Source organism: Triturus cristatus, chromosome 5_2, assembly GCF_964204655.1.
Source record: "Triturus cristatus chromosome 5_2, aTriCri1.1, whole genome shotgun sequence".
Taxonomy (NCBI): Eukaryota; Metazoa; Chordata; class Amphibia; order Caudata; family Salamandridae; genus Triturus; species Triturus cristatus.
The window spans coordinates 147,065,541-147,137,629 of record NC_140588.1 but is presented as its reverse complement, the minus strand read 5'-3'; positions in this window follow the sequence as shown (position 1 = coordinate 147,137,629).

Below are 72,089 nucleotides of genomic sequence, written 5' to 3'. Positions count from 1 at the left end.
CCAGTGCTCCTGTTCCAGCTCCCATTGATGCCATGTGACTCCTGAAATCCGGAGACAAGGGCTTGAGGCAGCCTCCTCCTTAACTAGGTTAAAATGTAACATGTGAGTCTGACTGGCCGTAGCGGGGACCGGGCATTTCCCCGGTGGGCTGGAGGGGTGGGGGACGGTTTTGCTGCAGTGCTGCAATTGTTTGCCTTGTTACCAGGCATGGCATTACATCACAAGTCATTTCTACCACTTGCGCTAGATGGCGCGCAATACCAGGGAATGTGTTGGATTTTAAATCCAACACATTCCCTGCTGTTGCGCTAACTGGAGTAGGAATAGTAATTTGTATTATTCCAAAGGCCAGCGCGCCATCTAGAGCAAGTCGTAGAAACGACTTGCGATGTAAAGCCATGCGTGGTAACAGCGCGGACGATGTAACGTCCGCGGTTTAACCTACTGCGTGGTAATGTATGGCGTAGTAACGTCATACATTCGTAACACCACCACTCTGGTACATTGCCTTGTGGTGGACTCACAGTGCTTCAATCGAGATGTGTAATATAGCATTTTAGGACGGTGATGTGTTGAACTTGCCATGCATGGTTCCTGGCAAGAGTGCCCCTAACATGAAACAAACTGGGAATTCCTGAGCAGCAGAGTGTCCAGCTCTACCCTTCTAAATGATGCTGTTTGAGATATGAACTTTGGCAAATTGTAAATCCCTTATGAAGAACACACGTGGAACTCTAGAAACAATTTGGCCCGGGGAGCACTGCAGTTTGAACGAAGGTAAATGTGCGTTTGCTAAATGAAAATCACTTTTACATGGATGCTTTACGTCACAAGTGCCCTCAAGCGAACCAATGAAAAAAAAAAATACTTGTTACAGAATGGAAATAAAATTCATCTTTCCACAATGTGCCCTGCCGTCTATCACATCCGATGAGCAATACACGATTTCAGTGCTTGATTACTTTAATTAACTCGAGACAATTGGAAGCCACAGATCATTTTATCTAACTACTCTTTCAGCTAACTTCTAGATGCCATTAACTTAGCCGCCATTCTTCTGCAATTTTAAATCACAGGGAATTACATTTTGCTTTCAGAGAATGACTTTCCTTCGTTCTGGCTGCAGAGCATTTAGGAAAAGTAGAAGCATTTCGTGCATAGCAGAGTGAATAAAAAGACTACCTAACAGCCTATATTTCTTGGCTCAATATCCATATTTCTGTCTCAACAATTTGGTGCAATTCTTGCCTTGGCACCGTGTAGCAGGGAAATATAACGCGATGTAATGTGTAATATATACTAGTTGTTAAAAAAAAGTCTTATAATTCCCATTTACAGTCACATTTATTCATGACAGCAGTTACCGCTTGATAGGATAGCTAATAAAAGACATTTCTTAGCTTGAAAACAATAATATACAAGAATTCGCCTGTGCCTCAAAGTCTGGATGCACTTACAGAAGATCACCCTTCACTAAACGTGTGATTTTACATTTCAGGGGATGATGAAATATGTCCCCATTTCCCTACAACCTGAAGGAAATTTAATTTGGGTCCTCATAAATTGAGTTCACATTACGAGCATTTTCTTGTAAAACCAGCCGCCTGTTCCTTATTTATTTAGCTAAAATGTTTGGTGCAAAACCGGAAAAGTTATTATGTTGCTAGAGTGGGGCCTGTTTTTCTCCACCTTCGATTTCATGCTCATGTTAAACAGTTGACCAAAATGTAAACTTTTTACTGTATATTGAACATGGTCATTAAACGTTTTTAAAGATGTAATACATAGTGGGTCAAAAGTGTATGCCTGATTGGGGTGAGTATTAGCAAGCTGTGCACATGTATCGATTGTTTTTATTGAAATGTATATGCATAATACGTTCCTTATTACGGGTGGACTGATCAATTCTGATATGAACTGTTACTCCTGTTACTGCACATATCCGAATTTTGAGTTTTATGATCACTATCAGCAGGTCAAACCTACTGATACATATTGGTGGAAATGGCCTGGTGTTTACTGATACATGCTAATCAGGGGCTGTCCGTGCAGGTAACAGGGGTGGGCGGTGGTGCCGATTTACAAGCCCCTTGCGCCACTTTTACGTCACTTTTCCCATGTTAAAAGTGACGCAAAAGTGGCGCAAGGGGCTTGTAAATCTGCCCCAAGTTATTTATTTCATTTTCCCTCAGCATCGTCCCTCGAAATACCCCCTTACCCGGCCCCACCGCCCCACCGCTGTCACCTGCACGGACCACGGCTGATGGTAATTTTGGTGGTGTGACCATAAAAATGCTCATGTTATTCCCCAAAAACTGGTAATGGGCCATAATTATCGCACCCAATAACTATCAAACACCTCACTAGTGTTTTTATAAGATGTGATATTTATCGATAACCCATCGTTCAAACTGAGGCGGCATGGTGGACAAAAAAACGATGGGTTGGAATGCTACCCCGAGCGATTGTTAGGAGTTAGATTCATTGTAAGCAATCCTTCCATCACCTTTTTCTGTGTTTGAAATACTATTCAAACAGTCATTTACGACTGTGCAGAAAATGAACAATGTGATATGTTTCCCAAAACATGTTCAAATTGTTTGGATGGACCCATTGAATTAGTTCTTTGTTGATGAGCTCTGAACCCTTCCACAATTTTATCCCACATGAATTCTGCATTAGTTAACGGTACACTTGCTTTTCTGGAAACCAAGTTCACAAAATGTTTGTTGGGTTCCAGGGCGAATGAGCATCTCCACCAAGGCATGATACAATGGGCCTAATTATGAGTTTGACAGTCCTTGGACTGCCAAACTCACAGTGGCGCGGCAGTATTGCTACTTTCGCGGTCAGACCACCATTTGACTGCTGCAACCACCAGGGAACCGCGTTCCCTGGTGGTGGTGTGACAGTCAGAGCCTCGCAATATGCTGGTGGTGTTGCTGCGGCACCCCCAAGCATATTACGAGTTTCCTTACCACCAGTGGTCACATGGAGATTCTTACTTTATGCAACTACTGGTGGTCAGGAAACAAAGGGGGCCCTACAGGCCCTCCCCTTCCTTCATTCATGTTGGTGCACGGAGGGGGTAACATGTTGTGCAGCCCTAAATCCAGCATGGCATGGACTTCACATGCCAAGCCATGCTGGAACGCTCTGTTGCTGTCCCACAGTACTGCTTTTCTAAGGTTCCTATAGGAGCCTTTGAAAGGCACCACCACGGGACTGTCACTCCGCCACCCGTCAGACCACGATTTAACTTATAATCTGATAGGTGGGCAGAGAGCCTGTTTGGCAGTCTAGGAGTGGGGCGGGATGGCATGGCAATCCGCTCCAGGACTGCCAAACTCATAATTGGGCACTATGTGTAGTTTTGTGGAGTTGGGAAACTTCATCCACCCTTATTTTCAGATTGACACAGAGGCAAAGAAGAAGCCCAGAGCCTGCCTTATGTGACAATATCCTGTGCGCAAGAATGTCATATAGGTGTGACTAGTGTAGGAAACTGTTGCAGCCTGCTTCCCTCTCTGCGGTCAACAGGTAAGTGGTGTAGAACAAGGCTAAAGGTGATGGGGTGGGGCACAATGGGTAAGACAATGGGGATGGAGACTCTGGGGCAGGTGCAACTCAGAGTGAGTGGGCTAAGAAGTATTTTGGAGGGGGGCACAACCTCAGAACTTTGCCAGAGGAAGAGCACTCACGGCCAATTGGCCAACTCTCTTTTGTTGCTCTGAGTGCCCCCTTATGGCGGTGGTGCAATTCCTGTTGTCACAAAGGATTACAGATTTTGCCTTCTTTTTTCAACATTTGCGAGCTTGTTAAAAAACACTGCAAACATTTTTAAAGTCGAGCGACTCTGAAACTTATTATGCACATAGCTGGAGAACACCGAATTCGGAATGACCACAGACCCGCATATTTCAAGACCCAGTATCAAGTAACCAATCCCACCTATTCAAAATGGCCTCCCCATAACAGGTAAGGAAGCAATCCCTTTGGGCTATTTTCAGATGAAGAAATTTAGAAGATTAACTGTACAGTTTTTGTTAATTCATATCTGAAACTGCTGTTTCAATAAAGAAAGAGGAGTAGTGTCTTAAATCTTACATTTGAAACAAATTCTATTAAAACATATTTAAAATTATTTATTTGCTTAGACACGAAGGAATTCTGGTTTGAATAATGTTGGGTCACAGCAAAATACAAGCTACCATGGGATCACAAAATACAGGTCTGGAGCTTCACAACAATTGTAGCATTTTATAAACCCAAAATATATTCCTCTTCCTGGGGTACACAACATTTTTAGAGCTGTTTATAACAATATTAGACCGTTTTCAAGGTAACCTTTGTTGATCATGGTGCAGCTGGTATTTTGAAAAGAAAGGATTAAATGTTCACAAAAATATTAAAACAATACTCTTTTTAATACAGTTTTTTTTCTAGATATAATTGTATGTGTTTTCATGTAATTGACTAGCTCCTTTAATCTAGCAGTACTTGACATAATACCAGAATAGCCCTGAAGACAATTGGGACTATGGAGAGGAGTTGATGGATAAATGTTGTTGGATGATTTGGATAGAAATGAAAGGAATTTGTGGCACAGAATAGAGAATATTGTAGTGGTACCCCTATATATGGTCATACTTCTGGCAGACAACATTTAGGGCTTCATCACGAGTTTGGCTGTGCGGGAGCAGGAACACCCATCTTCCGCACTGCCAACCCCGTGTACGAACGAACAGGAGTTTTCTGCTGGCCTGGCGGGTGCTTCTTTGGCATTCCTAGGGCGGTGCCTATGAAATAGGGCGAGAATTTCTTTTTGTCCCCCTTGGGCTGATTGATTTACTCTTATAAACCACTGCTATTTTCTCTTCTATTGTCACACCCCTTCATGCACACTCATAACACACTAAAAACCTGTTTTTTGCAAAAGGGGCCTCCTGCTATATAAAAAAATGGTCCTTCTATATTCATATATCAATAAAATACAACAGTTAATGTTTGTATCCAAGATCACAGAAAAAAGATCTAGAGAAAAATTCCAGTATGTTAGACAAATATTTCATAGGATTTTCATCAATCAATCTTCTAATTAGAAGTAATGCAGACTCAAATTCAAAGACAGAAGCCCTCCTTTGCCAATCTTACTACTGTCAAATGTACTGGAAAATCACACTGGTCATGCACTAATTTTTACTGTGAATCTCTATACATAAAATCACAATCAATACATATTTTGGATATAAACAAATTCCATGCGAACAATTTAAAAAAAACAATGAATCATTCAAATATTCAAAACAATTATGGTAAAAACAGGTTTTCACCACAATGGAAATGTCAAAGGCAGTACCTGCACTGCATGGACTGCTGCAGTCCATGCTGTGCAGGTACTGAGGTGCACGCACACAGAGGGGCACATGTTGTGCCCTTCTGTGTGCATCAACATGGCGTAAGGCATCAAGTTGCTTCCTCTCTCCCACGGTTTTCATTGTGGGCTCACACTGCTTTGAAAACCCGTCCTGGGGAGGAACCTAATAATATGCTTGGTGGGACCGCGGTGACAGCTCCATAATAATGCACATGGCAAGATTTTTAGCATAAATGTCAATGATGTTGCCCACATTGGCTCTACCATTTTGCCTCCGAGATGAACAGATATTCAAGCACACCATTGCCTAATCTAGGATTAAGGGTTCGAATATATCCAGTTTTTTCTACATTGGAACCAGTAGGGCTTTGAACGTGGTTCCAATGTCTGGATATATTTGAACCCTTAATCCCAGATTAGGCAATGGTGTGCTTGAAGATCTGAAAGATAAGTTGACTGTTTGTCTCAACTAATTGTAAATCATAAATTGTAAAACTGTTCCACTTTGAAGGCTGCTGGCAAATGCGGTGGATCCAGTTGATTTCACATATGTGCTTCCACACCCTTATTATAGACAAGAGAGTCTTCAAGGTACTGGAAAACACTTTGGGTTTCTTTTGCTGGCAAAAGAAATTGGAGAAACATGAATGTTGGTCTATCATATTCTGTATTTATAGCCTGTGCATAATGCTAGGAATGCATAGTTATACTAGTGAAAGTCTGAAAGAAAAGGCTAACCACAGCAATGATCAGCTAAGCTCTCTATATGCTAACTTCTGCTACTTTGATTGCCCTAAATAGACAAGGCTCACAACATCGTGACCAGAAAATCAAGGGAGAAAGCATTGAAGAGGTAAGTGCACACAGGGAGGAATTAATTTGCTATTCTTAGTTCCACATCTACCTATATTGAAGATGTCTATCACCAAGTACATATATGAGAAGTTAGATGTAGAAAATCTGTAGAAAAGTGGAGTCTTATGCAGTGAGGTTAGCTAGACTTCACTATGCAATACTTTCACGATACCCCAAATAGGTCCTTTGGATTCACACAAATAAATCCTTAGCTCAGTTCTGGTAGTGTGGCACAGAGCTGTCAGAATATACAAGAGGAACATGTGTTATGCATTTCAGAGTAGCAACATGGACGATAAATAATTGACAAGACTCGAAAGAAAGCCAACACCAATTTATAAACAAACAGCTGATTTTTATATAAATTTAGAAACCAAAATGAATAGATTCAGATGAGGATAACCGGGGTTACAGATTCTAAAGGAACACTAGATCAGCGCATTTCACTCTTGCAAAACTTTCACATTACAGTCAATTGGGAAAAACACTAGTGATAATCGGTCACTTGCAGGTCCAGTCCAGTGGAATCTACAGGTTGTCTAGGTGAGGCAGGTCCCAGGACCAGGCTCTGACAGTCAGTTGAATTTTACCCGGCTAGTACGGCCAGGGTGCAGAGTTGTCCTGGCGGTCCCTGGTGCTGAGGCGGGAGCTGCAGGGTTGTTGGTGTTACCGCTTTTACCTCTAAGATGGTGCTGGTGAGTAGATGGGTGCAAATCTCAACAACAGATCCACAGAAGCATAGGGTTGAAGGTGCTGCAGGGTTCCCTGGAGGCACAGCGTCGGATAAAGGTAGTGGTAGCCAGACTAAACACCAGCAAGCCTGGACAGCAGCAAGCTCAGCCTTCTGTCACTTTGGTGTCCTGGAGTTCGGGGGAAAACTATAGCTGCCTGAAACTTGAAGGAGGTCTGAGCTACATTTCCCACAAGGCACTAGACCACTTAGCTTTGGGCAATTCCCCCAGTGGGTCCATTGGCCACTTATTCTTTCGTTCCCGGTGCACATTTTACCTGTGGGTTGCAGGGGACTAGTACCTCTAGTCCAAGGGAGTTCTGGAGTTCCCTTTGGCTTACAGAGGGGTTCCTCTTTCCTTTGGAACCAGTCTCTAGTCCAGGACAAGTCACAGTCAAGCAGTTGCAGGGTTGTTGCCACAGGTGCAGTTTATGCCTCCTTTGTTGTGCGCAGGTCCAGAAGTTGCAGACTTGGGTCCCTTATTTGTCCTTTGTTTGCAAGTTGATCAGATCTGAAATTCTGGTGCTAGGGGAGCCCCTTAAATCCTATTTAGGGGTGTTAGGGGTGTAGGTGCTAGTACCCAATGGGCTACCATGTCCAGTGGCTAATCCGCCCCAGAGGTGACCACTTCCTGGGAAGTGTGGCACCAGTTCTGCCCAGTAGCCTCTATTCTGCCACTTTTTAAGATGGCAGAATCCTTCCTTGACTGTACAGACCAGGTAGCCCACTCTAAGGGTGGGGCTAGTCTTCTAGGGACGTACACTTCCTGACTATCTAATTTTCTCACCTGCCCTGGTTACGAATGTGGCTGGGGTTGGTTTTTCCTCCTCTGAGATGAAGCTCACTTGCATATCAGAGGAGGTAAAAGCTTTGAAGCTCAGCACTCTGATTTGCCACTTCACTAGCCATCGTGTAAGGGGGTGGTAACACTTCCCTCCCAGGCAGAGATTTGTATCTGCCGGGGGTCAGATTCCTGTCTTGGCTGCAGCAGTTGTAGGTTGTCAGCCAGGGTACAGGGAAGGCTGGGTAAACCAGGAGGCAAATTCTAAGGTAGCCAACTGGGTGCATGCCACATCAAATTCAACTTTGGAAAAAGGTTGAGTTTTATGAGACAATCTGTTTGATACCAAACATTACACTTTTCACTTTGACCATAATGGAGTTTGCAACCAGGGTCTTCAGAGGTGCCAACCTATGCTATCCTATGGCCCCCTGAGTACTTGTAGCAGCCCCTAATGGAAGTGACTACTATAGGGATATATATGTGTGTACTTATATGCCCATACTTTTAATTTTGTGCCTCCTGGGATGTAGGAGGCCTACCTTAGGGGTGACTGGAATATATAGAAAATAGTGCTGCAACTGTGCCACTCATGATGAGGACAACGTTGAGTTTGGGCAGTTGACACTGCTTATGGCGTCTGCAATGGCAGGCCTTCTATCTTCTGTTTACTTGTGGCACTCAGGGTGGCACAATCAGGGATTTAGGCCCTGGTGACCACTGTACCTCCTATGCTCTGGGTACCACTGTACCACTTACCAGGGACTTATAAGGGTGTTAAAGACATTGCCAATTGGGGTTATCAATGCATATGTCTTATATTTAGTGAGAGAGCACTGGCAGTGGGACTGGGTTAGCAGACTCCAGTGCACTTTCAGAGTCAAAAACAATCAGCATTGGAGACAAAAGTGTTGGGGGAAACCTGCAAAGAGAACTTTTCTTTACACAATCTATACAAACTTACCTCCCTATATTATGTTCCTAGACATTCTGGTCATGATATTGTGACACTTAGATATTCTGGGGCAGATTTACAAGCCCATTGCACCACTTTTGCGTCACTTTTACCATGTTAAAAATTACACAAAAGTGGCACAAGGGCCTTGTAAATATGCTCCTCTTTCTTCAATTTTCCAGACACACACTACCTCAAAAACCAGCAATTGTATTTGTCAAGGTTTTTAAACAAGGACTGTAGAATAAAACATATGATGGATAAGGATAGATAGTGCCATTTTGTTCTAACAATCATAGCCTGGTGTAACTTGAGTCCTAAACGATCAACAGTTGCCTGGAAAGCATTTACTCTGTTCTGCGGCTGTTGCAGCCATAACAGACCTCAACATTCTACACAGTTTACTCTCTAGGGGTCTCTTAATTGAAGATCATTATAGTGATGTTATAAATCTATGTTAGAACATTATAACTTCTATCCTATAGCCCTCTAGCATTCATGGGAATGTTTTGTTAGCACTGCATGGAATGCATCATGTTGCAAACCAGAAAAGAAAGAATCTTTATGTTGACTGGGTGTGAGAAGGACACTAAAATTCTTGTGTTAATCATATCATTCACCAGATACTAAGTAGGGCAAAACCACCTGTTAAGAAGAAGGACTTTTTTTTTTTTTTTTTTTGGAAAACTTTATTGTGCAGAGAGTCAAAATTACAGACATGGGCCTACAACCACCAGGGCCGGCCGCTAGTTTGTGCCAGTCAATTACATAGCGTCGCAGAGCAGCAGTTGATCTCCAAAGGCACAGCAGGAATATAAAATTACTCTCGGCAACTCAAGAGTTAGACAGGATACAGACATTTTTAAATTTTGAAGAGAACTAAAAACAAACCAAAAAACAAAACTCAAGGCGAGAAACAATCTAAATGGTGCCGAGCGCCGACGGGGGGACCCCATCATACCAGATAAAGAATCAGGAGGTCAATAAAGTCAACCCGGGGGGGGGGAGGGGAGGCAGCGGGGAAGTCAGAACCATCCACATAACAAGTATAGTATTCCGGGAACCCCAGGATCAGGGGGACAGAGGAATGTCAGAAGTATCGTCAAACGGGGGCGTGCAAATGTGCCTTCGGTAGGCATTCCATTGACCCCAGATTTTACCCCACGCCCCAGGCTTGCCCCGAGCCAGATATACCGTCTTCTCTCTAAACATGCACCAATCCATGTTCTCCTTCCATACTGACACGGTGGGAGGCCGTCGGGAACCCCAAAGCTGCGCGATATCCCTCTTTGCAATCATGTTCCCAAGTGCCGCCCACCGGGCCTGGGCAACGTTGTAATCATTAGGCTCCCATACATTCAGCAGACAACGACGAGCCTCAGGCAACAGAGCGACCCCAGTGACATCCTCCATCACCGCATGCACACGGCGCCAATAAGCCGCGACCTCGCGACACTCCCAAAGGATATGAAGGAAGGTGGCACTCAATCCACAGCCGCGCTTACACAGCCCATCCGAAGAAAACCCCATCACAACCAACCGAGGACCCGTCACGTACACACGGTGAAGAATTTTTAGCTGGACAAGACGGAGACGGGCCGGGATGGCGACCTCCTTCGAGGAGGACAGTGCAGACTGCCAGTCCTCGTCGTCCAACTCCAACCCGTCTCCGGTCCAGGCCTCCCGAAGACGCACAAGGAGGTCTGTCCGATTATTAATTAACTTCTTATAAATTAAGGAAATCGTACTATCGGGCAGATGACCATCAAGTATACGGTTCTCGAGTGGGGAAGCAGCGGGGATCATGGAACCTGCCCCAAAGGCTGACAGCAGAGCGTGGCGAACCTGTACGTACCTGAAAAACTCCCTCTCACTCAACTCATACTCACTCTGAAGCACCACAAAGGATTTGACCGCACCTTTCACCCAGAGGTCACCCACTCTGCTGATGCCAATCATATCCCAATTCTCAAAGCCTTTCGTTGTCCAGAGGCATCCCAATCCGTCCGACGCAAACAAGGGGGTCGCTCGTGTCAGGCGCTCGTTCCAACCCATGGCAACATTAGCATCCCTCCACACACGTACTGCAATCTTAGTGGGTCCTGTTAGGTTCCTCCCAGCCGCCCGAGAATAGAGTGCTCTGTTGAAGTCGCCACTGGGCAACTGGTATTTATCCATCTCGAAGGCCGGATTCGGACCCGGTGCGTAAGTAGCATGGTTGATAGCGGACAGCTGGGAGGCCCAGTAATACCTCCTGATATCGGGGAGCGCGATGCCCCCGTCATACCAGGGGAGAGTCAGTTTTGCGAGAGCTATACGAGCGCGACCATCCCAAATAAGGCTCCTCTGCAAACCCTCTACCTCCCGGAAATAAGCCGCCAGAATAACGTCAAAGGAGTTCTGGAGAGCGTAGAGAAATCGGGGCAGTGACATCATTTTGAAAAGTGCCGCCCGACCGAGTGGCGATAACGGCAACCTACGCCAGCGGGCCACATCTGACTTCAAGCGCCGAAGAGGAGGAAGGAGATTGTGCTCATGGCGGACCGCCGGGTCCAACGATACATAGACCCCAAGTACTTGAAACCGGATTGCGAAATGTGGATGTGAAACCTATTCGGCAGGGGGGGGAGGCCACCAGAAATGACATACACACAAGATTTGGACCAATTAATAGTCAACCCGGAGTTTTTCCCGAAAGAAGTGAGGACATCAAAAAGAACATTAAGGGATTCACGCGGGGAGGTGAGGTACAAGAGAATATCGTTGGCGTACAACGAGACTCGGTCCTCAAAGCCAGGGGCCCACTGAATACCCCTTATCGACAGTTCCCATCGGAGCCAGGCTGCGAGCGGTTCTAAAGCAAGAGCAAAGAGCAGGGGGGACAACGGACACCCCTGCCTAGTGCCCCTCCCGAGAGCGAAGGGCTGGGACACCCTCCCATTGACAACAACCTGAGCTAGCGGATCCGTATATAAAAGTCTCACCCAGCTGATGAATCCCGCCCCGAAACCGAACTTCGCCAGTGTGGCCCAGAGGTATGGCCATTCGATCGTATCAAAGGCCATCGTGGCGTCCAACGAAGCCAAGATGGCCGGCTCGGAAAGAGACTCCGCCCTGGCGAGAACGCCTGCAAACGCCGCAGGTTGAGCGCAGTGTTCCGGTGGGGAATGAAACCGGATTGATCCGGATGAATCAAGTCACAGATAACAGCGAGCAAGCGAGTAGCGAGGACCTTGGCAAGAATCTTCGGTTCAGCGTTTAATAGGGAAATTGGCCTGTATGAGGATCAACGATCACGAGGCTTGCCCTCCTTAGGAATCACAACTATGGTAGCCAGACGTTGGTCACTAGGGAGGGAACCGAGCTCACGCGACTCCAAAAACATATCACGGAGAAACGGCGGCACTTTATCAGGGCATAACTTGTACAATTCAATGGGCAAGCCATTGGGGCCCATAGCCTTACCAGTACGAAGGGAACGAATCGCGGCCACGATCTCGTCGGCTGACAACGACGCATCCATGCATTCTCGATCCTCTTCAGACAGGCAAGGCAGCGCAATATCCCTCAACAGGGAACAAGAGTCAGCAACATCCCTGTCAGACACCGGGGAGTAGATCACACGAAAATAGTCAGCAAAACACTCCACAATCTCGTCAGGGTCAGTCACACACACCCCGTTGGGGTTCTGAAGCACAGGGACCACGCGATTCACTCTCTCCTTCTTATCAAGCCAAGCAATCAGTTTACCCGCCTTATCACCGACATCATACAGTCTACCTTGCTGTTTCCTGTACAGTGTCTTGGCGGCATCAGTGACAAGGGATTTGTATTCAAACTGTTTCAAGCTAAGGGCATGAAGCCCCTCATGAGTAACACCCGAGTCTAGCTGAGCCTCCAACTCCAGTATTTCAGCCTCAAGCCCCGCGACCTCTCCATTCCTAGCCTTCCTGGTCTCAGCTATTAAAGAGAGGGCCTGACCCCGTATGACCGTTTTAAAGGCTTCCCACAAGGACACTGAGGACAAGACAGACCCCTCGTTCTCCAAGAAGTAGTGGTCGAGCGACTTCAGGAGACTATCGCGAGTCTTAGGGCTATGGAGATGCCAAGGGTTAATGGGGGTGATCCGCCCCGCGGCCTGCATCCCCGTGTCGAAATGCAGCCACACAGGGGAGTGATCTGAGATGCCCCGGGCCAAGTGCCGCGCCTCACCAATGTGGGTGGCCTGGGCCGCGTGCATAAGGAAGTAATCAAGCCTGGAGAGACTCCCATGAGCCCCGGAAAGGAAGGTGTACTGACACTGCGCCGGGTGCATCAACCTCCAACAATCCACCAGCCCAAAAGTGTCCAAGAACCCACCAAGCCATGATTGGGAAACGGGAAGGGCCCTGGGGGGATGACGATCCAGGGCGCCGGATAGCACAGAATTAAAGTCACCACCCATGAAGAGAAGACCATCCGGGAGTTCCAGCAACATCCGACCAACATCAGAGAAAGTGGAGGTCTGGAGGCCCGGGGGGACATATGTCGTGACTAAAGAAAGGGTCCTACCCTCCCACCTCCCAGTTAGGGCGGCATAACGCCCCCTGTCGTCAAGGATGACATTGTCAATCTCTAGTGGGAGGGAAGACCGAACAAGAATACCGAACCCCCTGGAACCGGTGGTGAACCCGGAGTGTGCCACCAGTGGGTATCCCCACCTATTCATAGCATGACACACATTGCCAACCAAATGCGTTTCCTGCAGGAGTACCACATCAGGCGCCAGACGACGCAAATATTGTAGTACAACACCCCGTTTGATACGATCCCCCAATCCATTGACGTTCCAAGTTAACAACCTCAACCCACTACCCCCCATCCCCACAGAAGTAACAGGAGTCTCCCCACAGAAAGCAGGACACCGGAAACAAAGAAAAAACTAATATGCCGCCTTGAGAGAAAATGAAAACCCCCCCCCCCAAACACAAACACCCCCACCGAAACCCGTTACAACTCCCCCCTCCCTGCACCCCTGCAAACTGTAAAGCCACCCCAAAATGCAGTGTGCCTGTCGCCCTAACAATCCCATTCTACAAAAAGACCCCGGAGGAGGAGGAAGGCCAGCCACCACCCGCCACCCAGACGAGAGCTACTATAAAACAAAATATCCAAGAGAGGTAGAACCCAACCGAGTAATGTCCGATTATCCAGGTTAGGCACCGAAAAGTCAATTCTGTGGAGGCTCACCACCCTCGGCACCGCCAGGGTGCCCCGCTCGATCGCCCCGACCAGGCAGGGAGTCCAACCAGTCACTCACATTGTCCGGTCGTTCAAAAAAGAAGGTCCGCTCCTCATGTTCCACTCGAAGCCTGGCAGGGAAGAGCATCGCATACTTCAAGCCCAGGTCCCGAAGACGTCGCTTAACCCCCTGAAAGCCCATCCTCTGTCTCTGAACGAGTTGAGTGAAGTCCGGGAAAAAATTGACTGAGGAGTTTTCGAATTTCACCGGGCCGTGCACCCTCGAGGCCTGCAAGATCGCATCTCGATCCCTGAAATGGAAAAGCTTGGCGATGATAGGCCTCGGGGGAACGCCAGGCCTAGGCTTACCGCCCGGGACTCGATGTGCACGCTCCACAGCAAAAAACTTGCTAAGTCCAGACGGGGCAAGATGGGTGAGGATCAATTCTTCGATCAGGAGGTCAACAGAATGAGTCTCGGGATTCTCCGGAACACCAATGACGCGGATGTTGTTGCATCTTGCCAGGTTCTCAAAATCATCCACCCGATGGGACATCAAGTCGTTTGCCGAGTTCAGGGCGCCAAGGTCTGTTCGAAGTTCCGACACATCGGCCGTAAGACTGGAGGTTGTCAGATCCAATGACTTCACCTTCTCGTTAGTTTTGGACAGGTCAGCCCTGATTAAAGTGACATCGATGGCGACCGTGTCAAGTTTACGAGCCAGGGCCTCATACTGCTGGCCGATGGTCTCCTTCACACCGGTAATGGCGCCCATAATGTCCTGCAGGGACAAGTCGACAGGGACAGATGAGCCGTCTCTAGCATCCTCCGGGGTATTGCTGGAGAGCCCTGGGGATCCCTTGGCTTGAGTGTAGCGGTCCATAACATTTGTCTGGAACTGTCCCCCACGAAGAGACGTCTTGGTCTTCCGCTTCTCGGGTTCACCCCTGCCCGTCATGGCGGGAGAGGCACCCCGGAGGGGCCCGCAGGACCGAGTGAAAATGGCCGCCGGCCGGCCGGGCACCAACCGGCCGAGAAGCTGGGCCGCGGGGTCCGGAGAAAGTCACGACTTGCCTCAGTACTCCGTAGGGAGAAAGCAGGGATGACACCAGACTGGACTGGTCCCCGGCAGAGCGGAACAGACCCTCAATCAGGCCGTGCCAGAAACCAAAAGCGAAACTGAAAGTGGGGGTACGCCCACTGGTGAGGTCCCAATGCCGTTGTTGTTCAACTATGTCCTGGATCCACAGCTCACCAAGTCCCCGGCACTGCCCCGAGATGGGCCTCGAAAGTTCAAAATGCTGTAATTTCAGTCCCCCAAGTCCGATTAAAATTCTGAAAGGAGTTATGGACTCAGTCTAGGTTCACCCTCAAAAGCCCGTCCAAGAAATCAGGATATCATCAGGATAAATGGCGAGGAGTGGCGAGGGTCCGGGGAGCCCTGTGCTCACGCGACCATCTTGGATGCGCGCTAAGCTCCTCCTCCCAGAAGAAGGACTTTTAATGCATATTAAATGTGACTCTTTGTGCCACCAGTGATGTTGGTGCATGGTTATAATACATTGAGTGGCAAAAATGACAAAAATTTTGTTTGAATAGCTGATTGGTACAATATTGTAAGGAGCAGTAAAATAACTGGATGCACATGTGTTCAATATACACTTCTGACATTCCAAATTGAAATCTCTATCAAATAGTACATTTTGATCGTATTCTCTTTAACAACCCCAAAAACTGCCAAAAGGCACCTTGCAGAGCCATCAGAGAATATAGTGCCAGATGTAAAAGTTGGCCGAGAGGGAACTCCGCTGCAACGGAAGTTCCCTCCCCTTCCAACATTATGGTCCGCCTGCCTGATTTTGGTTTGGGTGGACCATAGTTTGAACACAGCAGAGACTACCCCGTCTTTGCTGTGGTCAGACTTCCCCAATGGCCTCACTGAGTAAGGGCTGTTAGACATTTGGCTGTATGTCTGGCCACCTAATTTAGATGGGAAGTCGTGTAGCCATTTCTCAATGCCTGTCACCTACTATATTAGTCTCAATCTTGATACACCACTGTGCAATGTTTTTATTATTAGAGATTGCCCGAAATATTCCTACTTCTCCCCTCCATCTGACTGAATGATAGGCATTCTCCTCTGTGATCCCCAGCTATTACAGTGGATGGAGATTTAGTAGGAGCTGTCCAGGCATTCAGCAATTGTATACATCGTATCCTGAAAATACATTCCATTTGGAACTATTCATACTATAGAAAATGTGTATGCACCTTGTAGAATAACTGAAAAAGCAAGGACATAGTTTAAAGTGTAGCAGAAAACAAATACCCTACATAGAACATACAAAGCAAAAAAAGAAGAGCAGACAGTCATAACTGATAAACTCCATACTTTGGGATCTTCACAGATACACCTACACTGTAGTGCCACAAGAATATGGAAATCCGTCACAATCTAGGGCTCCTCAAGCATCAATTCCATTGAAAGATTGGCATAGGCATCATCTCTGTTAGGTAATTATTGTATACCTTAAGGAATTTATTATAGATTCCTGTTACATGTGTAGTTTAATCAATAACAATATTGCTACATTTCGTACACTCCAACTCCAGTTAGTATTGAAAATCATACTTTTTAATTTCCCTCACCCACCAACATCCTAAACATTGTCAATTCCATTGTTATCTCCAGAATGCATATTGGTAATGCTAGCCTGGAATGCTCCTCTCATTTATTCTTTTTTATGTACTGCATAATACCATCTTTGCCATATGAATACATTTAATTAGAACACTGCTCTTTACACTCCAATTCAAGGGGCTCCCCTTTTTTGTTCAACTGCTGTTTTTGAAAGTTTCAGGGTGATCCGTCAAGCTGGGGCCGAAAAAAAGGGGGGGGTCCCAAAACACTTCTTCGCCATGTTATGTCTGTGGAGATTTTTCATTGTTTGAATACGACTACAGCCCAAACCGCTGAGCAGAATTACATCAAATTTGTTGGAAAGCTAGATGTTGGTCCACAAAGTGCGCCTTTTGTAATTTGGTGTAACTCTGTCACTAGTTTCCAGAGATATTTAAGTTTAAAATATACAGCTATCTGGTAGCCCAAAACCCTACTGAAATGCTTCTGAAATTTGATTGTCTGCCATCACATCAACCAGGAAGTATTGGCAGCTGTTAGATTTCGGCTTCTCTAGTTGGCAGAGGTAGGTACCTTTGACCAAATAGTGGCCCTTGCGTCTAGTCAGGGTAAGGGGGTACACTCCTAAAATAACCCCTTCTCACCCCCTTGGTAGCTTGGCACGAGTAGACAGGCTTATCTCAGAGGCAGTGTGTAAAGCATTTGTGAACACATACAGTTATACAATGACAACACTACAGATGGACACCACACAGGTTGTATTATAAAAATAATTATCTTTATATAGACTTAACACAAGGCCACAAACAACAAAAATCCACAATACTATACTTTAAAAATGGTAGAAATAGCTTAGTTCTCTTTAGATGGTAAATGCGATACTTAGCGTTCAATGTACCTTTGGATGCGTAACGGTATACAAACAAAAGGGTTGCAGGAAAGGTGATGCGTCGGTTCCTTACATGCAAGAACGGTGATGCGTCGGTTCCTTGCTTCTGGGGAGGTGATGCGTCCATTCCCTACTGCTGCATAGGGGACGATGATGCCTCGGTTCCCTACCGGAGAGGAGGTGATGCGTCCGTTCTTCACCACGTGGGGAGTTGATGCGTTGGTTTCTTACTGCGCTTCTGTGGAGATGCGGCTAGCAGCGCTGCGATGACGACCCGGTGCAATGAACAAAAATGGCATCTTCTTGATGTTGCGACAATGAAGGGGTGATGCGTGCACGCCCGACCGTTGTGCGGCAACTCGGTGAATCTTCTTGAGCCACGACAGGCCCTGCGACACGCATCTCTGGTGATGTGACGGCATCTACTGCGACGGCGACACTCTTCTCCAATGATGCGGGGGACTTCGGCAGTGGCGACAGCGATGGCACACTTCCTCAGCGATGCGACATCAGCTGCTGTGGCAGCAACACTCTTCTCCGGTGATGCGATGGTGTCTGCTGCGACGACGACACTCTTCTCCGGTGATGAGAGGCGATTTGACGATGCGATGGCGACAGCGGCAGTGGTGGCACACTTTTTCAGTGATGCGACAACTGCTGCGGCAGAGACACACTTCTTTGTCATGAGTCGCGCTTCCAGCTCCCAGCGACACACAGTCTCTCAGAAGGCCCAGCTCAACAGCAGGCACTTCAGATTCCCAGCAAGGGAATTTAGGGGAGCTGGTTGGTGAAGTCTTGTATCCCTGAGACCTCCGGCAGGAGGCAAGCTCTAGTTCAAGCCTTTGGAGATCTTCTTACAAGTTGATGAAAGTAGCACAAAGTCCTTTCTCCTTTCTTTGGCAATCAGGTAACCACTACAGGCCAATCCTCAAACTGCACACAGCATAGGGATAGTCTCCTCCTGCAGTCTCTCTCTGGTTCCTCTCCTCAGCAAAGGTTCTTCTTGTTTCCCAGAAGTGATCTAAAGTATTGGGGTCTGGGCCCCAGTATTTATACTCATATTCTCTTTGTTCTCTTAAGGCAGAGAGTCCTTTGCCTAGTCCAAACCAGTTCTGGTCAGTCTTGGAGCCCTTTGAATACAGGACTCCTTCTTTCCTTTGACAGTGTGGGCCAGTGCCATCAGACGCACCACAGGAGGTGGAGCCAGCATTGTGGAAGGCAGGCACAGCCCTATTCCGATCCCAGGTGCAACTCCTCCCACCACTCTACATGCAGATCTCTCTATTCAGCTTTGTGCTGACTCACCATGTCTCATGGAAGCCCCCAGCCCCTGTCACTCACAAACCAGACATGGAATACACAACCTAGCATAGGCAGGCTTGGACAGTTAGGCAAGAAAATACCTACTTTCTAAAAGTGGTATTTTCAAACACAGAATGTTAAAACCAACTTCACTAAATGATGTATTTTATCATTCTGAGTTCAGGCATACTAAACTCGAATTTCTACCATGTTCCCTGGCTCAGTTAGGATATACCTTTTACTTACAATGCACCCTGCCCTTGGACCTACCTTAGGGGTGTCTGATATGAAGAGAAGGGAAGGTTTAGGGACTGGCAAGTGGGTGCACTTGGCCAGTCAACATGGCAGTACCAGACTGCACATAGGCTCTGCAATGTCAGGCCTGAGACACACTTTACAGGCTGCTTTGGTGGGTGGCCCAGCCAGTGCTGCAAGCCCACTAGCAGCATTTGATTTACAAGCCCTGGGCACCCATGGTGCACTGTACTAGGGCCTGACCAGTAAATCAAATAATCCAATCATGGAGTCACTAATCCATACCTCAATTTACAATAGGGAGCACTTGCACTGTGGCACTGATTAGCAGTGGCACAGTCCCCAAAGCATCTAAAACCAGAAAAAACATATGAGGCAACAGCAAAACATGGAAGGGAGACCCACGCCAATGATGCCAGATCTAACAGCAGCCATCTAGGGACTTGGTTAAATCAAATCACACAAAAAATCTTAAAAACAATAAATGGGGCAGTGTGGAAATACCCTGACCCCCTCGGTCTCTTGGAGGGGTCCCACTAGGCCCAAAAAAGCATTTATAAACAACGTTTTGGCAGGATAAATTGATTGGTCTGAAAATGTTGAAAAAAAAACAAAGCGTAGGCTCCCGAGCTTTGTTCATTATCAGCCTCCGGGTGCGCCAGGTCCGGGGGGCATAATTTTAGTAATAGAGGGGGGCGCACTGCCCCCCTCCTGGGACTCATTATATCCTGGAGACTACCCCCTTCCCTGTGCTTCTTAGAATAATAATGTTGGGGAGGCTTGTATTGCCTCCTCCGCTGCGCCAGGGACGACCACCTCCCCAGGTCTTATTTCCTCATAAATAGGGGGGCTTATTGGACCTCCCCGTCAGCCCCAGGGACCGACAACTCTCTGGGGCTTTATTGTAAATTATTTGCAGGGCTGCATTGCCCCCCTGAAGCCCCAGGAGCCACCACTTCCCAGGGGCTTTCATTTATTAAAATGCAGGGGGAGTGCGCAAACCCCCTTAAGCCCTGGGGTCCACCACCCCCACTGGGCTTTTTTAGATTTAGTACGGGGGAGCCTCAGGGACACCCCCAGCCATGGGGACCACCTCTTCCCTAGGGAAAATATAAACACAGGAGGGGGGCCATGTGGAGCCCTAGATGGCCCTTGGGACTGCCACCCCCATGGCAGGCTCCAGCAATATCCCGGGGCACCCACCTCCGGAACTTTGCAGTATGCTATGGCTTGATGGGAGCACCGCTACTGTCAAGCCATAGCAAACGCTACTCCATTTTCAGCAAGTGAGAGCATTAAAAATGGTCTTACTTCCTGCAAGCAGAGGAGAATTGCTTTTGGACAGAGGGAGCTGCATGTTATCAGCTCTCGCTGTCCAAAAGCAATGCCGGCTCCCGCAGGATGCGGGGAGCTGGCAAGGACTGCGAGTGCCTTGAGGCTCCCCCCTGCCGTCCCCAACAGATAAGAGTAGGTGCTGTGGGTGGGACCAGGGCACCAAGAGAAGCTGGGGCGGTCCTCGGGGGATAGGGTCCCTAGTGCCCAAAACACCCCAGGGAAAGGGGGGCACCTGGCCCCATCCTAAAAAATATACATAAATAAGTAAGTCAGCAAATCACCGGAGGCCCCGCCCCCTTTCTCTACCACTCTGAAAACATGCCTCCTGGGGCTCTGCTGGTTGGGGAATTCCACTTTACTCCTGAGGGCCTGAGGACTAAAGTGGATTTCTTTGCCAACCAGTAGTGCACCAAGAGGTGCAATTTCAGAGTGGTGGGGAAGGGTGGCATGGTCTCTGACTACGTCTCAGCAGTCCTGTTGTGTGGGACTTACTGGAGGTAACAGGAGGGGTAGTTGGCCCCCAAGGACCCTCAATAGCCAAGGGGACTTCATCCCTCTACTAGTAGTGCACCAGAAGGCGAGTTTGCAAAGTGGTAGAGAAAGGGGACATGGCCTCCGACAACCTCTTAGTAAATCCTGTTGTGTGGGATTTACCGGAGGTAACAGGAGGGGTACTTGCCCCCAAGGATGGCCAACTACCCCTACCACTACCGGTTAGGGAATGGAGTCCACTTTACTCCTGAGGGATTTTGGGGTCCAAGCCCTTCCTGGGACCTCCCGTAAGTCCTACACAGAGGGATTTCCGAGAGCTTGTCAGAGGCCCAGCCTCCTTTTTCCACCACTCTGCAAGCGTGGCTACTACGTAAAAACTATAGAAATGCAATTAAAAAACAAAAGTCACAGCGATGTTATAGTTAGGAATTATCATTTAGAAAACCTTAGACAGGCAGTTTGATGCTGAGAGAAGGAAATAAACAATGAGTCACAGATAAAGTCATGACTGTTATGTATCTAACAGCAATGGAGGTATTTTCACAGTCAGCCAGGCACTACTCAGGCACTCATCCAATCACTCAGCCACTATTAAGGCAGTCATTGAATTGCTCACGCACGAGCTACACACATATTCAATAACCCAGGCCCTAGACATGCACTCGTCCAATCACGCAGGCCCTTATGATGTAGTCATTGAACTATACAGGCACTACCCATGCATTCACCCAGTCACCGAGACACTAACCATTCACTTGTACAATCAGCAAGGCTGTACCATTCAAACACGCAGGCACAACCCATGCACTCATGCAAACACCCACTTACAACACATGCACTAATCCAAATACTGAGGCACAACTCTTGCACTCATCCGATTACGCAGGCAGTATTGTTGCAGATGAACCTGTCACCCATCCAGTACCTAGGCACTCATACAATTACTGAGGCAATGTTCTTGCACTAATACAATCACCCCAGCAGTACTCTTGCTCTCATCCAATCACTCAAACTTTAACATTGGACTGATGCAATCACTCAAACACTAGTCATGCACTCATCTAATCAGCCAGGCCCTACAGATGCACTCATTCAGTTATCCAGGCACTACCCATGTACGTTTCTAATCACCCAGGCACTACTTGTTCACTTGACCAAAAACATATGGGCGGCAGCTATGTACTCATCCAATCACTAAAACACTACTCATGCACTCATCCAATCTGCCAGGTGCTATACATGCACCTAAACAATCAAGCATGCTCTATCCATGCACTCTATAAATCACCTATATACTATGCATGCACTCCTGCAATCATCCAGGCACTACAGCTGCACTCATTTATTCATCCAACCACTATCTATGCATATATTGAATTATTGAGGCATTAGTCATGCACTTATCTAACCATTCAGACACTACTCATGCTCTCATCCAAACACCAAGATAGTAGTGATATACTCATGTAAACACACAGGCAGTAACGATGCAGATATGAAATGACCCAACGAGTTCTACATACTCATGGAATCTTCCAGACACTACCTATATCCTTAGAGAATCACATAGGCACTCATCCAATTATCCAGGGAGTATTGATGTACTCAACCACAAACACATGTATTTACAAGTTTTAGTGAGGAATATGTAGTCTTTTAGAACAATCTTGTGAATTATATATGGAACCTGTCACACACTCTTTGCAAGTACTCGGAAGAATTAGTGAGCTATATGCTCTGATAGAGATTAATGTGCTGATTTTTATATACACCGTTTCCCAAAATGTAAATCTGATGCATCTAAGTAGAAAAGTACTGAGATACTAAATCCTCAGTAACACAGTGGTAGAGAGGAACACAAATAGCTTCTATGTTGTGTTTTCGGATTTACAGTATTGAGACACTGTATTTATTTCTACACTTTGGTACGGTTCCTGTCATGGGCACAAGGCCCAGCCACACACGTGGGTCAGCTTTTTTATTGGGACAAGTGGGGGAATGCTAGGTGGGAGGAATTATGTGGAGTTCTACTGATTTCAGAAGCTTATTAAACTGAAATGTAAGGAAATGCTTGATTTTAGCCAAAGCTTGAGGTTTGTAGTGCTTTGTGGGTAAGAAAACCTTGTGGTATTGGCGCAAGGTGCATCCCCGTGGAATCCACTGGGTGTCCTACCCCTATTGTTGATCTCTCCAAGGAGGGCCTTGGGGGCTGTTGTGTGGTGGTCTCTTGGCCCATCCACACAAGTGAAGTACTGTTGTTATTGTGAGACATGTGGGAACTCTGGGTGGTGTGCAATTTGGGGATCTCTACAGATTCTGGGACCTTCCTACACGGAAATGTGAGGACACTGTGTATTTTAGCCAATTTAAGTTTTGCAAACTGAAGGACTGGGTTATTCTTAAGACCCAGCGGTGCCAGGGGACAACACCTGAAACCTTCGTGGGTTACCTGTTCTGGCGTACCAAACACAGAGACACGGGACACTTCCAGCGACGTCAGAGATCAGCGTTTATTTACTGCAGGGATACAGAGGTCACAAGAAGTACACAACGTGTAGGTTCTCGGAGACTGCTTCAAATTCGTAGAAGTGGGTCGCTCCTTTTATGCACATTTTTGCCATAGCACAGTATGGCGAACAAAGGTTACAACTCGGTTCCCACAATAAACTTCAAAAGGGTCGCGTTCATGTTTCAGGAGGCCGGAACATAATTACAACAGTCTTGCCAGTTCCCAACTGTAAAAACATATTCCCTCCGCAATAAACACATTTCCTCCCAACCATAAAAGCATTAAGGAAGAACGAAAAACAGAATGCGGGGAAAGAACGAGGATGCACAACAGGTTTAGAAAAGAGTGTTAGGGGCAATAAAGGAAACTCGATAGAGGGGTCAAAGACCTCGTGTCTAATGTATGCGTGGCTGAAACAATAGACCGGAGCGGCAAGATGGGCCTTGAGCGGGGCCATCTGCCTCACTCGTGTCATTCCCCTCATCGTAAAAGTCACCTCAAAGAAACACGTGTCCTTCGTACTAGCTTGAAAGTTCCAGGGTCACGAAGCGGACAAAAAGCCCGTTCGCTGGCTACCTGAGGGCAAGAAACAAAATGGACGCTGTATCTAAAATGGAACCCGAGGGTTCGGATGAACGAACCCGAAAATGAGGCGAACCATACGTGGCTGTATAGCGAAACTTCGTACACCCACTATACTCGTCATTTGCGGTTCATAGATACCAAACTCATCCATATTCGTCACCATTCAAAAAGTGCCGTCCCGTCTCACACGGAACCTCAGACGCTCCTTTTGCCCTCATGTAGGCAAGCACTAGTCAAGATCGGAATCTATATCAATATTCATCAGATCGTTCAGATGCTGCTGGAACATCATTCTATTCATCAATGTCTCCTTGGTAACAGATGGCCGCCTTATACACGTCGCAGCGCATAGGCCACATAAGGCAGGACCACCCTGTACACAAAGACAACACGTGAACAGAAACGCAACAACAGCCCCTATGATCATCAGAATCTTCCAACCCCAGGTTGACATCAGGCCCCAAAACCATCCTAGGAGCGTCCAATTACCTTCGTCCACGTGTATGGACTCGGAAATCTTGTGCAACTTCGAGATGGCTTGATAAACAGTTGGAGCATTGTCAGGAATAAAAATGCAACAACTCGAATGGATAATTTTACACACACCCCCTCTATCTGCAAGAACAACGTCTAGAACCATACGGTTCTGCAACGTCATGAGTCTATCCGCCTGTAGTTCAGCTGTTAGATTACCAAGGGCATTTGCAGTAATATTAGCAGTCGATTCTACCACACGGGTCAACTGTCGTAGGTTCCTACTATTAACCATAGGTCCCCAAAACGGCAAGAAACCCTTAAAGAAGTCTCCTGCTTCTTGACCAGCAGTATCCTCTTTGCTAATGACGCCTCTCACAACTCTAGTTTTGTGGTAGTCCGAAGCAACTGTGAAGGTCGGAGGTAAAAGATTCGCAATATAACAGGTACCCGAAAAATCGCGGGGTAACCATGTATATGCGCGTTCATAACACACAAAATAGGTGCCCTTAGCAGTCAGAAAAACAGGGGAGGAGAGCATCGGTAGGACATACGTTTCAGTGCAAGCACTGTTCCCAAGTTGTGCTCTCGGATTTCGACCCAAACCTTGCAAGCAGAAATTCCCAAGGTGCGGTACAATCCATATTGGGGACGAGCTCTTAAGCTGTCTATCACCCACTGATGTACTATACTCAGTCTCACTCAGATCCTTATAGGCCTGTACTTCTTCATCTGGAATGAGTGATGCATCAAAAACATCTCTATCCAGATCTGCTATGGCTATCGCCAAAGGCTTGTGGTACGGCCCAGGACCGAAGTTGACAGACCGTGGCTCTCGACTGGGGTAGGAATCTAGTGCACTGCGGAACATAGTTTGGAATGCTCGAGCTGAACCCTGGGAGCTGTATGGAAGGACCAAATACGGAATACCCCTATCCATGGTGTGTGGCATTAACCCACATACCCAGCAATTGGTAGTATTCACCACCAGCTGATGCTGATGTAGGAGCTGAACAAAGGAATTATTCATGAATTCCGCACGTCTAACCTGCTCATGTTGAGGCAAAGGATGAAAGGAATGTGGGGAGACAGTGGTGAGGGAACTTGAGTCAGGAGAAAAAGTAGGTGAAACAGAAGGAAAGAATTGTGATACTCCGAAATACACTCCACCCATCAATAACATAGATACAGTTAGGAACAATAGAAACACCTGAAACAAAAAACATTTTGTTCGTACAACCCTCCATAACTCTGATCTCTGTGCCAACACCCTTTCTTCTTCCACCAGCTTAGAGAATGCCATCCTCTACAAACCGTCCGTGACGTACTTGACGCACTTCGTTCTGAGTAGCGATTATCAATCCCCAGGAGTTCCCAGAGATCGACAAAAGTAACCAACCTAACGTCAGAAACCTGCTAGGCAGAAAGAAGTACCCGCACGGCCCTACGGTGACCCGGATGGCGAGGTTTCCTCGATTTATTACAAGTCTCTTAGCAGTGGAAAGCACAAAAAAACTCAGAAAGAAAGGATGTAATTGTTCATAATATTCGTAACGTTAAAGTCCACTATACTGTCAATTTTTATTAGTCCTTGAACGAAGAAAGTATCGACTTCTTCCAGGTCGAGTTTGCTCTACGAACAATTGTTCAGATGGCGCAACAGTGTTCAATGAAACAGATGACGAGTCGGACCTTGGGTTCTCTGCTACTAATGACTCCACCTGTGGATCTGACAATGACGAATCCTCCTCCACAGGGTGAGCGTCGCTAAATGGCACAAAACGCGAAGGAGTCTCAGTTTCTTCGGCCGAAATCCCAGTTCTCACCCAACCGTCGGTTGGTAAGGGAATCGGTACCTTCTTTGTGTGACTGGCATGGACCCAATTTTTCCGGCCCTCCAGTCGAACCGCTGTCCTCGTCGTCAACAAGACTAGGTGGGGTCCGACGAATCTGGGCTCCAAGTTACGCTTCCGACCGAAGTTTCGGGTGACCACCCAATCTCCTGGCCGGAGCTGATGTCCAGGACCCTCTGTCTGTGCTGGTAGAGCTTCAACGACCTGTTGATGAATTAATCGTAGTTTAGTGGTCAAATCATACAAGTAATCGATCAACATTGGATATTCAAGACTATCAAAAGCCCTAGGTCTCGGGACTCCCCAAATATTTGCAGGACGACCGAACACAATCTCATATGGGCTGAGCCCTACTCGAGAGTGTACAGTTGCTCTGGTCGATAGGAGAGCCAGAGGCAAGGCATCAGGCCATGACAGACCAGTCGTAGCTTGAATCTTAGCGAGTTTCAGCTTCAGGGTACCATTGTACCCTTCGACCAAACCCGCTGCCTGAGGATGGTTGGCACTGTGGAATTTCTGTCGTATTCCAAGGCCTTTACACACACTCTGCATTACACTTCCCACAAACTCACTTCCATTATCCGACCACACAATCCGCGGCATTCCATACCTAGGAAAATACTCCTTCAGCAGGATTTTTGCTGTGGACAGGGCAGTATTATGCTTAAGAGGATAGGCCTCAATCCATCTGGAGAACGCGCAAACCACAACTAAAACATACTTCAGGTTATTGCATCTCTCCATATGGATAAAGTCCAACTGGATAACCTCAAAGGGACAAGCAGGAGGAGCGAAATGACCAGGTGGAGTGGGGGTGCCTTTTCCGGGATTGTGCATCAAACACACCATACAATTTTTAACCACTCTTTCGGCACACTTAGCGATACCATCATTCCTCCATACAGGAGACAAGAACTTACATATTCCTTTCGCACTAATATGTGACAACCCATGAGCCATCGTCACAACAGCTAATACATACGCATCCGGTAACATCCACCTCTGACATTCCGTCAGGTCAACCCAACATCCATGCATATCCAATTTCCCTGTACTTTCTTTCCACTTGGTCTTTTCAGCTTCAGTAGCTTCGTTCTGAATTTCTTTCACACTTTCAACAGTATTTTCACACATACCAGTCTCCGTCGGCCACCTTACTGAACTCGTGACATACATTCGAGTCGCAAGATTCTTAGCCGTTTCTTTAGCAATCTCATCCGCAAACGCATTACCACGACCAACATCATCCGTCACTTTCCGATGTGCACTACATTTGACGATCGCCACTTGTTTAGGCAACGTAAGTGCATCCAAAAGATCATTCACAAGATGCCCGTGCTGGATCTTTGTACCATGCGATGTCATAAATCCTCTTTCTCTCCACAATCTTCCAAAATTGTGCGCAACACCAAACGCATACTGACTGTCGGTAAACACATTCACTCGCTTTCCCTTCGACAAAACACACGCTCTTGTCAATGCAATTAACTCTGCCGCTTGCGCGGAAATCTGGTTCAATCTTGCAGTTTCCACAACCGTACTCAACGTCACTACAGCATAAGCAGTCGTCACATCACCATTCGGCAACTTGAAGCAAGAGCCATCCACATACAAAGTACCATCGGGATCTGACAAAGGAGTGTTTTTCAGGTCCACACGACCTTTTGTTTCTTCCTCAGTCCGTAAATAACAATCATGCGGTAGCACATCATCTGATTCCATATTAATCGGCAACAATGTCGCCGGATTCAGTACATTACAACGCTTGATCTGTACGTGACTTGCCAAAAGGGTCAGCTCGTACCCAGACAACCTTGCACTCGTCAGATGTTGAGTCTTTGTCCGATTCAAGAGAGTATCAACTGCATGCGGAACCATTACTATGAGCATATTGTCCATGACCAGACCTGCGGACTGCCGAATAGACGCCGCAGCTGCCGCTGTCGCCCTCAAGCAACTTGGCAACGCTCTAGCCACCGGGTCTAAGGTCGAGGAAAAATATGCACACGGACGCTGCTTATCACCAAATTGTTGCGTTAGAACACTCAACGCACAACCGTCCCTCTCATGGACGTATAATGTGAAAGGCTTGCTGTAATCAGGAGTACCTAACACAGGAGCCGAACACAATGAATCACGTAATTCAGAAAAACTTTTCAGACATTCCTCCGTCCAAGGCAAAGGGGTTGAAACGTCCTTGCACGTGAGAGCTACCAATGGCTTCGCTAACAGTGAAAAGTTCGGGATCCACTGTCTGCAGTATGACGTGATACCTAAAAAGGCACGCACATCTCTCTGAGTTGCTGGCACAGGCATTCGAGCAATTGCTGCAATTCGTTCAGGGGTCAACCTTCTTCCCGCCTTTGACAATAAGTGACCGAGATAGGTTACTTCTTGACAACAATATTGTAGTTTGGAAGGTGACACTTTATGATGTAAAGCACAGAGATGCTGTAACAAAGACACTGTAGCGGCTCTACAGAGCTGTTCAGTGTCAGCAGCAACCAACAGATCATCAACGTACTGAATCAAGGCTGCACCAGCCGGTAACACAAATGCATCAAGCTGACTCTTAAGAGCTTGGCTGTAGATTGATGGACTCTCACAGTAGCCCTGTGGAGCGCGTTTGAATCTGAAGCTGCGACCACCTAATGAGAAACCAAACAAATCTCTGCTTTCCTCAGCAATCGGAATGCTAAAGAACGCATTCTTCAGATCGATGACCGAGAACCATGATGCAGTGGCTGGAATCAGAGTCAGTAAAGCTGTAATGTCTGGCACCACAGGAAACTGCGGAACAACGACTTTATTTACCTCCCGTAAGTCGATAACTAGACGATACACGGGAGGCTTGGAGGGATCCGTTCGTTTCAGAATAGGCAACACGGGACTATTGCACACATTACCTCGTGTCTCCTCAATAACATCTTTGCCGATCAGATCGTAAATGATCGCTAACAGTGCCCTTTCACCATCCAGGGAAATACGATACTGAGGTATACGTGGCAAGCGCGCCCCAACTTTAAGTTGGACAACATAAGGTGGTATATCCAACAGGCCCACGTCATTGGGACCTGTCGCCCACAAAGAGGCTGGAAGAGATCTCAATTCCGATGGGAACTTATCGATCGATAAATACATAGGGGAAATCACGCTCTTACCCAACGTAAGCTCCACACCCGCAGGAGAACAGTACAAAGTCGCATGTAACCTTTTCAACAAATCTAGGCCCAAAAGATTCTCACCACAACCAGTAGTCAAAATCAAAGGAGCTTCCAGCTCATGAGACCCAATTGTAAGGGGCAAAGGGCTAGAAACTGGATTGCTAACGGGGGCGCCAGAAAATCCAACGGAAATGTTCGTTAAGCCAGACAAAGGCGCGCCAGGGAGTTTTGAATGCATGATGGAACTTTTCGCTGCACCAGTGTCCAACAGAAAAAGCTCAACGACGCCCAAAGTGGCTACTGATACGTATGGCCCTCTCTGATCAACCGGAACTGATACTTCTCCCTTCCTTTGTCTATGGCTGTCCTAATAGATACCATCCGCATCAACATCACACTCAACATAGCAATCATCCACATGATACTGTGTAGACCGACCGGACGATTGTTCGCGCCGATCGAAACAATTTTGCGAATCCGAAGACGTCGCAAAGCGTTCGGCCTGATTCTGGGTAACTCCGCGACCTCTACCACGAGAGACCTGTTGAGGACCGCTACGTCCTCCCCGAGCCGATACGCCATTGGCCCTGTCACGGAGAACCGGACAAGCAAACTTCAGATGGCCTTCCCCACGACAATACGCGCACTGATTATATCCCAGCACAAAGCGAGGCGCAGGCGAAGCATTGCGCGGCTGTGGTCTAGAGAACTGCGATTGCGATCTGTTTGGCTGCTGTGTATCACTGAAATTCGAACGCGATGGATAGGCTTGTTGCAACAAGACCTTAGTTTTGAGATCCTTAGTTTTCTTTTCTGCACGCTCACTTTCCTCTTTTTCTCTATTTTCGTAATATTGGGCCGTAGCCAATATTTGGGCAGTGGTAGAGACAGCCCACGCACTCTCAGAATTCTTCAACTTGTTGCCAAGGTCGGGTGACAAATTTGATACAAATTTATCAACGAACAGCCGCTGACCACCCTCGGAACCCATGTCCTGACCACTATGATCAATGAACGCTTCCTCAAATCTTGTAAAGAAATCAGAAACACTTTCATCCCTCTTTTGCCTGCACGCCGATAATTTGTCCCAGTTGACGCGCATCGCTGGCATAAGTGTTTTCATGAGGGTAATTATCCTCTGGGGCAAAGCCACAATAATCTGTTCGGGTTTAGCCCCGCCGACCTGCCGGGCATCTGCCGCTGTAAGGGCAGCCCAGTCACCGCCTAGCTCGGCTACGTGATTCTCGTGCCGAATTTTCGCCCAAATCGGCTGAGGCACCACATTGCCGAACAACATATCAATATCGGCTAGGTTCATAACAGTAGCATCCACCAATTGGGACAGCTCCTTATAATACCCTGCAGGATTCTTACGGGGATCAGGTAGGGACTGTTTCACTTGCAAAACTTCCGATCGCTTCCAAGGGAGGTGTATCCACACTCTCTGGAAATGGCCTGGGACAACAGGGTTAGCATTAGGATCACCTGGCATCCATACCGGGGGAACTTCCCGCATAGGATATTGACCAGGTTGTACCATCCATTCTGCGGTCGCGTCCTTAAACAGCGCACGCGGTTGCACTGTACATCGAAAGGATAACAAGCGTTCCAGAGCCTCTCGAACTTTGTCACCTATAATGACACCCATGGCAAACCGAAGCTGTAGCTCGGAAACCTCAGGTGGTATATCATCAGCTATATCATCGTCCCACTCCTCTTTCAATGACTTACACAATTCTTCGAACACGAATCGCTGCGTGGGCACATTAAACTGAGAAAACGTTTCGAACACTACACGTGGGGTGTATTTAACAGGGTTACGAATCCATCTACGTGCCGTTTTCACCAACGATTCACGTTCCCTACCATCAGGAAGCTGACTGCGCCTTTGAGCAATATCTGAAAGAGTCGAGCCAAGTATCGGCCCAAAAAGCGGAGAATAAAGAGAAGCAACAGCAGTCAAAAGACGACTACGAACAGAAGGAGAAGAAGACGAAGATGCAGGCGTAGCAGCCATAGGGGTGGAAACGGTAGAAGTAGACGCAGCAGCAGGAGTAGCGGGAACGACAGGCTGAGGAGGAACTTGGAAAGGCGCAGTAGGGAGAGAAGCCGGGACAAGAGGATGTACGATCTGTGGCCCAAGGGGATTCGGGAGTACGGGAGGAACGGCGGGCTGACCAGCAGCCGCCAAACCAGCGGGTTGAGGAAGAGGTGGACGAACGGGACCCATAACATCAGGAGCATAGGGAGGTGGCGATTTCATCAGATAAGCCAAAAGCGAATCTTCCACCGATTCTTCTCCTGCCTTATCGGTCGTAGAAGGTAGCGCCGGATAACATTTGTCCACTGCCATGTGGTGAAGCCGAGCACTAACTTCCTGCTCTTTCTCATCTTTATCTAACTGATATTGTTCTGCATTGCGCATCACCGTAATAACACCTTCTCGTTTATTTTTCTTATTCTGTTTGATTTCTTTCTGTTTGGCCTCTTTCCGCCATAACCGGAAGGAATCAAACATGGCCGGCCTAGCTTTCTTTTTAAATAATTTAGCTTCCAAGTTATCTAAAATGGCAGTCTCGAAACTACCATGAGGTGGCCAACTAAGGACGCCATCCTTTTTAGTGTAACGAACCCAATATTCATTATATACGATAGGACCCACGCCATGGCGACTATAGAGCTCATAAAGCGGAGTTCCAGCCGGAGGTATCGGACATGAATCCTCCAGCCGGGAATCCATGCTGCAACATTTGAGAAACCCAAACAAAGTACTACGGCCAGGCATCGTGCACACTAACCGAGTATACAAACTTCAAGGGCTATCGAATTACGATGTCCTCGCAAAGATGCAAGACCCTCGGTTTTTGGCAATTGCAATCGTCAAATAAAACCCAACAACTAAGAACCACGAATGCTATGGAACCATGCAAACAACAAAGCAATACTGGGAGCGACCCACAAATACTTAACTGAGAGAACAATGGCGTCACCAGGAAGGCCCGTTGATCGTCTCGCCGTACAAAGGACTACGCCAGGCGCCAAAACAGGTCGACAGTCAGGGCATCGGTCCGTCACAGCCGTCAGGAGGCGGGGATCTTCGCGGGAAAAGACGTCGGGCCACTTATTTCGACAACTGGATCGATGAAGCGGGGTGCACCTTCCCTCGGAGATTTCACACGAAGTTCCTCACGATCGTCAGGCTTTGGACCGGTACCGTTGATGTCGCCCCACGTTGGGCGCCAACTGAAGGACTGGGTTATTCTTAAGACCCAGCGGTGCCAGGGGACAACACCTGAAACCTTCGTGGGTTACCTGTTCTGGCGTACCAAACACAGAGACACGGGACACTTCCAGCGACGTCAGAGATCAGCGTTTATTTACTGCAGGGATACAGAGGTCACAAGAAGTACACAACGTGTAGGTTCTCGGAGACTGCTTCAAATTCGTAGAAGTGGGTCGCTCCTTTTATACACATTTTTGCCATAGCACAGTATGGCGAACAAAGGTTACAACTCGGTTCCCACAATAAACTTCAAAAGGGTCGCGTTCATGTTTCAGGAGGCCGGAACATAATTACAACAGTCTTGCCAGTTCCCAACTGTAAAAACATATTCCCTCCGCAATAAACACATTTCCTCCCAACCATAAAAGCATTAAGGAAGAACGAAAAACAGAATGCGGGGAAAGAACGAGGATGCACAACAGGTTTAGAAAAGAGTGTTAGGGGCAATAAAGGAAACTCGATAGAGGGGTCAAAGACCTCGTGTCTAATGTATGCGTGGCTGAAACAATAGACCGGAGCGGCAAGATGGGCCTTGAGCGGGGCCATCTGCCTCACTCGTGTCATTCCCCTCATCGTAAAAGTCACCTCAAAGAAACACGTGTCCTTCGTACTAGCTTGAAAGTTCCAGGGTCACGAAGCGGACAAAAAGCCCGTTCGCTGGCTACCTGAGGGCAAGAAACAAAATGGACGCTGTATCTAAAATGGAACCCGAGGGTTCGGATGAACGAACCCGAAAATGAGGCGAACCATACGTGGCTGTATAGCGAAACTTCGTACACCCACTATACTCGTCATTTGCGGTTCATAGATACCAAACTCATCCATATTCGTCACCATTCAAAAAGTGCCGTCCCGTCTCACACGGAACCTCAAAGGGCCTCTGGGTAGGAAAACCTCGGCAAAGCCACACAGGCCATACCACCTTGATTCCCCTAGGTGTCTAGTTTTAAAAAATGTGCAGGTTTGCTAGGTTTCCTAGGTGTTGTTTGAGCTAAGGCCCAACATCCACAGATACACACATTGCAAAAAAATGGTTCGTTTTGAATGGAAAAATGTAATGTGGCCATGTTGGAGTTTTTTTTTTTCCGTACATAGGCTCTAGGTTTAACCACACAAGTGAAGTACCATTATAACCAGAAGACATGTGGGAACATAGAATTGCAGAACATTTGTTATTAAAAATTTGATTTCACTGCATTTGTGCCTTCCAAATGTAAGCCATTGAAAACCCCAAAGACCTCTTAAAGCTAATTCAAGAGCTGCACAGGAGAAATTGGGCACAGGGTATTCTGGATACCATAGAGACCCTAACTCAGAAAATACAAGTAAACAATGGGTTGAGACAGGGATGTGTTTTAGCCCTGTTACCCTTCTCTCTATTTGTTGCTGATCTGCCAGAGACTCTAGCCGCCGCAAATGGATATAGCCCTAAGATGAATGGCAAACACGTGGCATGCCTCCTGTATGCAGACGATCTTGTGAGTTTAGATCAGACCGAAATAGGCCTACAAAGGAAATTAGAGAAATTTGAGAATTATTGTAGGTGGAAAAGATTTGTGGTGAATATGGACAAAACTCGGGTGCTTTGCATTGAGAAAACTAAAAACAAATGTAACTGTCACTTAGGTTCTGAGAGACTGGAAGTAGTTACTGAATACAAGTACCTTGGAATTTGGTTTGAGCGGTCTCTAAAATGGAATATCCACCTAGAGGCCCTAATGACTAGGGCTATCGCCTCGGTGTGTGGGCTGAAAAAGTTTAATAAGTCCTTTTGGAGATATGTTCTGCAGACCGGTGCTAAAAGCTTATGAAGCAATGATCCCCCGCAACTCCTATATGGAGCTGAATTGCTATGTATTAGCGGAAAAGACAGGTCGGATGCTGAGGAGGGAAAATGTTTAAAGTATTTATGTCACTCCCCAGTTCTGCTTTGATCCAAGCAATAAGATTGGAAACTGATATGATCTCATGGAATATGTTGGCTGCAAAAGCCCTAATAATATTCGGGGGGAAACTGAATGGGGAAGATAGACAAAATATTTCTCAGTTGTGCAAGAATGAAATTGTGCACAGTGAATTAAAATGGGCAAGAAGGGCTAGGGCTCACCTGGCCGCTGTCTGCACGGCTATGAAAGTTCAGCAGCTTCCGCAGTCCTCACATATTGATATTTCCATGAGTGAGCTAAAAGTGTTAGGCAAAGAATTGTCCTATACAAATGACTACCAATATCTAAGAGAGAAAAAATCTGTAGATTTTATGTTAAATGTGTGGCGCTATAAAGTGAGTTACCCATACTTGGACACTTTACCAAGTCCGTTGTTAACAAATGAAGTGCTGAGAGTAAGAATTGGTCTCAACCCCTGTAAGATAAGTAACACGGCAAAAGCAAAAATGATTGGCATAGGAGAGAATTGTCAGAAACCGGTCCTAGGAAGCTTGTTTCCGGTCCAGGGAAGGCATGGCTTGGCAGTTCGGGCTGGACTGTTCCCAGGAGGCACAGGGTCAGACTGATTTGCATATGGCCATGTCTGAACTGGGGTGGCAGAGTGGGCTAAAGAACGGTGATGGATCAAACCCAGATCTGTTGACTGGGTGTGAGTGTTTGATTGGTTCTGATGCTCCGTCCATCACCACCCCCTTTTGTACCGCTTTGTTCGCCATAAGTTGGCAGGGTATGCTCAGACGTGAGTCCCTTGCTCACTTTGCCACTGGATTCAAGCAAGCCTGGCTGAAGACGGCTGTAATGCCAGAAACCGGTCCTAGGAAGCTTGTTTCCGGTCCAGGGAAGGCATGGCTTGGCAGTTCGGGCTGGACTGTTCCCAGGAGGCACAGGGTCAGACTGATTTGCATATGGCCATGTCTGAACTGGAGTGGCAGAGTGGGCTAAAGAACGGTGATGGATCAAACCCAGATCTGTTGACTGGGTGTGAGTGTTTGATTGGTTCTGATGCTCCGTCCATCACCACCCCCTTTTGTACCGCTTTGTTCGCCATAAGTTGGCAGGGTATGCTCAGACGTGAGTCCCTTGCTCACTTTGCCACTGGATTCAAGCAAGCCTGGCTGAAGACGGCTGAAATGCCAGAAACCGGTCCTAGGAAGCTTGTTTCCGGTCCAGGGAAGGCATGGCTTGGCAGTTCGGGCTGGACTGTTCCCAGGAGGCACAGGGTCAGACTGATTTGCATATGGCCATGTCTGAACTGGGGTGGCAGAGTGGGCTAAAGAACGGTGATGGATCAAACCCAGATCTGTTGACTGGGTGTGAGTGTTTGATTGGTTCTGATGCTCCGTCCATCACCACCCCCTTTTGTACCGCTTTGTTCGCCATAAGTTGGCAGGGTATGCTCAGACGTGAGTCCCTTGCTCACTTTGCCACTGGATTCAAGCAAGCCTGGCTGAAGACGTCTGAAATGCCAGAAACCGGTCCTAGGAAGCTTGTTTCCGGTCCAGGGAAGGCATGGCTTGGCAGTTCGGGCTGGACTGTTCCCAGGAGGCACAGGGTCAGACTGATTTGCATATGGCCATGTCTGAACTGGGGTGGCAGAGTGGGCTAAAGAACGGTGATGGATCAAACCCAGATCTGTTGACTGGGTGTGAGTGTTTGATTGGTTCTGATGCTCCGTCCATCACCACCCCCTTTTGTACCGCTTTGTTCGCCATAAGTTGGCAGGGTATGCTCAGACGTGAGTCCCTTGCTCACTTTGCCACTGGATTCAAGCAAGCCTGGCTGAAGACGGCTGTAATGCCAGAAACCGGTCCTAGGAAGCTTGTTTCCGGTCCATGGAAGGCATGGCTTGGCAGTTCGGGCTGGACTGTTCCCAGGAGGCACAGGGTCAGACTGATTTGCATATGGCCATGTCTGAACTGGGGTGGCAGAGTGGGCTAAAGAACGGTGATGGATCAAACCCAGATCTGTTGACTGGGTGTGAGTGTTTGATTGGTTCTGATGCTCCGTCCATCACCACCCCCTTTTGTACCGCTTTGTTTGCCATAAGTTGGCAGGGTATGCTCAGACGTGAGTCCCTTGCTCACTTTGCCACTGGATTCAAGCAAGCCTGGCTGAAGACGGCTGAAATGCCAGAAACCGGTCCTAGGAAGCTTGTTTCCGGTCCAGGGAAGGCATGGCTTGGCAGTTCGGGCTGGACTGTTCCCAGGAGGCACAGGGTCAGACTGATTTGCATATGGCCATGTCTGAACTGGGGTGGCAGAGTGGGCTAAAGAACGGTGATGGATCAAACCCAGATCTGTTGACTGGGTGTGAGTGTTTGATTGGTTCTGATGCTCCGTCCATCACCACCCCCTTTTGTACCGCTTTGTTCGCCATAAGTTGGCAGGGTATGCTCAGACGTGAGTCCCTTGCTCACTTTGCCACTGGATTCAAGCAAGCCTGGCTGAAGACGGCTGAAATGCCAGAAACCGGTCCTAGGAAGCTTGTTTCCGGTCCAGGGAAGGCATGGCTTGGCAGTTCGGGCTGGACTGTTCCCAGGAGGCACAGGGTCAGACTGATTTGCATATGGCCATGTCTGAACTGGGGTGGCAGAGTGGGCTAAAGAACGGTGATGGATCAAACCCAGATCTGTTGACTGGGTGTGAGTGTTTGATTGGTTCTGATGCTCCGTCCATCACCACCCCCTTTTGTACCGCTTTGTTCGCCATAAGTTGGCAGGGTATGCTCAGACGTGAGTCCCTTGCTCACTTTGCCACTGGATTCAAGCAAGCCTGGCTGAAGACGGCTGAAATGCCAGAAACCGGTCCTAGGAAGCTTGTTTCCGGTCCAGGGAAGGCATGGCTTGGCAGTTCGGGCTGGACTGTTCCCAGGAGGCACAGGGTCAGACTGATTTGCAGATGGCCATGTCTGAACTGGGGTGGCAGAGTGGGCTAAAGAACGGTGATGGATCAAACCCAGATCTGTTGACTGGGTGTGAGTGTTTGATTGGTTCTGATGCTCCGTCCATCACCACCCCCTTTTGTACCGCTTTGTTCGCCATAAGTTGGCAGGGTATGCTCAGACGTGAGTCCCTTGCTCACTTTGCCACTGGATTCAAGCAAGCCTGGCTGAAGATGGCTGAAATGCCAGAAACCGGTCCTAGGAAGCTTGTTTCCGGTCCAGGGAAGGCATGGCTTGGCAGTTCGGGCTGGACTGTTCCCAGGAGGCACAGGGTCAGACTGATTTGCATATGGCCATGTCTGAACTGGGGTGGCAGAGTGGGCTAAAGAACGGTGATGGATCAAACCCAGATCTGTTGACTGGGTGTGAGTGTTTGATTGGTTCTGATGCTCCGTCCATCACCACCCCCTTTTGTACCGATAGGAGAGAATTGTGTCTGTGGATTGAACACCAAATGTGATATGTTGCATATTTTGTTGGAGTGCTTAAAACTCAAACAACAGCAGGGACAATAGTTACGCCCAATATTCTTGAAATATGGAATTATGACTCAAGGGCATGCTACAGAACTTTTAACTGAGATGCGTTTCTTAGATATAGCATGTGCTATTGGTATATTTATGAGGGCATTTAATGCAGTGTTTATTGAAAACAAGTAGAGGTGTGGAGTATTTTTAAGAATTGTACACCGATATTATTAAAATATAGGCTTTATCTGAACAACTTATTTATGGTTTTACTAGATGGAAATGTAGATTTTCCACAGCCTTGGTGGGCTGAAAATATGGATTTTATTAAGGACACGGAGGCTAATATTATGCAACAAATCCTTTATTGCTACCACTCAGCAGCAACAAGAAAACTAAAACCATGTTCTTAGAATAAAGAATTCAGAATCTCTAAGAACATTCCAATAGTAACAAAACTCCTCCACCACAACATATCTCCCTTCTTGCATTGCCTGTGAAAAGAGTAAAATACTTTAAACATTGCAAATGTTCAGTCTTAAAACTTGAAACAGATCCAACATAACGATATCTTCTTCTTTCTTTGCTCAAACGTAGAGATGAGGTACATCCGTGATCTTCCAAATTCAATCATCTTAATTCTGACCTGCATAAATACAAGATAATTATCAGGGATGCGAAGTGGAGGGATAATATTAGCCTCCGTGTCCTTAATAAAATCTAGATTTTCAGCCCACCAAGGCTGTGGAAAATCTACATTTCATGGCACGACACGGAGGCCAACATTATGCAAATTTAAAGCGTATCAACAATACATTGAGCTGCACTCTCAATTGGTTTAAAATAAAATCTTCTAAACACACAATCAGATGACCAATCTGCACATTTTAAGATGTCCTGTAAACTTCCTCCTAAAAAACGTGCTTTTGAAGCAGCTGCACCCCTCACCGAATGTGCACCAAACATACTTATATCAACACCTGCTTTCTCTATTATACATCTCACCCATCTTGCCAAAGTGGGTGATGAAAAAGCTTTATAAGGGTGTCTGAAAGAAATTAATTACTGATCCACTCCAACAGGCCTTAAAGGCTTTGTTCTACATTTATACTCCTTCACACAACGCGCCACACAAAGTTTTCCCTTTTCTAATAGGTACGGATAAAAAACAGAAGTAGAATTAGTTTTTGTTCTTTGTTTTATATAAAAACAAATTCCTTCAGGAGTAAAACTTCTGCCTGAAATCTCTAAAGCACGCACATCTGTAACTCTCCTAAACGACAAAAGACACAACAACATTGTAAGTTTATAGGATAAATCTCTTAGGTCCAACAACCCATTATCATCCCAAGATTCAAATAAACGTAAGACCAAAGTCACATCCCAAAGTGAAGTATACCTTGTTCCAGGAGGGTTAGCTAACCTGACGCTCCTTAATAATCTTTTTACCAAAACATCCTGTCCAACCGATATGCCATTCACCAAAATATGACCTGCTGAAATTGCTGATCTATGCAAATTCACTGATCTACAAGCCAAGCCTTTCTTATGCAAATCAGTTAAATAATTCAAAACATGAACTACATCTGCTGATACGGGATCCAAATCCCTTTCCACACACCAACCGTACCACCTATTCCATGCAGACTTATAAACCTTCCTTGTTCCATGTGACCAGGATTCCTTGATGAGCTTCGAATCATCTGATAAAAGCCCTGGTTTACACCAGACTCTCCTGAAAATCTCCAAGCCAACAGATGAAGTTGACCTGAATCCACCAGTGTGTGGACCTCTCCCAGCGGTCCCCTCAATATCCCTTGAAACATAGGTAGAAGAATTGGAAGATCCACACTCAACTCCAGCAACATAGGGTACCAAGCTTGTGAGCTCCAAAAAGGGGTGATCATTACTATCGTTTCTTTCCACTTCCGAATCATCCCTGTCACCCTGCTTATTATTGAAAAAGGTGGAAAAGCATAAGGGCGTAGACCTCTCCAATCCTGAAGAAAAGCATCCATCCCTATCGCTTCCGGATCCGGATGCCAACTGAAAAACCTCTCTAGTTGAGTGTTTATTCTGTTTGCAAAAAGATCCACCTGAAAAGGACCCCAAAATTGGTTCAATTTCATAAAAACCAAACTGTCCAACATCCAGTCGCTGGAGTCGTAAAAATTCCTTGAATACCAATCTGCCACAGAATTTGAATTCCCTGGTATATGCTCCGCTTGAACAAAAATATTTCTCTCCAAACAATATTCCCAAAATATCCTTGCTAAATCAGCTAAACCTTTCGACCTTGGACCTCCCATCCTGTTGACATATCTCACCGCAGAGACATTGTCCATCCTTAAAATCACACAACATTTTGCAGTCTGATTTCCAAAACATTTTATCGCAAAAGATCCTGCCAATAATTCTAAACAATTTATATGCATTCTTTTTTCCTGATTCGTCCAACGACCTCCAGAACTCAATAATCTGCATCTTGCGCCCCAACCATCCAAGCTTGCATCTGATTCTATAATCAGATCCGCATTGTCTCCAAAAATTGCTCTTCCATTCCACGCTTCCATATTTCTTAACCACCAAATCATCTCCTCCCTTGCATCCTGAGAAAGACAAATACTATCTGAATATCTTAAACCATTCCTTAAATGCAAACCCTTCAATCTCTGTAATGCCCTGTAATGTAAAGGACCTGGAAAAATAGCTTGAATTGTAGATGACAAAAGACCAATTATTCGAGTCAACATTCTCAAAGATATGCTGTTCATTTTTAGTACATTCTTCAATTCTCTTCGAATTCTTTTCAATTTTTCTTTTGGAAGTTTCAGAACAGCTTCCATCGTATTTACAACAAAACCTAAAAACTTTGTTTCCTGACTGGGTACAAATTGTGGCTTTATTCTGTTTACAACAAACCCCAGAGATTCCAGCAAATCTACTGCTAACTTCGTATGATTTAGAAGCGTATTCCTGTCCTAATCCATTATCAAAATATCGTCCAAATAAATTATCAAACGGATACCCCTCTCTCTCAGGAATGCCGCCACTGGCCGAAGAACCTTCGTGAAACACCACGGTGCTGATGACAGGCCGAAAGGAAGACACACAAATTTCCAAATTTTCTCTTTCCACACAAACCTCAAGTATCTCTGATGATCTCTCCATATTAGAATTGTAAGATATGCATCTTTCAAATCCAATCTTGTCATCCAATCTCCTTTCAATATCACATCTTTCAAGAGATGTATTCCCTCCATTTTGAAATGATGATATACCACCCAGTCGTTCAACTGACGTAAATTTATTACTGGGCGCATGCCCCCTTTGTCCTTCTTCTTTACGAGAAATATATTGCTTACAAATCCTTCTACTCTCTCTCTCTCTCTCTCTATTGCACCTTTCCTTAATAAATCTTGAACCTCTAAGTCTATCAACCTCATCTGATCTCTTTTGAAAACCATACGTTCTGGAACAACACCTTGTTTTGGTTCTTCTACAAATTCTATTTTGTAACCCTTGGCCTTCTCCAAAACCCAAATGTCCTTTGTGATTGACCTCCAAACCTCTAAAAATTGGGAAAGTCTGCCGCCCAATTTTAACTGGATAACAATATGGTCTCGACTTACCACTTGAGCTTCTTCCACGTCTCTCTCCTCTATTATATCTTTCTCTTGCACGTTGACGCTGCGGAAAAAATCCGCCTCCTCTAAAGTACTGTTGACCCTGGTAGCCTCTTGACCCAAATCCTCGTGAAAAGGAGCCTCTCGTGATACCTTGACCTCGGCCGGGAAACCGACTCCGTGTTCTCCCGGCGGAACCAAAAACACGCTCACCAAACACTCTTTTTATCTCTCTTTGAGATTTTTGTAGGCTGCTGAACGCCCCTACATATCTTGATAAATCCTTAATAAATTTGTCTCCAAAAAGAAGACCTTTAGCTAAAGGTCCTTCTTCTTTAGTTGCAAGGTCTACCAACTTTGGGTCTATCTTTAGTATTAAACTCTTTCTTCTTTCAATCGATAACGCCGTATTTGCGTCGCCCAATAAACAAATGACTCTCTGAACCCATTCTCGAAGTTCTTGCACATCAATATTTTGTTTACTAACAAAGGCCTCTTCTGCCATATCAAATTTTTTTTAAACTAGGCCAACAACATCTAACAATCTATCTTGGCATGATTTCAATCCACGATCTAATCCCTTCCTCGGGTCACGACCCCCTTTTGCAATGAAAGCTATCATTTTTTAATCAAGTTCTGGTGTCATCAGCACCTTATTCTCCACAATAGGTCGAGGACATTCTGACCTAAGTCGAACACGTACTTCCTTCGGAATTTCCCTTCTGATCCAATATTCTAAATACTTAGCAACATGATCAGATGGTGTCCATTCGGGTGAAAAAGGATGTTTTATCAGTAATGGGTCAAACATATCATTACCCATTGGATCCTTAATATTATTTATTTCCGATCCTGCATTTTCATCCTTTTTACCCCTTTTCACAGTCATCCCTACTTCAGATTCAAAATCTGAACTACAACTTATTTCTATCTCTGCACTCTCAGAGGAATCCTCACATACAATGTATTTATGTTTGCGCATTCCCTTATTTCTTTCGCCATCTGGGCCTCTTACTTGCCCATCCTTATTGCCCGTAGCTTCCTCTATTTGCCTGTCAGAACAGCAAATGTGTTCTACCACCGTAGATCTTGGTTTCTTGCCATGCTTTTCACTTGCGGAAACATGTTTCCTTTTCCTTGAAACCTTTTTATCACTAGAATGCGCATTTTCATTTTCCTGTGCTGACCAAAAACTTTCCTCTTCCTGTCGATTTGATTTTGAAGTAGCAATTAATTCAATTTTTTTTCTCCATTCTTAATGACACCTCTGTTGTTATTTTCTCAATAGCCTTGTTAATTCTATCTTCTATTGTGCCCTCGTCTTGCTCCATTTCAACAAATTTAATCTTCTCTTCACCACCTGAAATATCAGCCAATTTCCCAAATTTTATTTGCCTCAAATATTTTCCTTTAACACTGCCTCCTATAACAAATTATACTCCAAACTTTCTTTCCCTAATCTTTTCCTGTCAAAAACGCTACCCGCAAAGCTCCTGTCACAAGGCTCTAATAAATCCTTTCAACTCCGTCGATCTTCTCTTCTCAAACGTCGTTGCTTAGCAACCGACGCTCATACGGCAACACCAAAGAGACATAAAGTCTCAAAACTCCTCGCGCAAAGTCCCTCCTTCATTTCTTCTACACGACGAATCTCAGAGACACGGGACACGTGATCAAACCTGCACTCCAGACCTATCACGCGAGACCCTGAAGACACGGGACGCGCGTCATCATCACCACATCAGACCTTCGACGCGAGACTCGGTAGGCACGCGAGCACTCTGCTCACTCTTACTTCAATTTTCATCCCGCGTGCGTAGTGCGCAATTCAAAACTTCTAACGTCCAAAATTCAACCGCTCCACTCACGCATATCGCGTACCTCGATTAAACCCATTTCCTCACATATGCGTTCAAACAATACTTACTTGAATTCTTTTCTCTGCTAAAATCAACTTAGCACCTCATCTTATATAACGCTAAATTCATAGCTGCCAACATGCCAAAAATAGAAATAATGCTGATGTGAAAAACCATATTTTGTTAAACTGCACTCCTTTACAAAATAAAGCCTGCCTTTCTGTTATTCTTTTAATCCTCTTTCCATCAAATAAAATTGTTATACTACAATAACATTTCCCATATATAATTCATTACATTTTCACTGCCCACGTTCATCATACCTCCAAAACACTCATTTTAAACTTTCCACAAGTATTCTATTCTCTTCCACTATAAATATTTTCCCAATTTAAAGTTATACTTATCTTTTTGAGCAGCAGCAATAAAAGAAGGGAGATATGTTGTGGTGGAGGAGTTTTGTTACTATTGGAATGTTCTTAGAGATTCTGAATTCTTTATTCTAAGAACATGGTTTTAGTTTTCTTGTTGCTGCTGAGTGGTAGCAATAAAGGATTTATTGCATAATGTTGGCCTCCGTGTCGTGCCATAAAATTACTATTATGATTGTATTTATTACCATATTTTAATGCTGTACTGTTTAAAGGCCATTGGTCTAAATAAAAACCTCTTTGATAAAAAAAAACTGTAAATGGGAACAATGGGCTACCTCTTTGAAACATGCCAAAACTGATTTAAAAAAAAAAATCAGATGTCTGATTCAGCTCTGCTTGTACCTGAAAGCTGGGAAGATGGTGATTTTAACACAGCAAACCTTTTGTTGATTCAATTTTTAGGAAAAAGAATTTTCTGCTGGCACTTTTAGCCTATTTTTCCCCCCAAAATGTAAAATGATACAGTATTTTTGCCATTTCCTCACTCTCCTCCAGGGAAATGCATAAATCATGGGTATCTTAGAATCCTCCACCATGTTGGAAAAAAGGATGCAAATTTGGTGTGGATACCTTATGTGCAAAAAAAGTTATGGAGCCCTAAGCGCAAACTACCCCAAATGAACAAAAAGGGCTCAACACTGGAGAATGGGGAGGGGGGCACCAGTTAAAGGGTTTAAATTCTTTTCTGGGCACTGGTTGTTTGATTATTTTTCAGATTTGTTTACACACTGTTAGAATTGGGGTTGCTGGTTGGTTAGGGTGTACACCTAAGCCAGGCATAATTTACAATTACAGTCATGGTAAGGGAGTTACACACCCAAGGTAACCCCTGCTCATTCTCCTGGTAGCTTGGCAGAGCAGTCAGACTTATCCCAGAGGCAATGAGTAAAGTGTTTGCGCAACACACACACCAGTGACACACTAGGCACACCACAAAAAGAGACTCCACACAAGGTTATATAAAAATACCCTTTGTATTATTTATAGTAACATATTAGACCACATCACATACATCACTTTGCCACTAGGCACTGGTCACAAACATGCATATAAACCACATGAGACCACAATTACATGTATCATTGTGCCACTAGGCATCACCCAGATCATAAATCACTTTGCAGTAAGTAAAACACATTTGACCACAATCGCATCAGTCCATAATCACTTTGCCAACTAGCATTGGTCATAACACAATAGGTACGGCAATACAATAAAGACATACATGTAGCCCATGTCATAAATAGGCATTTAAAACATCTAGATTATCAAAACAACATTTTTGTGCATAATGAACAGTTCATGACGATGACACCTGTAATCTTGTCACTGCAGGTACAATATAGACTGTTACCCCCGGCATCAGGAAATTTAGAGTGCAGGACCTCCTGCTCTCCTTTTCGGGACAATAGGGGTAATTTTCCTTAACAAGGATGCCCCCGTTGGCAGAGAGCCCTTACTTGGTCCTTTCGTATACCTAACTCATCTGAAGTGAAGCTGCCCATGACCGTGCGGTGCAGTTGCTGCCGGCAAAGGGGATTCAATTTTACAAAATAAATATCCCCAAGGCAAGTGTCAGGCTGTGGGAAGGGGTTTACCACCTACCTTAGCGGGGTGACATTTTGGGGTCCCCCACCCGTGGCCAGACTCTCCCGGTCTGTTCAGGGCCGCTGCCCAATATCATATGGGGAAGCTCCTGCAGCAGGCAAATGGAGCTGCGCAGACTTAGCTCCTTGCATGGCCTCTCACCATTCAGGCCGCATTCAGAGCTCTCCCTGCACCGGAGAACATCGCCCTCAGATAGCCTGTGTGGTAAGGGTGGTGAGCGTCCCGCTTAGCCTTGCACCCGGGGACTCCTCTGGGGGGGCGGTGGCCTTCGATGATGCTGCGCTCCTCCCTGGCTTCTGGGGATGTTGATGGGCAACTGGTGCAGATGCTGCTGGCTGCCTTTTGCTGGTCTCACTAGTGAGCAGCCGCACGAACAAGGTGTTGATCTATTCCGATCTCGGGCCCAAGGCAGTGAATGGGGCAGCGACCTCGGCATCTGCTTCCTTTTCTCGGTGCAGCCTTCCGGACTGACTCCAAACGATCGTGCCTCATGCCGGTACACACAGCATGGAGCCACTTCAGCAGAGCCCCAGCTGTAGTGTAATGGGTGTGCGCAGTACTATGCTGACAAGGCAACCAGTACTGCAATTCTTCGATGCACCGCTCTCAACACACACTGATCAGGGAGCAGAGCCAAAGGCACTCCTCCCAGGTTTTGACATGAAGCAATCAAAATGCGCTAGATAATTCTTTCAGCACTTCCTCAGCTGGGGATTAAAAATCTAGCGCTTCTACAGGCTTTCTTTGGTTTGAAGAAAGAAAAAGGTGAAGAACAACCCAGTCCTTCTTTGAAGTCATTTATCTCCCTGAGACTTCTAACAGGAGCCAAGCACACACAAGCCCTTGGAGATTCTTCACAAGCAGGATACCACAGTAGGGCCATGAGAGTGAGTCCTTTTCCTCCACCACAGACAGAAGAAGCAACTGCAGGCCAACCCACCCCTCACACAGAAAAGGCACCGCTTCTCACACAGTCCTTCTACTCTTCTTCTGGGCAGGGTCCTCTTGTTCCTTGAATTAGTCTAAAGTCCTGGGGCTTTAGGTGTAATACTTATACCCCAAAATGTCATTGTTCTCTTTGTGGCAAGGGTCTCTAAACCCAGTCCAAACCAGTCCTGTCCTCCCTGGTGCAGCATGACCACAGGGGGTGGAGACAGCATTCAGGGCCGGGCTGGGAACTGAAAGCAGCCCTGGCAAATTTTGCCGGAACAGCCCCCATCCAGCGCATAGCGAGTGAGCGCGCCCAACCGATAATAGGGGGGTTTGGGGGGTTCCTCCCCCCAGAAAATTTTGGAAAACAACAGACCAAAATGGTGAATTTTACAGCACATTTTTCATTACATATTCAATTGTATCAACTTTCAAAGCACAGTAATTAGTAGATGATGACCTTAAAGAGCACCAGGTTACCAGTGGGGGAAAAATAGTAGGGGACTGTGGGCGGAGAATCAGAGGGTGAGAATAACCCAAGGATCGGATCAGTGGGCAGAGCCAGAGGTGTGGCAAGAATGCGCAAACATCCCAATTTTTAGTATTTGTTTGGCATTTTACTGCCCAGTTTAATCAACCAATGTATACACATGATTATTTAAGGTTATAATGAGTTGTTGACATTAAAATACATTCACAAAGTGGGATATGCTTCTAATAACAGAATGTCCCAAATACGATAAAATGTGGAAGCACAAGCCATTTGTCGCCGAGCCATGGAGTTTCTGTCATCAGCACTTCTCCCTTTTTCCACAACAGCAGTTCAAACATGAATGGCAAAATATCCTAGTTTGCAAATGTTTTCTATATAATCATGGCTCTGCCGTATTTGCCTCATAATGCAAGATCTGCTGCATGATCTAACCATTTAAACGAATAAATTGTTTAAAGCTCAAACGTATCAAAAGTTAATAGAAAATGTGACTTGTGTTGCTGCGGAGTAGATGGCTTATTGCAAACGTTGACTGGTCACCTTTCTCACTACTGCATTTGTATGTTCCAATGGTACTAATGAGGGAAAATCTTTCCAGAGACTGTTAAAATGCGTACAAATGTCAAAAATAATAAAATATCAGAAAACATACTGCATTACGCTGCAGCCTTTTTTGAATGCATAATTTAGTCAACACTGCAGCATCATTTTGTCCTCCTTTGCTGCAAGATTCCAGTGCCCCAAAAGCTGGCAGCACATGTTAAAAGTGCTTTTGCATGAAGCAGAGACACTGTGAAGTTTGAGAACTTAGTCTGGTGTGCGTGCAAATCCTGCATTGCCGAGCCCTGATGAGTTGCAGTAACTACTTCTGAAACAAGGCCAATGGAGGTACCTATGCGTGAGGCAGACTGCACTGGTGGTGCACTGTGCATGAATGTTTGTTACTGCCCCCCAATGACCACCTCCGCCATGGATTCTCCCACTACCACCCTTTAACAGTAGCCCTCAAGTCACCATAACCACACTCTCTCTCAGATGCATTTAGGATAATCAAAGACTGGGGGAAAAACATAATGCTCTAATTTATACCTTGCAGTTTATATGCAGCTCTTACATGACAGTTAATAGCTCACTGTTCTCTGTTAGGATTTTAACTTATAACTGCAAGTAACAATAGGGTCTCTCTGACAAAAGCAGTAGCCCACTGACCTTTTTACATTATGTGCACTTGTACATGCTCTTTGCAGCAGGCACATTAACCCTCTGAGTTCCCTTTCCATGAGTCAAAACTTCCACTAGACAACATTTCGATCTCTCTCTAGGAAGAACATTAAACACCCGAGTCATCATGAAATTTTTATTGATGCCAAAAATTGCTGGCGGCCATGAAGGAGGCAGCAAGTGCTTTTAAAACCTTAATATACTTGCAAACATAATGCCTCCACCCAAAGTCAGCACCCAGTGCGGTCACACCGGTTGCACTGCCCTAGAGCTGGCCCTTCTCAAGGGTCCTGTGACCTCAGTGACAGAGTCACTGTTGTTCTAGGGTGTGCTGCTTCATAGGCCTGCCCGCAAGACAGGAGGTGAACTTCAGTATGGATTGTAGTGGACAAGCCTTAAAAGTTAAACCACACTTGCCACTGCTAGGGTCCACCTGCTGGTGCTAAGACACCAGGGCTTCAAAGGTCTTGCAAAGCCTTCTAAGGTCGAGCATGGGATTGTGCTCTCTCAGGAGAGTGGTCTGATGGACTGGTTATTAAGGCTGAACCTGGTTCACCAGTTCCAAATTCAGCAGCTCTGGCCATAGTGCCACATCCTCTCCCCCACTGAACACCATAATGCCCCACTGAGAAAAACTCACACTGCCTACAACCCAATTGTTGCCGGCTATAAACACCTGGATGCGGCTCAATTAAATGACGCACTAGAGAAGAACAATATGTGGCCTACAAAAAAAAAGTAACAACATCCTGAAAAAGCAAATACTTATAGGGAATGCAAAATTAGCAAACCATGTGAAATGTAAGCAGGAACAGCATGGTTAGCTTAGCGCTTTTACACTCACTATTCAGAAATCAGTGAGAGCTTTGGCCTGAAAAGTTGAGGACATGACTACAGGGCCCTGAAGGTTCCCATTTTAATGTCCATTGCTTATATCCTTACAAAATGTTAGCAGTATGGTAAAAAAGACCACATCCCGGGACGCAGAGCCGCAGTACACATTTTGTTTTCCAATCCACACATTGCAGTACCTCCAGGATTGGTGGACTAGTTGCAAGCCCAGGGAAAACAAAGACAAGACAACAAAAATAGCGCTTCACTGGCAAACTCTGTAAAAGTGACACTAATGTGTTTGGGTGTAAATAAAATCAATCTGGCCACCAATCAGTCTTACTTTATTTAGTTATTTTATCATATTTTTAACCTTTTATTCCCGATGCTGCACCTTGGAATTAAAATAACAGAAAAATACGACATTTCCAGCAAAAGTGTTTTTCCTTTTTGGATCCATTTCACAGCAATAAAAGCAAATAAAAGAAAGGAGAGGACAGAGACAGGGGACGCACATCGCACTGTGAACTAGACTGTCAATCAGCGCTGCACAGTCACTATGTCCTGCAGCTTTCAGTGTCAGGGCCGGGCTCTGCGTCGCGTGTCAGGCAGTAGGGGATAATCATAAATCTGTGCTGGCTGCAGTGCCAGGCCTGAGCCTGAGGCCAGCCACCACCTCGCTCCCTGCTCACATTCAAATTAAGCATGCAACAACAACAAACAAAAGCCAGTGCAGTACCACTGCGCTGCAGAACCGGGCCAGGGCCTAGTAGTAGCCCCCTTGCCCCTTCTTTCCTTAGGCCCCTTTTGCTTTTGAAATTTCTGGCCCGCCCCAGCCCGGTCGTGAGTCGCGCCCCCTGGCCCCAGGCCCACTGCCCAGACACTACAGTGGCACCACGCCACCCATGAATCAACAGATCTGGCCAGGAAGGAACAAATAGCATAGCACTCACCTGCAGGTGGCACTGGCAGACAGGGGGAATTAAATTATGGGGTGCTGAGCAGCCGCTCTCTTTCCAGTCCCTGTCTCCCTCTGGCCTCTGAAATGCCTCGACCTGCCTCGACCTCGCCTAGGCTCAGAGTCGGTGTCTGGTCACGCGCACTTTTTTCCCAATGCGCATGAGCCCCTAATGAGCCCTGCCCCTGATCATCATTACCACTCTACCAGGCAGTAGACCCTCACTCCACCCTAAAAAAAACTGCCGTGTAGATGCGGAAGCGGTGACATCTGCGCGCTGCGCGCGTCATCATCAAGCAGGGTCTATGATCAGGCAACAGACCGACCGCCGCCCGCCCTACTCATTATAATTTATTAAACAAACAACACCACCTGACCTGTCACCTGACCATGATGATCATTGATGTCATCAATGATCATCATGGTCAGGTGACAGGTCAGGTGGTGTTGTTTGTTTAATAAATTATAATGAGTAGGGCGGGCGGCGGGCGGCCTGCTGCCTGATCATACAGACTGCCTGCCTTGCAATGAAAATCGGCGGACACGTCACACGCGTCGGAGCACCAGCAAGCATTTTTGTGCTCACAGTCATCACCAGGCCAACGCCTCAGTCAGACAGCCAGGTGGCCTGATTTGTGCATAAATAATGTAAGTCAATGGTGGTCACTCACGCACTGTGTTCTGTTGTTGGGTCGGTCCAAATCGGCCCCAACAACTGAACCGGCCCCCTGGCGGAAAACCGGCCCCCACCCCAACCAGCCTACTGGGGGATTGCACGGTGCCCGGAATGACTAGTCCGGCCCTAACAGCATTGTGCAAAAGGAGACACAGCCTATTCAGGTGCAAGCAAAACTCCTCCCAACAGTCTTAATGCAGACCACTTCTATTCAGCCCTGCGATGAGACACCCGGGCAAGGCAGGGCACACCTAAACCCCCTCAGTGACTGTCTAGACTGAATGCACATCTCAGCTCCTGTCACTCATACACCAGACACTGAATACACAAACAGCCAAAGGCACATAGAATGGTAAAGTAAGAAAATGCCCACTTTCTAAAAGTGACATTTTCAAACAGAATTTAAAAAACACCTTTACCAAAATGTGTGTTAATAAATTGTGAGTTCAAAGAGCCTGACCTCCATTTTTCTCTCTTGTCCTTATGGAAAGATACACATGTAAAAATGTTATAGAGCAACTCCGATGATAAAACTTATGTGACAGATAGCCTTTCAATTGTGAGAAAAAAAACACTGGGTGTTTCACAATCCAGGCATGTCACACACACCAGTACATGTCCTACCTTTCACATACACTGCACCCTGCCCATGGGGGTACCTTGGGCCTACCTTAGGGGTGCCTTACATGTAAGGAAAGGGAAGGTTTGGGCCTGGCAAGTGGGAGCATTTGCCAGGACAACATAATAGTTTACAACTACGCACACAGACACTACAGTGGTAGGTCTGAGACACATTTACAGGGATACTCCTGGGGATGGCACAACCAGTGCTGCAAGCCCACTAGTAGCATTTGATTTACTGGCCCTGGCACACACCGTGCACTTCACTAGGGACTTATCAGGAAATCAAATATGCCAATCATGGCTAACCAATCATATCATAATTGTGCACGTTAGCACTGATCAGCAGTGGCAAAGTGCCCAGAATCCTATAGCCAACAAAAATAGAGTCAGAAAAATAGGAGGCAAAAGGCAAAAAGTCTGGCGATAAACCTGTCAAAAGGGCCTGATCTAAAACACACATTTTGGGAGATGTGAGTGATTCATTTTTTTGATAGCATTGTACTTGTGAGGATGTTCTTTCTAAGAAAAACAATTGATTTTAGGGTTTACATTTGTATATAAATGTAAATAGAAGAGTTGATTTAATTGTTAAAAATTAATTGGGGTTTAGCTGTATATTGTTTTATATTTCATATTTAAAATAAATAGTTGGACCGATGTGAACAATATTGGTTTATAGAGTACATATTAATATAAAATACTATGACTTTTTTACGGCAAATAAGTTATAATAAATAATAGAAGTTATATATCATCATCATGGAGCATATGGATTATACTTTTGGATTAGTTATGTATTAGTTATGTATCTCGACCATGTCATCCCTCAATGCCACCATGCCTACAATAAGCTTGTTAAATGTTTACATCTGCAGTGCTGAAGCAATCAGCAACAGGACCAAAACAAATAAAAAAACTCTCTATCCAAGTACACTATTCTATCCTGTATGTGGGAGAACATACCATTTGTTCTAAATTGTGCTCTTGCAGGCCAAATCAGGCTCTCTTCTATACTCTTGGCCCGTGATCATTGTACAAGAGAATTAGAATGTGGGAATGTTAGACCCCCTTTTGAAAAAAGCCATCCTTAATCCAGAGAACCCTGCACATAATCACTCTGATATGCTCTTTCCAGCCCTCAGGAAAATCTTGGAGAATGTTTTTGCATCACAAATTTCAATCTTTCTTGAGAGTTTAAATTATTAAACCAATGGTAGCGGATTTTCAGACAACACCTGGTACTGAATCCATCCTACTGACAATGGGAGAAATACAGCAAATACAGGACGGTGGCATTACTGCAGCCCTAATCTTTTCAGCTGCTTTTGCTATGGTCAATCATATCATTTTCATTGAGCGTTGAATTGAATTGGTTGTATGTGGTTTGATACATACATGGTTTAAATCCTTCTTGACTAATCACATTGATTATTGTGGAGTCTCACAGGGTTCCTCTCTGTCATCTTTACTTTTCAAAATCTACATGCATCCCGTATACCAGCTTATTCAATCATTTCAGTATAAAATACTTTAATATGCTAATGATACCCAAATAATCATCAGACTCAATCAGCTTTTCTCCAATTCAGTAAAATGATTAAAGAATAGCTTGATTGTCATACAACAATGGATGAACTCCAGCTTTTAAACATTAATTCAGGCAAACCAGAACTCCTACTTGTGCACAATAACCTAGCTCACTGGGGCAACGTCCTTTGGCCATCTGAAAGTACTCAGTCACCATCCACTTTAAAATATGCGCTCTTAGCGTGTGCTAATACCATTATATTTTCATGCTTATGAACATGTCAAATATTCAGTGAGATCCTTTCTTACATACCATCAAACAAACACTGCACTGCAGCACTTGAATTTATCATGATTACGTATTCTAAAAGTCTTTTTGTGGATCTTCTAGGATATTTAAACACCAAACTACAGCTCATTGAAAATCTGGATAAAATCATCAAATTTTTTAAGCCTCTCATTCTTTACATTGGCTACCTATTGAACAACGTGTGCTGTTCAAGGCCCTCAGCGTTGCCCATAGGATGTTCCATGGTTTATTGAGATCGGAGCTGAAGAATATACTAATACCTTGCTTACCCACTCACATCCTTCGATCTACTTATCATCTTCTGTTTTTAGATTAGAGGGCTAAGAAGGCAGGACCTGGTTCCTTTTCTGTCACCACTTGGTTCCTTAAATGAGGAACTCTATTCCCTTGTAAATCAGATAAATATCCGATCGTTAGACTCACCGTTAGAGCCTTTTAATTTGCTAAGCCTCATTTTAATTGTTTAAGCTTTTGGGTGTTCTCAATACATTTTTTTAAAGTAATTAAATGAAAAGAAATATGATCAATGTTATGATGTTTCACTATGTATACCTAATACATATAAATGTTTACAAAATGTTGCCAATTTTAAGTAAATACATTTAGACACTAAAACTAACTCCCTGCCCCTCTTTGAAGTATACATTCCCCAATGTTTGTAGTACTGTAGTTAGAATAGGAAAGCTGCCCCACATGCCCAGATATATGTGATGTCTCCAATGTTATGTGGAAAGGGTTTTAAATAATAAACCTGATCCTCCCAATTTATACAGTTTTCTAAATGTATGTAGCAATGGAATAAGTACCCACATATCTATATATAGACCACTGAAACAACCAAGGGTTATAGTGACGGTATAGTTAGGTTTTGAAATGAGATAAGAACTAATGTTTAAAAACTGAAAATCCCCTGAAACACACCATTTATAGTTTAGAGAACTAACTATAACTAGCACACCTGCCAAGCTTTGATATGACATAACATATCACATCACATGACATATTAAGTGAAATCATTGATGACATCATTCTTTGTGCACTCCAACTTTTGTCATTCAATGGTACAAGGGAGGTGGCAAATATGAATAATTATTAGACCACTTCAGGTACTGGTGGCAGAGGTTTATTTACAGGAACCCCTTAAGGCTGAAAGTGATCAGACTTCGTCATCCATAATTCTGGAAAGATGCAAGTCCTGTTAAAGAGCTAATAGAGCAATGTTCTGAGTGAGTCAACATGAATCAACCCTAATATTAGTCAAGGGTGGGGAGAATTTCTGTGCGTATCACTTAAGAATAATTATTAGCATATTAATAAGCTAAGAATAAGTGGGATTTCCACAGTCAGCACTTTTAAGTCTAGAGATGCAACATAACAAATTTGAATAACAAGTAGTCTATAATGTGTACTTCAATGTTTCAAGAGGTGTGTCAAATTAGGTTGTATTTCTGCAACTCTGGGCACTGACCAATAAATGGAGTAAATTATACAATTACATGACAGGAGTGATAAAGGAAGAGGGACCCGATTCATGCAGTCTGTTCTCAATAGCCATTAAGGGGCACTTTTTACCCATGGATGATTATGGACTTTATTTTTCATAACTAAATGTCACAGATCTAGGAACGTTCTAAATGGATGGGAATGGTTGAGTGACCTTAAAAATCCAAAGAAAAGAAAAGATGATGAACACACAGAATAAACACTTTAGTGAATTGACACAATTTTTTCCACAAGGATAGGCTTTATTAAGATACATAAGAAGCACGGAGGCTGATAAGTTGAGCAGTATTTGCTGGAATGTAAGGCGAATGAATAATTCCCATAACTGAACAGCAGTTAGTGATTTTTATTGCTCACACAAGAACCACAGGTAGTTTGCCTGCTTGAAACCCATATTGCATATAAAGATAGAAGAGTATTGAAGCAAATGGGGTTTAATTTAATGTCCTGTACCATACAGCAGATATTGTGGGGTTGCTATGCTCGCTGAATATAACATACGTCAGACTCTTAAAACCGTAATTGATGTGAAGGGTAGGTGGATTGCCCTATAGTTTCAGATTAAACAACACCATTTTTTTTTGTGTAATTTATGGGTCCAACACTGATGATCTTACTATATTCAATTCTCTCTCCCTCAAACTAGTTAATTGGTTGGGCAAAATGGTATTAACTGGGAAATTTACCTGGATTCAACCAATCAATTAACTACCTCAATGAATTAACAAAATACTTGATCTAATTCAGAGATTTGTGCAAATAAACAGGTGTGGAGATTTCCGAAGGGAGATACAAATGAGTTGACTTATTTCTCACTTGTGCATTGGCATTGCTGATGCACAGACGTAGCATTTATTTGATGTAATATTATCACATCGCCTAGTATTGCAATACGCCCAATGATAGTTTCTGATCATAATCCACTACTAATAGATTAGGATATCAGGGATCAAAGTGATACTAATAGGAGGCGGACTTTTGACGGAATCATGCTGTATATAAACAGCATGATTCAGGAACTTCTTAACTAGGCCTGGTAGAAATCTTAATTACCCTGGAGTAATCGGAGTAATTTCAGTAGTTACACATTACTCTTGCGAAGCAAAATTACTGAAATTATGTGACTACACCATCTTGAGTAATTAAGAGTAATTTGGGGCAAAAATCCTACCGCAGGAGCCCAGGAACAACAAACTGAGAGAGATCGAGCATCTGCTAACTACTGCTGTTCATGTCCTGTAGCATTTTCTGTTATTTTCCTAGCATAAAATGCATCTCTGGCCCATTTTGTACACCAGAGTGCATTTTGCAGTAGGAAAATAGTGCGCAATTCTGTATTATGTTTCTCAACAATTACGCATAATTATGAGTAATTTCTCAGTAATTGCTAGTAATTATGCAAGAGAAAATGATGACAGTTACACCCACCCCTATTCTTGGCCATAATCTTGGCATGGCCCCCATTCAATATTTTGGGATGCTCTCAAACATGATATGCATGGGATCACGATTGCAAATAGGATTAGAAAAATAGGTGAATAAGAAGAATTACTTAAATGATGTGCCTTAGAGATCTAGCGTGCAACGTCAATTTGCAAATTAAAAGCCAATGAAACAAATTTATAGGCAAATCATTATATTTTGGCATCAAATTGACAGTCACTTGAGTAAAAGAGCAGCTACTTCATATCGAGGTCGCAGGTGATCAGAAATTGAATATGACAGATATATTGGTCACCACTTTACATATAAGATTAGAGAGAGAAGGAATGATACAAATATTACTGGCCCTAAGGATGAAACAGGGCAAATGGTCCAAGAATCTGAGACTATTGTTAGACAATGTATTTTTTTTATTAGAAACTGTTTATAAATTACATTTACTCAGCTCTGGCTGCTATCAATGAATAGATTGAAGTGGAGCGCCACACTTGGAGGAAACAGACATAGTAATGCTAGAAACCAAAATCGTACAGCAAGACCTTAAATGGAGGAATATGCTGCCCCAAAAACTAAAATCAGGACCAGCGAGACAAAAACCTCAACAAGAGAAACCAAGGAAAGGTGCTCCTGAGGGGTCTGTTATGTCACCCAGACTTTCTATATTATTTTTTAATGAGGGCAGCTCAGCCACACTATGAGGGTGTCTAAAATAAAATTATGCTCCGTCGGTCTTTATACAGAGCAGATGAATTATTTGTACTATCGAACCTTAGACTGTTAAATGTCTCCCATCGATTCCAATCATCATGAAAATGTTTTGGTAAAATCTTCTGAGAATGAGGGCCCTTGTACCAGAGATTTAAACCCATCATTCAAACCATTCATGTACACAGGAATATAAAAGCGAGATACAATCCGAAGAGGGTTGTATAGAATGGCCCTAGTTGTAGAACTTGTTCAAACATTGTGCACAGTGGGTTAGATCATCATTGCCCTAGCAATCCTGCCCATAGCGTTTTCTAATGACGAGTGCCCCACTAAAAAAATTCACAACAGCATTGCAGATGTCATTGGAGGCCAATGAATACAAATATCCCATGCCTTTTCTATATGTACAGAGGCATTGCTTTCTGAATAGTGGCAGCAAAAATCTTGCTCTTGTTGTTTGGTAAAGTGCACAAAATAATGTAAAGTGCAAAGTGCTTTGTTTGGACAAGCTGTCACAGGGGCATGGGATGAGTTGAACTGACCACCCTCCTTGACATGGAAATGGTGCCCATAAGTACACTGTGCCTTACCGAAATCTTGTCAGGTAAAATCTATATCGTGAATTAGTTCTAAAAACTATGTAAAATTGTAAATGACTAGCCAAAGGACTATCCCCCACAGGACACATCATTCCAAAATGTTCCTGCGGCTGCCAGTGACGATTGTTAGCAATGATAGAAACGGCCATTTTAATGCTGTCTTTGGCTTTTGAGGTCATATTCGCTAATCAATTAAGGTGCTAAGATCTATGCCAAGGTATTAGCAATGAGACTTGACACAGTACAAAAAATGAGTTAGCAGTGTACAACCTGGTTTTATGACCAGGTGGGACACTACTATTCATATTAATAATGCTAATGCTTTCTTTCACGCTGCCAAATCCTTTTATTGTCATCTAGGAATGATCCTGCTTGATGCAGAACAGGTTTTCAACCGTGTCATCTGACAATTTGTTGTCAATGAAGTTTAAGATGGGGTTTGTCAAAATATTGCTCAACACATTCAGACATTATATGTATGTCCTGCTGACAGCGCAGCTCTGATGGCAATGGTTTCCATAAAGATGTTAATCACTTGGGGACTAGTCAAGGCTGCACTATCTCATCAATGCTTTTTGATTTGTATTTAGAACCACATTTGTGTGCATTGATCCAAAACTCTACATTAAACCTGTAACTTTGTATATTGTCAGCATGAAAGTCTGCATATGCTTATGAAATTGCACTCTGCTCCACTAATGTAGTACAAACCATTGAAACAGTAGAAGAGGAAGCAGAGGCATCCAGGCAAGTTTGCGGAAGTAAATTACATTCTGGCAAGACTCAAATCTTGCTTAATTACAGACAACATATCACAGATTCATGGGTGGTACATTCGTTGCTCACATAGGGATACCATGTTCTGTTCTGGGTATTGTACCCTGAACAGAACATTGTAGCCCTCTGGAAGTACGATCGGTCTGGGCACCTGCTTGTGTATGTCAATATAAATAAGAACGGATTACCACTTTTATGCAATTGATAAAGCTCTGTGAGCAACGAATGTGCAATAAAGTTGTACTGTAATGAGAGAGAAAAAAATGGACCTCGAACTGCAACGGTACACACGCCTTCACTCTTTCTCATGAATGTCCCAAATGACTTGGAGCAAATTGGAGCGGCTCATTTTTTCACAGGGAATCGGTGAGGATCTTTTGGTAGATGGATGGATGGATGGATGGATGGATGGATGGATGGATGGATGGATGGATGGATGGATGGATGGATGGATGGATGGATGGATGGATGGATGGATGGATGGATGGATGGATGGATGGATGGATGGATGGATGGATGGATGGATGGATGGATGGATGGATAGATAGATAGATAGATAGATAGATAGATAGATAGATAGATAGATAGATAGATAGATAGATAGATAGATAGATAGATAGATAGATAGATAGATAGATAGATAGATAGATAGATAGATAGATAGATATAAATAGATAGATATGTATCTATATATATATTCACTGAAAAAACCATAGGTTTCAGGGGTGTTATAGTTAGCTGGACTTTTCACTTGTACAAAACCATTGAAATTCCCCCGTTATAGTTAGTTCAGCTAACTATAACTCGCGCGCCCGCAATGCACTGCTGATGACGTCACATATTACATCACTCATGACATGGTCAGTGACATCACTCATGACATCACTGATGACATCTCAAATGACATCACTGATGACATCACTGATGACATCATCCAGTGAATGTGTGTTTTTCTGAAAATTAAATATGTTTTATATATGTATATCTCAAGGTCGATGGAAGAATAAATGGGTATATAAGTGTCTAAATAGATGATTTGTTTTTGAAAAATTGATTGTGTAACTGACTGATTAAGTGTATCATAGTGAATACATGGCTTAGTGAGTAATGTTTAAATATGTAAATATCTGTATCAGTCTCTCACTTTGTGTATAAGTGGCTGCATGGGTTGGTGAGTAGCTACATGGGTGTCTATATAGGTTATTAGTTGGTTTTTTGAGTATCAGTCTGAGTGTCTGCATGGTTCGGTGGGGGGTATTACGTAGTGCATAGGTGCATGAATGAGTGACTCACTGTTTGTATGTGTTGAACACAGCATGTGTGCAGGACTGTATGGGTGGATGAGTGTGTGTATGGGTGAGTTAGTGAGTGAATGACTGTCTCAATAGTGTCTTTATGAGTAACTACATATGTTTTAAACTAGTATATGTGACTATTGGTGTATATATGTGAGTATATGTGAGAGTGAGAGATTGAAAGAGTTCCTGTATGAATAAGTATGTGTTTCTATAAGTGATTGTTTAAAAGACTAAGTATGTGTAAGTTTCCGTAGAAGTAAGTGTGGTGGTGTGTGTATAACTGTATATGCAAGTAAATGTATGTTTGATTCTTTATTAGCATGAGTGACTATGTGTGTGAGTAACTCTATGGATGAGTGGCATTGTGTAACAGGATGTATAGGTGCATGAGTACATATGATGAGTGAGTACATGTATGAGTGACTGTATAGGACTGTTGGTGAATGAGTGGATGTGTATGTGGATCTTAGAATTACTGAAGAGGTTGTTGTAACTGGTATTGGTATGTCCATTGTTTTGAAAATTTTAGTCTCTATTTTTGAATGTGTGTATCAAAGGTTATATTAGGGTGAGAGGAGGTCTGCCACTCTATCACAAGGATGATGTCATCAGTGATGTCATCAGTGATGTCATTTGAGATGTCATCAGTGATGTCATGAGTGATGTCACTGACCATGTCATGAGTGATGTAATATGTGACGTCATCAGCAGTGCATTGCGGGCGCGCGAGTTATAGTTAGCTGAACTAACTATAACAGGGGAATTTCAATGGTTTTGTACAAGTGAAAAGTCCAGCTAACTATAACACCCCTGAAACCTATGGTTTTTTCAGTGAATTTCTGAGGTTTTTTAAATGCTAATTCCTAACTATAACGTGCCTGAAACCTATGGTTTTTTCTGTGAATTTCAAAGGTTTTTTAAATGCTAATTTCTAACTATGCCTACAGAGATAGGACATGTGAAGAAAGAAGAAAAAATGCACAGAAAGAAACAAAAGAAGTGCAGAAAGAAGCAACAGAAGTCCTCAAATACGAAGATAAGTGCAGGAAGAAGGATAACGTGCAGAAAGAACAAAAAGAAGAGCAGAAAGAAGCCTTGTTGCAAAATCATCCTGTACCCTCAACTTTTTCAGACGGATACTGGTGGTAACTGAGTCTGACTAGCCAGTCCTAGAGCCAGTGCTATGTTAAAAGACACTTAGAATACAGTGAAAACACCTACATACACTAGGGAACATTATGCGTTGGGGTCCCCCTGTGATTAGCATGACCTCCTCTGTAAGCCCCTAGTACATAATAGGGCATGGGGATTAAAACTACCTCTTAAAACAGGCCACAGGGCGTTTTTGCACACGTTAACTCAGGCCCCGTCCCCTCCCTTCACCACTGTGTAAACACGCCCTGTGTCCATTTTTAGTTGGGAGATTAAGTTCATTTGAATCCTGAGGGTCCCTAGGGTCCAACTAGCCCACTAGGTACCTCCAGTAAATGCCACAGAGCTGTGTTGCAGAGAGGTGTAAAAAGTGGCACGGCCTGGACCACCTCCTTGCAATGCAGCTCAGTGGCGCTTACTGGAAGCACTTGGTGGGCTAGTTAGCCCCCAAGGGCCCTCAGTATTGAAGGGAAATTATATCCCCAATTTAAAACGTGCCATAGTGCGTGTTTGCACACGTCACCTCAGGCCCCGTCCCCTCCCTTCACCACTGTGAAAACGCGCGCTGTGGCTGTTCTAAGTTGAGAGATTAAGTCCCCTTGAATCCTAAGGGTCCCTAGGGTCAAACTAGACCACTAGGTACCTCCAGTAAGCGCCACAGAGCTGCGTTGCAGAGAGGTGTAAAAAGGGGCTTGGCCTCAGAACACCTGTCTGCAGCGCAGCTCCCTGGCGCATACTGGAGATGCCTGTTGGGGGCGCGTTTGCAGAGTGCTGCACGGAGGGGGCATGGCCTCCGGCACGATGCCAGTCTTTTATTTATTTTAATTTTTTAAGAAGGGGGGCTGTGTGGTTCCCCTTCTTATTCTAATTTATTGGCCCTGATGACCCCATCTCCCAGGGCCTGTCTCCTAATTATATTTTTTTGACCCCAATCCCTAGGGCCGGCCACTGTTTTTTATTATTTTAAAAAAATATTTATTTATAGACACACCTAGGACATGCTGGACAAACCGTACGTACCTATCACCATGACGATTTGCGGGATATTCATTAAAAGGCGACTATGCATGCAATGAATCCACGTGGAATGTATTTACACTACTAGTGAAGCTCTGACATGTCTGATGCCCTACCATGCCTAATCCCGGTAGACACCCTTGTCGTTTATTTATACAAACATGGGTAGCTATTGACGGGCACATTTAATACACATGCACACCAAGCCATTCAAAGGGGATTCGACAAAAATTCGACCAAAACTATGCAAGAAACCCCCCTCACGGTTAATAAAACACACATCCACTGCCGGATGTGTAATACTTTTTATTTTACTCTCTGGAAAGGGGACGAACATCACTTGAGAGTCACAGCGCGCTCCTGACAGAGCCCAATGCTGTGTTACACCCACCATTGCCTGCCGAGTGCCACACACCTCTGTGTTGTATTCCACTAGCTAGTGCATATGCTATGACACTCTCTAGCCCATGTGCACTGTAACACCACCCCGTGAATATGTCATGCCACACTTGTCTTCGCACGGGTTATATTGCCCCATCTAACGTGCCTTCCTCGATGCCTATGTTATAACGCACAGTGCTATGCCATACATATTACAATCTGCGATCCATATCTGTGTCACAGTGCATATGCAACGTTACACTCCCCAGCACATATTTTATATTACAACTTTAGAGACTAGTTAGGTTACACAACACTGCCCTGTGCATATTACGCTCCAAGGCGCATATCGCATAGCACGCGCTAGTGCCTGTGCTATCTCGCGCTCTCCAATGAATCTGTCATTGCGCACAATGTATTGCATATTATATTTCACGCCCGGTTCATCTTATATCACACTTTTTGGTGCATAGTTTATACCATACACTATATCTAGTTTTCATTTTCAATCGTGCTCTCAGGACTATGTTCTATATAACACTGTGTTCACCTACCCTTTTCACGGGCATTACATTTTGCGATAGGGGGTGGAGGGTCAGGGGGTGTTTCTGCCAAGTGAGCCCGGAGTCACAGTCACAAACGTCCTCTTCTTCCTGAATAAAAGTGAGATTATGCTGCATACTTGTTCATATTTTAAGTAGTTCGCACAGACTCAATGTTTTAAAAACAATAAAGTTCCTAATACCCGCCTTCTCTGAACAGTTAGCTTGCTGCCCCATCCCCCTCCTCCCTATCCTCTGTTGTGTGAATCCATGGAATAGCCTCCTCCCTCCTGCCATGCATGGTCTGATGTGCTGCCACTGCCCTCAATTTAGTATGATGTACCAGTCCACTCCTCCTGCCCTCCATTGCCCAATTCTATGCCCCATCATTGACCTCCTGCTTAAACTCTGTGCTTAGCTTGCTGCCCCTATTCTCCTTCCCCCTGCCCTCCGATGTCTTTGTGCATGCCCCTGCTCCATCCGTTTTGCCCACCATGTCCCATGGACCTGCCACTCCTATTTACTCTGAGTGTTCTGTTGAGCTGCCACTCCCCTCCCACCTGCCTAGCATTGTCAGATGACTGTAACCTGTCCCTGCCACCTCCACCCTGCCTGTCCACATGCCATGCCCCTATCCTCTTCCTCCTGTCCTACATGGTCCATTGTACTGCCACACCCTTCTGCCCTCCCTGGTCTGTTGTGCTGCAACTGCTCCTCCTGCCTGCCCCGTGTGGTCTGTTGTGAGGTCCCTTCCCCTGAACTTTCTTGTCTGTGCACAGGTCCTGACCCTCCCTTCTATCCTCCATCGTCCTTTGTGCATGCCCCTGCACCCTCCTTCTTGCCCATCATAGCCATTGGTCTTCTGTGCTGCCATGGCCCCTCCCACCTTCCCTGTGTGGTCAGTTAGCTGCCCCTGACCCCCTCCCACCTTCCCTCCATGGTCTGTGTGTATGCCATCACAGTCTCACTGTTGCTCTTCATGGTGTGTCTTGCTTCTAGTGCCCATCCTGCCTGACCTCCATGGCTATCTTGCTGCTCCTGCCCTGCCCCCTTGCCCCCAGCCCTCTGTTTACATGTGAAGACCCCTACTCCCTCCCACCTGGCTTGTCTGTTCCATTGTAATGCCCCTGATCCGTCCCTACTGCCCTTTATGGTCTGTAATGCTGCAGCTTTCTCTCCTGTCTGTCCATTATGGTCAGCTAGCTACCATTGCCTCTTGCCCCTCTGTTCTCTGTTGTCCATGTGCATGGTCCTGTCCCCTCCCTCTTGCTTTCTATGGATTGTTGTGCTGCACTCCCGTCCTGCATGCCCTGTGTGGTGTATTGTGCTGCTGCAAACCCTGATGCCTGCCCTGCAGGGTCAGTTTGGTGCACCTCTCCATGTCCCTCTTGTCCTCTGTTATCCAAGTCCATGTCCCTATCCCATTTCCTTCCATGATCCAATGTACCATACTTGCGAACATTTTGAACTTGGTAAGAGGGAGATTTTGAAAAAAAACTGGGGTATTGATTTTCCCCTTTGAGTTACATTGAAAAAGAGGATATTGTAGACAGGAGACAGATCAAATAAAGCCCATTTGAGCTTAAAAACATTGGACGTTTCCTGGCTGAATCGGGTCTGTTGGCATGTATGGTTGTACTACCATTGCCTCTTCCTTCTGCCCACAATGGTCTATTACATTGCCACAGCCTTGAAGGAGGGTAGATTTTGTATCACAGGGGGCCCCTGGCCCGTTCTGTCCACACCTGAAGTATGAGACCCTTGTCCTTGCCCTGCCAGCCGCATTTGTAGGCCGTATTAAATTGACCAGCAGGTCCTGTGTTGCTATATAATTATCCTGAGACATCCTTACCACTCAGCCAGCATAAAACCCCTGTGTAGGCCCTTCTGTTCAATATGTAGGCCTCTTTGTTAAATTGACCATAGCTCTGCAATTTTAGTGTATAGCAGTCTGAAGGCAGGTCTGCGAGGCCTTCTGCTCCAAACTAGTAGCCCCCACCCTACCCGAGTGCTCCGTGCTCGGTATCAAAGTTCAACATCCCACTGAAGCTGTCGACATACAGTAGGCTGCATCCTGGACTGGTACTTGCTTCCTGGGCAGGTTTCCCGCTTTTAAGGAAGTGGCAACCGCAGAGCGTCAAGTTAGGAGAACTGAGGAGATTTTGTACATGAATATATTGAATTCCCGTACAATACCCATTATTTTCTGCTTGCTCTATGGAACTTACGATAAGCGATTGGCCTGAGAGACTGACCTTTTCACCCAGTCCATTGTCAGCATTAAGTGGGTAAATGACGAAATGTCTGGTAAAATCTGCAGACGAAGCTTTTGGGTAGCATACGTAGGTAGATGTAGCGTGCAAAGGAGCCCACAAAATGATATAAAAAGGGAGCACCCACAGATATCTACGGACTACCTCGCCGTCTGTATGTAGGTTAACAGGCTGTGCAGGTTTTCCCCAAGAGCTGGGAGCTCTTGTCTTCCTTTGCTTAAAATGTCTTGCTCTGCTTTGCTTGAAGTATCTTATTCTATTTTAGCTATATGAAATGTCATGTTATGTTTAACCATTGTTCTCTTTACTTTTGCATTTAAAAGATTTTGTATTGTAATTGCAGGAATGCTTGCTCTAAGAGTAAACGTGAGTGTTCCTAGGTAACATTTTCCTTGGTGTAACTTGTTTCTCATGATGCATTTATAGATGTGTTTTCTCTCTCTCTCTGTCAGTACATTAATTGAGATACAGAGAATATCATGACAGCTGTATGATTATCTGGATTCTGTATTTTGTACTTTATGTCTCTATTCTGCGGTTTCTTTGAAGTTGTATCTTCTCATTAAACTGCCATTGTATTCTGCCACCAATTCCATGTCTCATATGTCTGTTTTCTTCATTTTTGGAGCAAGCGTTCCTAGGCACCCCGGCTCAAATTAAGGTGCCCCTTTTGTCCCTGACTCACTCTCCTGCTCAGTTCTGTGGTGGCTCCCGGGGCTCTGGGGACCGCCTCTAGCTTCCTTGACCCGTAATAGATCTTCCCTCCAACAGCCTCTCTTGCAAGTCCTGTATTGTTAGTTTGTTGCCCCTGCCCCCCTTTCCACTGCCCTCCATAGTCTGTTGTGCTTCCACGGCCCTTCCTGCCTGCTCAGTGTGGTTAAATTGTTGCCTTTGCACTCTCCTACCTGCCTTCAATTTTCAGAGTCCGTGCCCCTGGCCTTTGCCTCTCAACAGTATCCCAATGAACAACTAGATTGCTAACATTCTATATTTATTACAAAAGTGTGGAACGCCTGACATCATCTTGATGTAATCAAAACTGTAATACCTAGAGCATTTCCTTTAGAAATTACATATATGAGAGGGTCTTATTGGCATCAAAATTATGGTTAGTGCTCTAAAAGACTAAAATAAGGACATTTTGTCTGAGTTTTCAAATAGCGACAAAGCACTTTTAAATTATTTGTTATCTTTATGTTTTTTTATCCAGTTGACCACTTGATTAAATGTTGCACTTAGGGGAGAGGATGTGGTGTTACTTCCAGAACTGCAGACTTTGCAACTGGGGAACCAGGTTGAAGTTTCTGCTTCAGCTCGACATTCTGTGATTCTGGTCAAATCACTTAGTCTCCCCATGTCTACAACCAAAATGAATATGTGCTTGTGTGATGTAACCAATGCTCATGTAAAGCACTCCAATACCTGACAAGTCTGCACTATATAACACTGCAAAAACACTAAATAATAAGTGTTTTGCACACTTCTGTCATTGGGCTATATTTGGGCTACATCTGGGTGATTTAGGGCTACATTTGGGCTCTTTTGTCTCCGGTGGCCATCTTGGGAGATTTATTTGTTATGAAGTTTCCTAATTTCCTCATGTACTGCAGTCTCCTCAGTAGGAAATGCTTTCAGTTTTTTACGTTGATTCCATCATGAAGGTATTCAGATATGTCACACATTTGCCATAAATTCTGAATGTTAGCACTCTAGTTGCTCATTAGATCACTGTAGTAAAACTACTGTTCACCATGGAAGTCTGCTCCTGGTATTAAAAGTGCATGTTTCAGTCTGCATGTCAGAATTTTTTAATGAAATAGAAGAGGATTTGAGAAGTCACTCAAAATGTGCCCTCATTTTCTTTCTTCAGCATTAATGATAATTTCTATGGCAAAATGAACCCCCTCATTGTGTTCCTTTTTAAATTAAATGTTTTAAGTGTTACCAGTTTATTCCAATCAAGATGGCTTCAGGTGTGCCATAGTTTTGTCATAATGAAGACAGTAAGCGCTCTAGTTGTTTTTAAGAACATTCTGGGACATTCTGTCATTGGGCTATACTTGGGCTACATCTGGGTGATATTTGGGCTACATTTGGGCTCTTTTGTCTCTGGTGGCCATCTTGGGAGACTTATTTGTTATGAAGTTTCCTAATTTCCTCATTTACTGCAGTCTCCTCAGTAGGAAATACTTTCAGTGTTTTACTTTGATTCCATCAAGAAGGCATTCAGATGTGTCACACATTTGCCATAAATTCAGAATGTTAGCACTCTTTTTGCTCATTAGATCACTGTAGTAAAGCTACTGCTCACCAGGGAAAACTGCTGCTGGTATTGAAAGTTCATGTTTCAGTCTGCATGTCAGAATTTTTTAATGAAATAGAAGAGGATTTGAGAAGTCACTCAAAATGTGCCCTAATTTTTCTTTCTGCAGCACTAATCATACTTTTTATGGAAAAATGAACCCCCTCATTTTGTTCCTTTTGAAATTAAATGTTTTAAGAGTTACCACTTTATTCCAAGCAAGATGGCTTCAGGTGTGCCATACGTTTATCATAGGTAGGACTGTTAGCGCTCTAGTAGTTCTTTGGAACACTCTGGGAAGCTGCAGTAGAACACAAAGGAATCAACTGACAGTCTCTGCCCTTGTTGGATGTACATGTTTTACTGAGAATGTCAGACTTCATTCTCACATGACTGAGAAAGATAATGTGAATTTACAGAAAATAAGCTCTCAGTTTAGCTTATAGATCACCTTCCAAACCTCTGTGGTAAAAGCATGAGAAAATATTTTTCTCTCAATCATGATATCCCAGCAGAAGTCTTTTTCACATGGTGAAATCACCTTAGAACATACCACAATTCCTAAAATGAGTATGGTACCATCAACAAATGATTTATAATGTAACTAAAGTCTTAAAACCTTCTATTAACTGCAATGCTTTTTAATGAGGTGCTATCATGTATATTGGTCCCAAGATGGCTGCCAACACTTCTTGGATGAAGTGCTGACAGCCAATCAGATCTCAGGATGAGATGTGTGGTTAGGCTCCGCCCACATATATATAAGCTTTTAAATGCTATTTTCTCAGGAAATACTGAACAGATTTACACCAAACCTACAAAAGGCACTTCCTTGACCTGAGGACTACCTCTCTGCCAAATTTCAAGTAAATCTGTTCAGCCGTTCGGGCTGTAGCCCTGTCTAAAGGTCCTATGGAAAAATGCATGGGAAAAACGCGTTTTGGGACCCCCCTTTTATCTCAGCCCCCGCTTGACGAATCCCCCCGAGACTTTCAGGGTAGGAGCGGAGCATAGCGCCCCACCTATTTTAAAAAATTCGCGAGGATTCGTCGACCGGCGCCAAAGTTATTCAAAATAGAATGTTGCGGATTTCCTATGGAAAAGGGGTCCTAACTATAACTACCTACTGGCGACCGCCAGTAGGTAATTCACTGAAAAAAACATAGGTTTCAGGCACGTTATAGTTATGAATTAGCATTTAAAAAACCTTAGAAATTCACTGAAAAAACCATAGGTTTCAGGGGCGTTATAGTTAGCTGGACTTTTCACTCGTACAAAACCATTGAAATTCCCCCGTTATAGTTAGTTCAGCTAACTATAACTCGCGCGCCCAGAATGCACTGCTGATGACATCAAATATTACATCACTCATGACATGGTCAGTGAGATCACTCATGACATCACTGATGACATCTCAAATGACATCACTGATGACATCACTGATGACATCATCCTTGTGATTGAGTGGCAGACCTCCTCTCACCCCTAATATAACCTTTGATACACACATTCAAAAATAGAAACATACATTTTCAAAACAATGGACATACCAATACCAGTTACAACAACCTATTCAGTAATTCTAAGATCCACATACACATCCACTCATTCACCAACAGTCCTATACAGTCACTCATACATGTACTCACTCATCACATGTACTCATACACCTATACACCCTGTTACACAACGCCACTCATCCATAGAGTTACTCACACACATAGTCACTCATGCTAATAAAGAATCAAACATTCATTTACTTGCATATACAGTTATACACACACACCACCACACTTACTTCTACAGAAACTTACACATACTTAGTCTTTTAAACAATCACTTATAGGAACACATACATATTCATACAGGAACTCTTTCAATCTCTCACTCTCACATATACTCACTTATATACACCAATAGTCACATATACTAGTTTAAAACATATGTAGTTACTCATAAAGACACTATTGAGACAGTCATTCACTCACTAACACACCCATGCACACACTCATCTACCCATACATTCCTGCACACATGCTTTCTTCAACACATACAAACAGTGAGTCACTCATTTATGCACCTATGCATTACGTAATACCCCCCACCGAACCATACAGACACTCAGACACTCATACTGATTCTCAAAAAACCAACTAATAACCTATATAGACACTCATGTAGCTACTCAACAACCCATGCAGCCACTTACACACAAAGTGAGAGACTGATACAGATATTTACATATTTAAACATTACTCACTAAGCCATGTATTCCCTAAGATACACTTAATCAGTCAGTTATACAATCAATTTTTCAAAAACAAATCATCCATTTAGACACTTATATGCCCATTTATTCTTCCATCGACCTTGAGATATACATATATAAAACATATGTAATTTTCAGAAAAACACACATTCACTGGATGATGTCATCAGTGATGTCATTTGAGATGTCATGAGTGATGTCTTGAGTGATGTCACTGACCATGTCATGAGTGATGTAATATGTAACGTCATCAGCAGTGCATTGCGGGCGCCCGAATTATAGTTAGCTGAACTAACTATAACGGGGGAATTTCAATGGTTTTGTACGAGTGAAAAGTCCAGCTAACTATAACGCCCCTGAAACCTATGGTTTTTTCAGTGAATATAGATATATATATGCGAAGGTGTATTGAAGAATTAGTGGGTGTAGAAGTGTCTGACTGAATGATTTAGAGGGTGCGTGTCTGTCTATATAGGTGAGTGATTAAACGTGTCTTACTGAATGCATGGGTTAGTAACTAAACTGTGTCTGTATCAGTCTGTCAGTTGGTGTGTAAGTGGTTGCATGGATTGGTGAGTAGCTAAATTAGTGTCTATATGGGTGATTGGTTGTCTGAGTATCTGAATGGGTGCCTTAGTATCTGTGTGGGTGGGTGGAAGGTATGTGACTGTGCATAGATGTGTGAGTGGGTGATTCACTGGGTGTATGGGTTCAAGAGTGCATCTGTGATGGGCTGTATGGGTGGGTGAGTGTGTTTATGGGTGTGTTGGCGAGTGAAAGGATGTCCCAGTGGTACATGAATGAGTAACTACATATGTAAAAGGCTATATGTCAGTGTTTGAGTATATAAATGACTTTATGTGAGAATGAGTGATTGCGAGAGTGGCTGTATTGATGAGTGTGTGTTTGTATCAGTGATTGTATAAGAGAGTAAGTATGTGTTAGTATCTCTATGAATAAGTGAGGTGGTGTGTGTATAACTGTATAGGTGAGTAAACGGGAGTTTGATCGATTCTTTGCATGACTGACTAGATGTGTGAGTAACTCTATGGGTGAGTAGTGGTGTATGTGTGTCTGTATAGGTGTATGAGTCCATATGATACTGCATGTATGAGTGACTGTATGGGTGAATAAGTGGATGTGTGTGTAGACCTAGGAGTAGTCTGTATTTTAGAGTGGGTGTATCAAAGGTTATATTCGGTTGTGAGGGGGTGCATCTGATCATCACATGGATGATGTCATCAGTGAATAAAGGGGCGTGGCCACAGACCACCACTGTGCAATCCAGCTGTGTGGCGCTAACTGGAGGTACCTGGTGGGCTAATTGGCCCCAGGGACCCTCACAATTCAAGGGGACATAATTCCCCAACTTACAACGCAGCAGGTGGCGCGTTTGCAGTGTGCTGCAGGAAGGGGGCGGGGCCTCCGGCGACATACCGGCTTTTTTTAATATATATTTTTAGATGGAGGGCTGTGTGGCCCCCCTTCTTTTAGTATTTTTGGGGCCCTGGGGACCCCATCCCCCAGGGCCTGATCTTTATTTTTTTTTAAAACAAAAAAATGGGAAGGGGTCCGAGCGGCCCTCCTCCCGAGGCCGATTTTGACCCAAGGGACCCCATCCCCTGGTGCATGGCCTGCTTTAAAAAATATATATATTTATAGGGAAGGCATTTCCCTTGGCCACTTTTGACTCGGGGACCCCATCCCCCGGGGATTGGCCTCTTCTTTTTTTAAATATTTACAGGGAAGTGGCCCCCCTTGATTGTGCCCCTATTGGCCCCGGGGACCCCATCCCCCAGGGCTTGGCCATTCTTTTAAATATTTTTATTTGTGGAGGGGGGCTGCCAATTGTGGCCCCGGGGCCCCCATCCCCAAAGGTGGGCCCTAAGTGTTGTAGACTGTAGGGGGAGTCCCAATGCCCCCACGGTCCCGCTGGCCTCCGCCTCCTCCTCCTGACATGCAGCTCCCCTTGCTCAAAAGCAATCCTGCTTTGCTTCGTTGAAGCCAGTGCAGGATTTCCTGCTCTGGCTCCAACAAAGCAAAGCAGAGTTTGCATAGCAAACAGCAATGTCCCGGGGGTGGCCACCCTGGGACATTGCAGGAGCTGGCCCTGGAGGGGGGCCCTTGGTCCCCAGGGACATCAAGGGCTCCAGGAGGGGAGCCCGTGGTCTCCCTCCCATTATTGACAAAGCCCTGGGGAGGTGGTGGTCCCTGGAGTGGGGGGGTCTGTAATGGACCCCCATATTTATATAAATAATGCCCCAGGGAGGTGGTGGTCCCCGGGCCTTGGGGGAACAGGAGCCCCCACACCTTTTTCTACAAACCCCAGCTAGGTGGTGATCCTTGGGGCTGCGGGGGCCGCATGCCCACCACACATAATTTATAAAGCCCAGGGAGGTGGCGGTCCACTGGGCTGTGAGGGCCCCCACACCATAATTTAGTAATGCCCCCAGGACCTGGCCCACCCAGGGGCTTTTTAACAAACGAAGAGCGGAAGCCCGCGCTTCGTTTAAAAAAAAATTATTTTATCCGGATTCGCGCACCTAGCGCGAATTCGGCCAAAATTATTAAAAAAAAATGCTTTTTTTGGGCCTGGGGGTCCTTGTGGGACCCCCGGAGCACGCCTAGGGGGTCAGGGTGTTTCTACCCTGCCCCCTTTTCTTGTTTTTCATCAT